Here is a 70697-nt window from a genome sequence, read left to right on the forward strand (position 1 = left end):
TGCATTCCACCAACATAAGCTCTTCCGCCATGCATATTTATATTCGAAAACAATGTTTTTCCTCAAAATGGTAAAGAAATACGAAACATCTCGCATGAGATACATTGGTGTAATCACGATTAAATTTACCGCTCAAAGCCGAAGGTACACATGCGTGTACCTTCATACAATTCAATGTGTTGCGCTTAACCCTTTATATCTTGACGGTACTTTAAGGTACCGCTTCAATCAAACGCTTATAGCTTCGTAATATGATCAATTTTACTGACGAAAACACTTTTATTTACACGGACACGATGCGTTGTTCCGACACCAGGCAGTAAAGACCGAAATCGTTTTTTGTTTTTTGCTATGGGCATTTTATCTTTGCCATATAGCATTAGAGTAAGGTTCCGGGACGAATCGTCAGGGAAGCTGCTAAACGAAGAAGCAAAAGAGGGAAAAACTACCCTGAAAAATATAGCGCGGGAGCCACAGAGAGAAGAAAAGAGAAACGCTCCCCCTGGGGTCTTTTTTCCTGATTATTATTATGATGAGTGTGCTGTTGTAAGGTGTGATGTGCTCGTTGTGTAGCACTTTTCTCTATCCTCCTTAATCAAAATAAATATGATTATTGTTTTGAAAGACGACTCATCAATGAGTACGTGTTCAGTTACTCGACCACGAAGAGGGAGGATCGTTACTGGCGCAGTCGACAGGATTTAGAACTGAAAAAAAAAATCGGGGGAACATCTTGAAGAATAACACTTATGAAGAAGGGCAAAATGGCCACAGCGTTCCTCCATTGTCAAGCTATGAGAAAGAGAAAGCATGGACTGCTGATGACGGGTGGTTCCTGAGGGCACCATTGCTCTGCAGTTGAAAGGTGAAGAGCATCATTTGCTCCAGAGGCGTATGTAGCGAGCATCAGCTCCAATGGCATATTCAGCGAGCATCAGTTCAAGTGGTGTATTCAACGACCAGCAGCTCCAGAGGCGTAGGTGGCGAGCATCAGCTCCAGTGGCGTATTCAGCGAGCATCATTGCTCCAGAGGCGTAGGTGGCGAGCATCAGCTCCAGTGGCGTATTCAGCGAGCATCATTGCTCCAGAGGCGTAGGTGGCAAGCATCATTGCTCCAGAGGCGTAGGTGGCAAGCATCATTGCTCCAGAGGCGTAGGTGGCGAGCATCAGCTCCAGTGGCGTATTCAGCGAGCATCATTGCTCCAGAGGCGTAGGTGGCGAGCGTCAGCTCCAGTGGCGTATTGAGCGAGCATCAGCTCCAGTGGCATAGTTGACGAGCATCATTGCTCCAGAGGCGTAAGGTGGCGAGCATCAGCTCCAGCGACGTATTCAGCGAGCATCAGCTCCAGTGGCGTATTCAGTGAGCATAAGCTCCAGCGGCATAGTTGACGAGCATTATTGTTCCAGAGACGTAGGTGGCGATCATCAGCTCCAGCAGCGTAGGTGGCGAGCATCAGCTCCAGTGGCGTATTGAGCGAGCATCAGCTCCAGTGGCGCATTGAGCGAGCATCAGCTCCAGTGGTGTATTCAGCGAGCATCAGCTCCAGCGGCATAGTTGACGAGCATCAGCTCCAGTGGCGTATTCAGCGAGCATCAGCTCCAGTGGCGTATTCAGCGAGCATCAGCTCCAGTGGCGTATTCAGCGAGCATCAGCTCCAGTGGCGTATTCAGCGAGCATCAGCTCCAGCGGCATAGTTGACGAGCATCATTGCTCCGGCGGTTCGTGTGGCGAGCATCAGTTCTAGTGATATACGTGAGAGCATTATTGCCCTGTTGTGTGTCAAGTGAGAGCATCATTGCTCTGTTGTTTATCAAGTGAGAGCATCATTGCTCTGTTGTTTATCAAGTGAGAGCATCATTGCTCTGTTGTTTATCAAGTGAGAGCATCATTGCTCTGTTGTTTATCAAGTGTGATAGCATCATTGCCCTTTTGTTTATCAAGTGAGAGCATCATTGCTCTGTTGTTTATCAAGTGAGAGCATCATTGCTCTGTTGTTTATCAAGTGTGATAGCATCATTGCCCTTTTGTTTATCAAGTGAGAGCATCATTGCTCTGTTGTTTATCAAGTGAGAGCATCATTGCTCTGTTGTTTATCAAGTGTGATAGCATCATTGCCCTTTTGTTTATCAAGTGAGAGCATCATTGCCCTTTTGTTTATCAAGTGAGAGCATCATTGCTCTGTTGTTTATCAAGTGAGAGCATCATTGCTCTGTTGTGTGTTGAAACGGCGGTAATTATGCGAGTACTGATTTTTTTTTTTTTTTTTTTGAAAAGATACGTCAGTATTATTCGCTCAGAAAATTATATTTTTTTTTGAAACGTCAGTTTATTATTGAGAATGTGATTTTTTTTTTTTGAACAGCAGTATTATCGCACATACTAATTTTTTTTTCAATTATCTTTGAATGTACGATTTTATTTATTTTTTTTTTTTGGGTTTGTTTGAAATACGTCAGTATTATTGAGCATATATCTATCTATATATGTATATATTTTTTTTTACGAATGATTAGTCATTAACATATGACGGTGGACGTATACACGTAGATTAAGTGTGAACATTTATAAGCGAAAAAAAAACGATATACCAAGCAACATGGCATATCTCGGGCGTGCAAGGAGGGGTGATTTGGTGGTTTTGGCAGAGGAGTTGGGTCTGGTGGTCAAGGACGGATCGAACATATTGGACTTGAGGAATAGCATCCTCAAATGTGACGGCTATGACGAGGAGTTCATCCGAGAGCAGTTAGCTGTCATCAAGGGAGACAGGGAAGCACGAGAAGAGCGTGACCTAGCTGAAGGGAGGATGCGTGAAGAACGAGAACACCTCTTTCGAATGGAAAAACTCCGCTTGGAGATGGAAAGGACGAACGCGTCCACAAATGGACGACAGAATTTAACCTCATTCAGTACGGAACTGACGAGGCTTGTTCCAAAATTTGACGCCAAGGAGGATGACATCGCCTTATTTCTCATAATATTTGAACGCCAGGCGAATAGAATCGGGGTGGACAAAAGAAACTGGGTGTCAGCTTTGCTGACCTTATTGCCGTCAGATATAACCCAATTAATCGCCCGAGAATCGGAAGAGAAGTTTGATGATTATGAGTACATTAAGGAGATCCTCCTTAGGAAATTCAAATTAAGTGCGGAACATTTCCGGCAAAAATTCACCAAACATCAACGCAACCCGGCGAAATCATGGCGAGAATTTGTCTTCGAAATATCGAATTTCTTCGAAGAGTGGATCCGGGGTCTGGACGTTGGTGACTTCGAGACACTGAAGAGCCTTGTCATTACTGACCAACTAAAACGACGCGTTCCCGGCGATATACGTGGCCATTTCGTGGACGAATGGGCCTCTTTCATATCTCCGTCTATCCTAGCTGACAAGCTAGATGAATACGAAAGTGTGCGGTCAAACTTCAGGAAGGTGGGCTCGGGCAATGATAACGTGAAAGATGAAGCTGGCAAATATGGTAACAGTAGAAGTTTTCCTCCTAAAGCACCGAATTCCAGGCCAGGACTCAAAACCGAAACGCGTAAAACCTTTGTGAAGCCAACTTGCTATTCTTGTGGCTCGGTTGGGCACATATCGAGGGTTTGCAACAATAATGCGAAAGGGCATGCCATTGTGAATGCACAGAGTCAATTAATGACGGTGGAACCAAGTGAAGCCTCGAATATTTTGACGGTGAAGGTTTCGGTTCCTGTGTCTTCTGCGAAGGTCACGGGGAAAATCGATGAACTTAAAATTGCACCCATCAAATGCGGAACGAAAAAATTTAAAGCGATTATTGATAATGGAGCTCAGATATCAGTTCTGAGAGAGGATTTGGTGCCTTCGAACTGCGACGGAGAAGGCACTATACGAATAATATCTGCGTTCGGGGAAACTGAGGTAGCGGCACTGAAAGTTATCCCGATGAGAATCGATGATGGTATGCACAGCGACATTCCTGTAACTTGTGCCGTGTCGAAGAAACTTGTTAACGACATGTTAATATGCTCAACTGCGTACGAGGCGCTGTCGGAAAGTGTGCAGCTCACTGGGTCCATTCGGCATACCGGAGACTCAACGATGTCGGTCGTACAACTCCTGGATTCGAACGTGGAAGGAGGGAACTGCATCCCTGATGCATCACAAGTCCCCGATAAAGGAGACAAGGACTTTATCGGTTTGCTAATTGGAGATGGCGATCTCGAGAAGGGCTGGGACTTCGTACGTCTGGGCCAAAGACCTTATGGCGTAAGGAATGGTGTTCTCACTCACTCCGAGAACGTAAACGGCGAAAATATCGTACAGGTTGTCGTTCCCACCTGCAAACGAATGGAAACGCTTCGGATGGCCCATGAAATACCTTTGGCAGCACATCTAGGGGAGCGCAAAACGAAACAACGCATGAAGTATTCGTCGTACTGGCCTACCATCAAAAAGGATGTTCAGAAGTTTCGTAGGAGTCGTCGAGAATGCCAAGTCAGACGCACCGTCACGTATAGAGATCGCCTACCCATCCAACCAATCGTGAGACCCGAAAACCCATTCGAGGTCTGCTGCGTTGACTACATTGGACCCTTAGAACCCAAGTCAAGCAGAGGCCATACATTGCCAGAGTACAACACGTGGGACTGATATTTGATCAGGACGTAGAATTTGGAGATGTGGACTACGCTCCTGTTCACATAAAAATGAAATCAGTCCAGGACATTCAGAACCACGTAATGGGGTTATCTAATAAGCTGGAAGTTCACAGCAACGGCAATTATTCGAAACCGAAAGAATTTTTAGACGTGTTCAGCAGTCGGGGAATGTATATATTAGGAAAGTACACGGAAAATGTTTGTAAATGTGAATGCATTTCAGTGCATATGTATTACTAATGTGTATTCAGTATGGTATTTTCATTGATCCCACGATGGTAATTGTTGATTTTGTGATTTTTTTTTTTGTATGTGTGCTTGAACATGTTTTTCTTTATTCATTTCTTTTCCTAAATGTGGTAAGCTCAGTTGTCTTGAAAAAAAAGATAGACAATGAGCTCCCAAGGGGGGACGAGTAAGGTTCCGGGACGAATCGTCAGGGAAGCTGCTAAACGAAGAAGCAAAAGAGGGAAAAACTACCCTGAAAAATATAGCGCGGGAGCCACAGAGAGAAGAAAAGAGAAACGCTCCCCCTGGGGTCTTTTTTCCTGATTATTATTATGATGAGTGTGCTGTTGTAAGGTGTGATGTGCTCGTTGTGTAGCACTTTTCTCTATCCTCCTTAATCAAAATAAATATGATTATTGTTTTGAAAGACGACTCATCAATGAGTACGTGTTCAGTTACTCGACCACGAAGAGGGAGGATCGTTACTATTAGGAAGAAGTTTTGCAGTAGAGTTGAATAACATGATGTTTATTTGATTAAATATAGTAACTATAGGTCTTTCTTTGTGTTTTTCTTCGTTCTCGTGAGTTTTACTTAGCGTGTTGTTTATTTTTGGGTCATATTCTGCGGTGATTTTCTTTTTTTTTAGCGCACGTTGGATTGTGAGATAAGTAGTTTTTTTTATTATATTGCTCTCATTTTTTTTTAAATTTTCGTTGTGTATTTTCGATCGACTTATATTTATTTTTCTCGTTCGCATTTCATTTTCGTTGTTTTTTCACCAGGTTCGCTCGCTTCTTTGATATAAGTTCGTAGGTTTTTGGACGTTAGTGTTAGCAAACAGTGTATACTTTTTCCCGGGTACTCTCAATAACGTTGTTTTCCTTCCATTTGGGCCTATTGTTGTAGTGTTAGTGTTTTGAGATAGTTAGCTAATTCTAATAAGTATAAATTGTACTTCGTAGCTTAATACTTTTTTTAGAGGGTGTTGTATTCTTTATATACATATTTATTTTATTCTTCGTGATTTAGTGCTGAGCATTCTACTTTACGTAACTTTTTCGTATAGTCTCTTACGTATATTTTGCATAGTAATGTATTTTACATTATTTTAATTTCCAGTTAACGTTTCTCATTTTCCTATTGTTAAGTATTATTATTATTATCTAGCTTTAGCAATAGTGTTAGTATGCCTCGACCTCGACTAGTGTTGTGTAGAGCTTGCGACGGGAGGTTTCCCTGGTCTAGGGGTACAGTAGCTGATAGTTTCAATTGTAAAGGGTGCTTGGATAGAAAAAGGCTGGAACTCGAGGTCGAAGCTTTACGGGAAAAAGTTAGGGTGCTAGAGGGCCCGGTTATAACGGACCCTCTGGTCGTCGAGCCACCTGTTGATGAAGAAGCAATCTCCACGAACAACGACATTTTAGAGGGCGAATGGGTGGTCGTGGATGAGGTAGAGGGGGATAGTGATAGGGGTTTAATCATCGGCGATTCTATGGTTAGGGAACTTGGGAACCGAGTGTGTAGGGATTTTCGGGGTTTCGAGCGCTGTTGTCTTCCTGGGGGGGAAGATTGGCAACGTTCGAGACGTTTTTCATCGCCGAAAGTTGCCCTTGCGGGTGATTCTGTGGGTGGGAACAAATCAGGTAGGAGCGAATATTAGTGAGTCTCTGTCAGAATACCGGGATTTACTATTATCCGCTAGGGAGGGGGGTTCAGATGTGGCAGTGATTCCAGTGCTGCCAAGGGGTAGTAGGGGATATAGGAGTAGGATCCACCAATTCAATATAGGCCTGAAGGACATTTGCTCCTCACTTGGGGTCACGTTCTTGGAGCTTCCCGCATTTACCGATAGGTGGCTTCGTTCGGATGGGATCCATCTAAATAAGAGAGGGGTCTGGGAGGTTTACGATAGTCTTAGGTCAGGTTTTTTACTCCCAGATCACGTAGTCGGGAATGCGGGTTAGTTAATGATAATCACAACAGTATTGACGGGGAATTACCCACCTCTGACTTGGATGGCTTCTCGATTGACAACAAACCACCGGGCAAATTAAAATGTGTGTTAATAAATGCCAGGAGCTTGGGTAATAAGAAAGATTTTTTAGAAACTATGATAGTTGTGGAGGGCTTGGATCTTATAGCCATTACAGAATCTTGGGCAAACGATGGGGATGAATCTTTCTTACACATCTCAGGATACGATACTTTTTTGAGAAATAGATCTGATAGGAAAGGGGGTGGAGTGTTGATATACGTGAAATCATGTTTGAAGGCTAGAGAGTGTAACGTGCAGAGAAGTGATATTGAAACCATATGGGTTGAACTTGAGAGCAAAAGACGTCATAAGCTTATTGTTGGGGTTTGTTACAATCCACCGAATAGGGATCAAAACTACATTGCCAAAATGCATGATGAAATTTCCTACATGTGTAAGCGAAAGAGGGTTCTCATACTAGGGGATTTCAATTACCCGGGTATTGATTGGGAGAACCTTTCATCTGGAAATCAGTATGAAAGAGACTTTCTTAAGTTGGTGCTCGAAAATTTTTTGTATCAGCATGTATCAGAAGCCACTAGGGGTACTGCTATTTTGGATTTAGTTCTTACTAGTTCTGAGGATCTAGTTGAACATGTTTCGGTGGGGGAAGAGTTTTCTTCCAGTGATCATCGTATCGTCAGATTTCACTGTAACTTTTCCTCGGGTAAGGTTGATAACAAAAGACTGGTTCCTTGTTTTCGGAGAACTAACTTTGATGTTTTGCGAAGAAGGTTAGCGGAAGTTTTCAAAGACCGGTTGGAATCAGTAGGGGTGGTAAGTCAATGGGAAGAATTTAGTACGAAGCTGTCCTCTGTTTTGCACGACGTCATACCCTTTGTTCGAAAAAAGCGTGTTTGTACATCACACCCTCTATGGTTCACGGATAGCGTGCGGAACCTTTATCTTGAAAAGAAAAGAGCATTCAGAGAGTATAAAAGTGGACGAGGTGACCTATCATTGTTTACTGATAAAAGAAGACTGTTGAAGAAAGCGATAAGGGATAGTAAAAAGCAAGTTGAATCTAGGTTGGCAGATAACATTGGCTCTGACCCAAAATCATTTTTTCGATACGTCAATAATGGATGTAAGGGGACAGTTGGCCCCCTCTCGATAGGAGGCTCAAAAGTAGAGAGCAATGTAGGCATGTGTAGTGCTTTCAATGACTTTTTCGCGTCGGTTTTTAATGGAGATAATGATATTCGATATACGGGTGTTGCATGGGGTAATAAAACGCTCAACGATATTCAAGTGGAAGACGTGGAGGTCCTAAATCTTCTAAGAAATGTATGTGCAAGCAAAGCACCAGGACCAGATGATATCTATCCCAGGGTTCTCAGGAAAGGTGCTAATGAATTGTTGGGGCCAGTCGCACAGATATACAGGAGTAGTGTTGCTGAGGGTATCGTCCCGAGAGATTGGAAACTGGCTAACGTTGTTCCGATATTTAAGAAGGGTAGTAGAGAAGTGGTGTCTAATTATCGTCCAGTGAGTTTGACGAGCTCCCTCTCGAAAATTTTGGAAATTATCATCAAAAAGCAGTTTGTGAAGTGGATAGACGAGAATAATGTATTGTCGGATAATCAGCATGGGTTCAGGAAGGGGAAGTCATGTGTAACTAACCTCCTTTGCTTCTATGATTACGTGACTAAGGCTTTGGGTAAGAGCAAAAATGTCGACGTTGTTTACCTTGATTTCCAGAAGGCATTCGATCGGGTCCAACATGGCAAACTCTTGAAGCGTTTACACGAGATTGGAATAGGGGGCAACTTGCTGAATTGGATAGAATCGTGGTTAAGAGATAGGTCGCAACGAGTTATGGTGAACGGGGAATTCTCTGGTTGGACAGACGTCACAAGTGGAGTTCCTCAGGGAAGTGTCCTTGGCCCCATACTTTTTTCACTTTTTATCGACAAACTCGATCAGGGTATCGATGGAATTACTAGCAAATTCGCAGATGATGTGAAGCTAATGGGGGTAATCGGAAATGAAAGCGATAGGGAGTTGCTCCAGACCAACTTAAACAAGATTGCAGCATGGGCAAATGAATGGAGCATGACGTTTAGCGTAGATAAGTGCATGGTCGCTCATTTTGGTTCGAACAACCCACGGTTCTCTTACGAGTTGAATGGTGTCACTATCCCGGATGCAACTAGAGTCACCGATTTGGGAATTCTCATTGACGAGCGACTTAAGTTTTCTGAACATTGTTCAGCGGTTGTCAAAAAAGCGAATAGAATGCTTGGTCTCATTTTCAAAAAGGTCTCTTCGCGTTCTCCTAAAGTCATTCTTCCGCTTTTTCGAGGCTTAGTTCGTCCTGGAATGGAGTATGCTGTAAGGTTTTGGAGACCATACCTACAGAGGGACATAGACTTGGTTGAAGGGGTGCAGAGAAGAGCTACGCGTGTCCTTATTGGCACACAGGGCTTGAGTTATGAAGAAAGACTTCATTTTTTGAATATGTTTACATTGGATGAACGCAGGTGTCGAGGAGATATGATCGAAGTGTTCAAAATTTTCAATGGGATGGATAGGATGGACCATGAACTTTTAGTACACCGCCAATCGACTGCTTTTACAAGGGGACACCAGTATCGATTGGTGAGGGACAATGCAAGGTTATGGTGTCGCAGGGAATTTTTCTCCAATAGGGTTGTTAATAAATGGAATAGCTTACCCCCGGAGGTAGTAAATTGTAACACAATTGACACGTTTAAAAAGAAATACGATAAACATGTTGGGGTAAATCGAGAAGCTATCCATTTTTAGAATAAGACAACCATAAGTATTCTTTATGGGCATTGTATAATATTTTATCATGTGTATATATTGTTTGTAATTTGTGTTAATTGCATTTTTAATTGGGTTGCTGTATTTTTGAAACATATGACATCCATATTTTTATGGGCATCTTTTTATCAGCCACCTCGTTGGGCATTTTGCCTGTTGTGGCGTTGTATTTGTATTTGTATTTGAATAATTACTAGTTTATTGGTGCTATTAGTTTTTATCCTCTTCTATACTGTAACAGGTAAGCATTCCCTACATTTTATTTGAAAATTACTACTTTATTTTCTATCATAGTGTCAGAAATGTATGCCGGTACTGTAAAATACCACCAGGAAATGAAAGTAATTTTTTACCTAAAATAAAAAATACTTTAAGGTGGAAAACAAAATAATGGGGGTGATTTGTTTATTGAGGCAACTACATTGAGTCTTCGAGATCGAAATGAGACGAAAAAAGACGTTGTAGCACCTATGATATTCATCGATGGGCGGAGTGGACAAGGCAGATATGCTGCACTCACTATATGACAGGGAAAGAAAGTCAAAGAAATGCTTTCACAGACTGTTCTTCGCGGTGCTTGAAATGGCATATGTCAATGCCTATGCCATTTAAAAAGAAATACATGGAGAAATTTCATTATTGGAATTTCGAACAAACTTGGCAATGGGACTAATATCCTAAGAAAGTAGCCTAGTAAAGAAGAGAGGTCCTGCTGTCAGCACCACACCAAAACAGCCAAAAAAGAGAAGGAAGAGTAACTTTTCTGTGCCCAAAGAAATCGGGAAACAATTTCTTGGAGCTGATTGGCCTATATTTGTTCAGCAGAGGGTAAGATGTGAGATGTGCTCCATTCGAAACAACAGTAATATTCGAAAGTTACAGTCCAAATCTCACTCAAAATGCTCATTTTGCAATACATTTCTCTGTTGTAATGAAAAAAAGAATTGTCTTCGGAAGTGTCATTAGTAGTATAAATAAAAATGTATGGTTCGAATTTTTTTCCTTTACATATTACCCATATTCCTGTCGATACTCTTAAGTACCAGCTGCATAATTATTCACTAAATTACTACAAAAAGCATTACTGCACAACCCTTACATTTGGTTACCTTTTAAAATATATCATTTTTAACTATTAATTTCTTGAAAATATATAAAAAATTACTTTTTCAAGTACGCTTCGTTGCCGTGATTTGGTCAATCTACCTTTGTATTCGCTTGTTTTCTCAGGTAACATCATCTACGAGCCGCATTCTACCCGAATCAATAAGAAGCTTGAACTTCCAGGTATGTGCTAGAAAGGTTGGAATTAAGTAATACCAACGATGTAATTAGAAACAGGAGATCGTATAAAGGTCCGCATATGTGTACCCCTGGAACGAAGAGGCTATTTTAATCAGATTTAATTATTGAATGAGAAATACACTAGAAGTGCATATACTGTATTATGGAAACGGACGCCTACATGATACTCGTGTAAATGATACGAATTCTAAATAGAATGTATACAAAATTATTTTCTGCCAAAAAATGCAGTGGCTATTGACTGTCTCTCTCGTTGTCCTTCTTTCGTGAGGAAAGTCATTCACTTTTTTTGCAAGCAGACAAATTAATCCACTAAATTCTATTACTAAATGCTACATTCCATTGCTGAATTCTATTGAGTAATGCCAAGTTCGATTGCTTAATGTTACATTCCATTGCTGAATTCTATTGCCTAATGCCAAGTTCGATTGCTTGATGTTCCATTCAATTGCTAAATGATAAATTAATTTGTCAAATGTTAAATTATATTGCTAAATTACATTGCTAAATACTAAATTATATTGCTAAATACTAAATTATATTGCTAAATACTAAATTATATTGCTAAATACTAAATTATATTGCTATTTACTAAATTATATTGCTATTTACTAAATTATATTGCATTCTATTGCTGCATTCTATTGCTAAATGCTAAATTACATTGCTAAATGCTAAATTACATTGCTAAATGCTAAATTACATTGTTAAATGCTAAATTACATTGCTAAATGCTAAACTACATTGCTAAATGCTAAATCACATTGCTAAATGCTAAACTCTATTGCTAAATGCTAAATTACATTGCTAAATACTAAATTACATTGCTAAATGCTAAATTACATTGCTAAATGCTAAATTACATTGCTAAATGCTAAACTCTATTGCTAAATGCTAAACTCTATTGCTTAATGCTGAATTACATTGCTAAATGCTAAATTACATTGCTAAATACTAAATTCTATTGATAAATACTAAATTCTATTGATAAATACTAAATTCTATTGATAAATACTAAATTCTATTGATAAATACTAAATTCTATTGATAAACTCCATTTCCGAATGCTAAAACTCTATTCCTGAATGGTAAAACTCTATTGCTAAATGCTAAATTACATTGCTAAATGCTAAATTACATTGCTAAATGCTAAAACTCTATTGCTAAATGCTAAATTACATTGCTAAATGCTAAATTGCATTGCTAAATGCTAAATTACATTGCTAAATGCTAAATTGCATTGCTAAATGCTAAACTCTATTGCTAAATGCTGAATTACATTGCTAAATGCTGAATTACATTGCTAAATGCTAAATTACATCGCTAAATGCTGAATCACATTGATAAATACTAAATTCTATTGATAAATACTAAATTCTATTGATAAATACTAAATTCTATTGATAAATACTAAATTCGATTGATAAATACTAAATTCTATTAATAAATACTAAATTCTATTGATAAATACTAAATTCTATTGATAAATACTAAATTCTATTGATAAATACTAAATTCGATTGATAAATACTAAATTCTATTGATAAATACTAAATTCTATTGATAAATACTAAATTATATTGATAAATACTAAATTCGATTGATAAATACTAAATTCTATTAATAAATACTAAATTCTATTGATAAATACTAAATTCTATTGATAAATACTAAATTCTATTGATAAATACTAAATTCTATTGATAAATACTAAATTCTATTGATAAATACTAAATTCTATTAATAAATACTAAATTCTATTGATGAACTCCATTTCCGAATGCTAAAACTCTATTCCTGAATGTTAAAACTCTATTGCTAAATGCTAAATTATATCTCGCTATCATTTAAAACCTTTTTCGTACCCGAAAACTTCGACTTGAAGGAAGAAAAGTTCGAGTTATAAGCGGAAAATTATGACACGAATATACGGAAAACGTTCTGGAGCTGAGCGAAAACTACGACTTGGCTTTTTAACGGCCAATGTTCTCAATTGGGAACATCGGTTTTATCAACACGAAAAAAAAAATCATTTTCTTTATGAATTCACTAGGTTTTTTCCCCCTGAACGTAGGAGATTCCAAACTTAATTTACAAAACAAGAATTTTAATCATTTCAACACATGTTACTCATTTTTTTTTCAAATTATCCGTATCTAAGGAAGAATAAAATTTAATTTTTTTTGTTTTTAATTTTAATGTTGTTTCTATGGAAATGAGCAAGTCCAGGGAACACACAGAGCAGTTTTGTTTCGTGATGTCGAAACTGAAGGATCGGAAAGAGAAATAAAAGGAAAGAATTGTAAAAAAAAAAATCATTCGAAATCTGAATTCCGCCGGGAAATGGTTAATATGGTCCAGGTCTTTGCCAACCTGCTTATATCTCTTCGTTGAGACAGAGCGGGGCCCATGTTCTGGTTAGGAGGAGGAAGTAAAAGGTCAAACAGATATTCGAGTTAACGGAGTTCGACTTATCGAGAACTGACTGTACATTGTAGAATTAGCCGTTTCTATCAAAAAAGAACATACCCACCTTTTCATATATACTTAGGTATTTTTCATCTCTCGATAACGGCCACCCATGGCACCTAAAATTTTGTCCGTCAACGAGGAGTGTCCGTTCATGGATAGTGAAACATATTGAGTCCCGTCGATGTAATTCAAAATTGCGTCCTTCAGTGGAGGTGCCCACTAACGGGAGTGTCCGTTATGGGAGGTTACACAGTACAATGATCATGCTTGCCCCACGTAGGGCCGCGACCATAGGGAGCTCTCACTATCTGTGATTATCTTTATATTAATTCACACAAGAAACAAACCATATCGCCGTCACAATGTGGTAATAATTTTTTTCTCAAAATTTGACGGGGAAATTTTTTTTATATTATCATATAAAAAAAGGTTTCCTGAAATTTCTCTTATTTTTTTCCCTCGTCACATGGAACTAATGCAGTACAGCTACTACACAGGGTGAACGTGACTTGTTCTGCCAAACGAAAGGGGGTGATAGACGAGCACAAATGGAACTTGAAACACCCTGCCAACCCTGTCCCACCTCGATTCGTTTTAGAGTGATGGTGAATAACCAATTATGGAAAAAAAATATGCGTCAAATTTGAAAATCCCAAATTTATGAAGTTTCTGCGAGACCCTTACGGAAAAGAAAAACACATATTTAGAAAGAATAGAAAAAATATCCTGCAAGAAGACACCAATTCTATCATTTAATGGCGAGCTAAACAAGTGCTGGAAGATTGGTAAAGTTCAAAATAATGGAATTGCATGAAAATTTTTAATCGCCAACTCCGCAAATAACCCTCCGTAGTATCCGTCGAATTTACCAAAAAATTGTCCCATTGCACTAGCTTTCGAATACTACTACCATATCAGTGTTCTAGTTCACGAGAAATTCATCCTTTTGTTTGCAATACATCACTGAAATCAGTGTTGTCGAAGTAGACATTAAGGTAGAATTTAAAGACAATTCGATTCTGAACTTCGCCAATTTCTCGGCGTTTCCTGCTTGCCATTTATTACAGATATCCTGATAGAGGTGGGTTTCACCTAATTGGTATTTTTCCGAAAAATGTAATTGCCCGCAAAATCTGTAACCGCCAATTCCGAATTATTATCAATTGTCTACTTCGACGAACGCTGATTTCAGTGATGTAGGTCCTATTGCGAACAAAAAGCTGAGTTTTTCCTGAACGAGAACATGCATATGACTTATAGTAGGCTCAATCAAAAGCTGGTGACATAGACAAGGTTTTGATAACTTTGACCGGTTGTCGTCAGAAGAATGTTTGAGGAATTTGGGGATTAAAAAGTTTGATTAAAAATTCGATGTTGAACTTCACCAATCTTTCAGAACTTATAGCTTGCCATTAAATCTGGATATTTTGATGGAATTGTGCCTTCTTATAGGATATTTTCTTATCATTTCTAAAAATGTGTTTAGTTGGCGTGCAGGTATCTCAAAAACTTAACAAATTTGGGTTTTTTCAGACTTGACACATTTTTCTTCCATAATCGAATGTCCCCTATAACTCGAAAACGGTTCGAGATAGGACAGTGTTGGTAGGGTGTATCATGCTCCACTTTTTTTTCTTAATGCTTTTGAACTCTTAGAATATAAACTTTATACATTTCTTAATTTACTTGGAAAACGAAGTCTTATCTGGAACGACGGTAGTGATCATTATTTGTCTGCTTTAGAAATCTAGCCGGACTTATTTTTAAAATTTATATAAATAAATAAATATATATACACCTATATACATATACTCATTCAACAAAGTTCCGGGTACACCCATCTTTCGGGAATGCTTCAATATCTCCCTGAGATGGGAAGCGGGGCGTGTCCGGTTCTTCAATGCTATAGAGATTGAGATTTATTATGGTAACAAAACACCGTGAAAAATGGAAGTTTTTGTTGTTGTAAACATAAAATATTGGATAATAAGGTATTTTTATCATGATGTTTGCCAAGATTAATTTTTTGTAACATTCAAAGCTGTGCCTTTGAGGAAGCTCGTCGGTATACATTATTCGAACATGTGGTATTTTTATGGATTGTGCTGCTTTTATTACATTGGGGTGAATATCGAGTTTGTTTTTGCCCTTCGTGAGACGTACAAAAGACGTTCATGCGATCTCTTCACGAATTTTTCAAACGTATTACACTATAAGTCTTATTTGTGCACTATCAAATAAAGGATAATGGAGCAGTTAATTACAAGAGCTCAAAAAATCACGATCAAATCTTATTTCGACAATAACACACAAGATTAATCTGCATCATAAAAAACTAGATTTTGTCCGAAATTCCAAACAAATGGTGCATGAACATGCGTTTATTTCAAAAACAGGTCGAAAAGACTGAATAAATGCTATTTTATGTAGGTTGGGTAAAGATATAATTTATAATCAATTTGTCTTATCGCGTCAAAATGACCAATTTCCTTCGTTCAATTTCCTTCCTAGTGAGGTGGTAAGAATAATGTGACTTGACATTGTACAAGAGCCACAACAGACGAATTGCATATGCCGCTCTTCTCGTATTGCAGTTATGTTTCTTACCAGAAATAATAATTTATCATGATATATATATATTTTCCAAAAGCTTCTTCGTAGATTCGATTCATTATGAAAATGTCGCAACTGACATTCTTCGAACCTAATAATCCGCAAACTTTGTGTTTAAGACATTTTCTGATAATGTCATCAGTATAAAATAGTGATTTTCGCAGCAAATAATGACGATGTATTTTCCAACGGGGAGAAAACAAATCCCTTCTAAATTCGAGCAATTATCAAACGTCATCGGAGACTCATTTTACGCATTTCGAGCGTGGAATGGTTGCCCCGGCAAAATGAAAGATTAAACAAAAGCCGAATTAACAAAATACTTTCCGACCTGGGGTGTATGTTGTTAAAAGAAGACGCATTTCGCTCTGGGACATGGACAACCCACGCCAAGTTTCCTTGGAATCCATCTAATTAAAATACTTGCAGGAAGTTTTAGGAAAAACAACGAGTGCGATGCATTTCCTTGGAATCGCTGCTTTAAAATGAATATTCAAAGAGATAAAGAATTTCTCTCAATGGAATATTTTGTTTGTAAATCTATAAAAAAAGTGTCACAATCTCTTTGTGTTTTCTACCATACCCAATTTCAGTTGCTGTGTTATACGTAACATGTTTAAAATAGTGACATGTGTTGCACTGAGTATCATTGGTTAATATTGTACTTTTGCGAAACAGGTCGCACATTGAACACTTAAATACAGGGTGGGCAAAAAGTCCGTAGAAACTTTAAAAATGAATAAAAATCGGTAAAAACCGGAATAAAAAACGGTTTGCGTTGTTGGTATCGCTAGGTCACGGGTTTTTTTTAGGCAGGAAAAAATAACTAAAAAAACAGCCGATAGGCGGCGCTGGTACGAGCTACTTCGGTGGAAATATGCAAACGAGACGATTATAAGAACTTCGCGCTCCTAATCCACAATCAGTTCACCGTTGTAAACCGTGTATGTGGACTTGTGTGGTGGTCATGGGGAACACATACTGTTGTAATAAACGATTTGGAGGCATTCTGTTTTTTCGTTATTTGCGTATCTTTTCTTTGACTTGTATGCGTCAGTGCTATCTATCGGCTGTTTTTTGAGTTATATTTTTTAAGTCAAAAATATTCTCGTGACCCTGCTAACCATTTTTTATTTCGGTTATTTCTCCAGTTTTCATGAAGTTTTAAAGTTTCTAGTAGAGTTGCCAGATTAGCGGTTTTCCCGCCAAATTGGGCTGGTTTGAAAACGGTTCGGCGGGAAATTTTTGGCTTTGGCGGGTGGCGGTTTTTTGGGCGGTTTTTCCAAAACTGTGTTCATGGCGAATTTCTCCCTATTTTTCTTTATTTTTCTTTGCTTGCGAGCAAAGAAGTTTTTCTTTTTTTCACTTTAGTCCCCACCTCATGTTGTGTTTTCTCCCTGACAAGGCAGAAGGGGGGGGGGGCATCGCACCCAACTATGGAAAGCCAGAACTTTCAACCATAATGCCTTTGCCACCCAATGATTGAAGGGACCGTAAAACAAAAACTTGGGAACTGTCCTAGGCTCTAGATCAGTGGTTTTCAACCTTCATGATACCGCGGCCAATCGGTTATAATATATCCAACACTATAAGGGAGACTTCAGTGACGTCACGAGCTTCGCGCGGAGGCCTTCTGCTATAGAAGGTGTTGCTCCGGCCTGACGGATGGGAAACACAGTATCTAGACCACAGAAGCCTGTGAAAAAAACCGTAGCCTCCACAAGCGTGGAGCTGGCAGGGCTCAAGCCCGGGAACCAGTTCTGTCTTAACGCATAGGCCCACCCGAGCATGGCCCGGGGGCCTCAAGAGAAGGGGGGGGGGCTCAGATAAACGAGAGGTAGTTGTATTTTTCGGGGATTTTCCATGTAGGGAATAAGAAAAATCACTTGGCTCTCGGGCCCATGATGCTCTTAAAACGGCCCCGCCAGGAACCCAGAAGAGTTCTTAAATTTTTTGTTTACTAGACCGTGAAAAATCTGGTCTGGTACCATACCTAATTTTTAAAATCATTGTACCAAATTTCGTAGGCACCTATACACAATTTGAGGCAGTGTCGTCTTGACGCATGGGCCGCCAACCAGGGCACGTCACGGAGGCCTTGAATGAAGAGCGGGGGGGGGGGGAATAAAAAATGATATATGGTTAAGATTTGCGAGATTAAGCATGTGAATTGGTAAGTTGGAATTTGCAGTCTGGATAGAGGGCTGAGTCTGGATAGAGGGCTGAGTCTGGATAGAGGGAGGTTGTATTTACATACAATATAATACAATATACCCAACAATATAAAAAAATGTTGACATTTAACACGAACAAACTTTGCTCAAAAGCCCAATTAGAAAGTTGTTGCCCAGTCTCTCCTGATGCCAACAAAAATTCCACGTCTCCATATGCAATATTCGTTGAGATATTTGAATTCAAAGTCAGAGAAAAGTTAAGAAAGAACAACATCAACTAACACTTCTTTCCCTCATTTACTATATTCTTTCGCAACTTCTCTCCTAATTTTTTACTTCTGATATCTCAGTGAATATTGCTTATTTTTTGTTGGCCTCAGGAGAGAAGGGAAACAACTTTCTAATTGGGGTTTGTAGGACAGGTTCTCCTAAATTTAAAATTACCATTTTTATTTTAAATACAACTCCTTGCAACATGAATGACGTACATGAAGTCTACAGACAGACAGACATGACCGTTGAATGCCCAGAGAGACCATCTTTGTATGGTTTGCGCTCTTTCCCAAAGGGATGGACGGTCTCGAAACCATACCTTATCAACCCAAGGCGCTCGAGCAAAACGAAGTCATCTGACGTGGCCCGTGATCTCAAACTTAATTTTTTAGGAATGAACCAAGCGGCACATTCTCAGATCACTTCAGTGACACGCAATACGTTCACAGATCGCTGAAGTTACCTGGGGCGCTGTTCCAAATCCCTGAGGGCCGTATTCACCGACGTGGTTTAAACTGTAATCACAATTTTTTGATAAGAGATCGACACGGATTGGTTAAATTCAGGGTTTTAACCAATCTATGTTGATCTCTTATCTAAAAATTGTAACTATAGTTTTAAACCATGTCGGTGAATACGGCCCTTAGTGAACCACGCCACATTCCCAATTCAATTAGGTGGCCCGCGGTGCATCTAAAGATCACTTCAGTGGCCCGCCGCACTTCCATAGATCATCTAAGTGGCCCTTTTTTCCTGAATCCAGTGCTGTTTACCATCTGCAGCCTAGAAAAGAAAGTTGTTCGGAGGTCATCTTTAATGATAAGTCAATGGGACGCAGTCGGTTCCAACAAAATGTGGCCGTTATTTAGAGATTACCGTTGTTCAGAGGTGACCGTTAAGAGAGGTTCGACTGTATTCGTCAAATGTCTACTTTGACGAACGCCAATTTCTGTGATGTATGCAAAAGAAGGTAAAATGTCTTCTGAACTAGAACTCTAATACGAAGGTTTGTTAACAACTGGCTGTTGCGAAGATATATTTTGGAAAGAGAGAAAATTCAACCGCCCCTGCGGGGAATCGACCCACGTCCTTTCACTTTCCGGGTGAACGCCCTAGACCACTTGACTACAGAGACACCGAATCTCTCAATCTTTCCTCGGAGCGGACCGCTACCTTCGTATGGTAGCGGAGAGTGACGTCATCCTTGTATAGAACTCTAATATTCTTTATTGTCAGTTCTTTCGAAAGCTGGTAGAATGCACTGAATTTATAGTAAACTTGACCAATTGTAGAAGGGGGTTTTCGGAATTATAGGTTACAAATTTTGGCGACATTTCGATTCCGCACTTCGCCAATGTTTCAGCACTTGTAGCTTACCACTAAATCTAGATACTCCGATGTAGAAGGTGCCACCTTATACGATTTTCTTTGCCCTGTCTAAATATGTACTTGGTTCGCTAGTAGATCATTAAAATTTTAGATTTTTCCGAGTTCACTCATTTCTCTTCTATCCACCATAACTGTGAAACGGTTAAGAGATAGCACAGAGTTGCTGCGGTATTTTATGCTCCACTTGGGCTCGTCACCCACTTCCATTTGGACGATTAGCCAAAGTTCAGCCTTTAAAGGTGAATTCAAAAGTCAGTAATATCGGTGTGTATAGCTCTCGCTAAACTAATTCAACGGTTTAAAATTCAAGCTGATTATCTATTGCCGGACTGCAAAATCATATTTACACCCCTAACGATAATTAGGCCCTTCTTGAAAAGAGGAAACCATTCTAGATGGTCAACGGTAATGTATGTCACGTATACAGTCAAACCTCGTTAGTGCGTCACCCGGTTAACACGTCACTGCGCTTAACGGGTCACGTTTTGGAATTCCCAATTGTCCTCAGGCAGGAATTGGCACAGCTATGGCTCACTCCGTTTAACGAGTCACTCCGCTTACTAAGTCATATTTTTGCTCTCCCAAGTGTGACTCATTAACGAGGTTTGACTGTATATTACGGGAAAAAAACCGTAGTTTTCGCCTCGAAAAACACTTTAAATTTAACGATTGATGTTATATTTACATTTATCTATGTTTCGCGTTAAGAAACGTATAAGTGTCTTTAATTGAGAAGGCGTGCTTAAATTTCTCAAAAATACACAATTATATAGTTACGTTAAGCAAAGAGTGTAAAATTGTATAGTAAAATAGTATCACGAAGTAAAATTGTCTAGTGGGGGATATTTTGATAAAATTAAACAAACAGAAATATTTTGTTTTTTAAGGCTATAGCTTGACTCGTCCCCTCTCCCTATGCTAAATTTAAAATGTTAGGAGACTAATATGCCTTGATAATTAATGAGGGGAAATGATTAACTGCTCACTCACATAAGTTCATAACTTTTCCGGGCATTTTATTGTTTTCCGCGAAGATCATCATCAATTAGCTCTCAAGGACAATACATATTTTTACACATAATAAAGTAAATGCTTGAATTTAAGTAATGGTGGTAATGATTTCATTCAGGCTGAAAAAAATTAGGTAATATTACCTCAGATAGGTTACACATATTTTCCGTTTTGTAGGGCATATTTCGTTTTTTCAGAGCATAAATGCATTTTTTATAGAGCATGTTTTATAAGTTTTTAGAGCATAAAACTCCTAGTCCTACTGATTAGTTAATAAAGAAAATTCAGTTGTATGCATTTCCCCTGTAAAGAGCTTTGTCACGAAACAGTTTCGTGTATCACAAAAAAAGTAGCGATACCCAAACTTCGTTTATAAAATATAGTGAAGGATATTTTTCGAGCGAAGTATAAAAACCGTCATTGTAAAGCGGTCTTTAAAATCTCCTCAAAAAACTTCAATACAGAGAATTTATCGTAGTAAAGGATATCGTTGTATCGGAATAAGACTATAGGCGATTGCAAACAAAATTCGAAAGGATGTTGTTGTAGCGGGAGTTATGTTTATATCGAATATCGTAGTAGCGAAGTTTTACCGAATATACTTAGCGAGCATTTATTTATAGTCTTTTTTGGAATTTTTGAGTGCAATAGCCGCTGAGATAACCAATTCAAAAATCTGCGAAACATAGAGGAAGGACAGCATAAATGAAGAAAAGGAGCGTTGTCCGTTAAATTTTGCTGTTCTTTCATAACTTTTCCCCGATTTTTGAATTCAAATATCCTGGTGGATATTGGAGTTAAAAACATGGGGTTTTCTTGTTGGGCTCAGTAAAGATGGGAGATAACTTTCTAATTGGAAGTTAGAGAACGGAGGTTGGGGGGGGGGGGAACACGCGTTAAAAATTTAGATTTTTTTATTTTGTTGCACACTGTATTTTTCACTGTCAAAACTGGGACAGGACGATTTTTGAACACGTTTTGAGAATTTTTTCAAATTTGAATCGTATCTCTACGACGAATGGCTCATGAGATAAAGGCCGTATTAGAATTTACAGGACACCCTGTATATATGAAATTAGTGTAATACGAGAGATTGGAGAAAAAGTTATTAATTTCTGAAGATTGATTTAAATTTCCTCCGTATTCGAGTAACCGCCATTTAATTTTATTAAGATCCATAAACTTTTACTGCTTACTAATGAAATTTCTGATTGCAATCTCATTTCTGCCTCGTTGTATGAGAAGTGTTTTAACTTCGGTATGATGTTACACTGGCATTTCAAACAATTTCACTGGGAGAAGTTGAAGGAAAAATTAACTTTTCGAAATAACTAGTTTATGGAAATAGATTTGAGAGATAAGAGACGCGGAGATGAATATCACCCGAAACGAAAATGAAAAATGACTCGAAGAATTTGAAACTGTCTAAATTTCCCGTTTTCAGTTTGTTGAATCAAACCATCAATTCTGTCAGTTGTGATTAGACAGCGAATGAATTTGTTTACGTGTACACTATTTTACTAGGCAAATTAAATTACTGCTAAATTGAGAAAAATCTTAAATTTCGTGGGAGACACTGATAAAAATTATGGTCGTGGAGTTAAAAACTATGAATGGCTGCGATAATGACCATACTACTATTATTTATTTTTTTTGTATGTTTAGCATGCATTTATGTTTTATAGTCAATATTTTTCATGAATTTATATGCTTTATAGTGAATTGTATGCATTTATATGATTTGTAGTGACTTGTATGCATTTATATGCTTTATAGTGAACTGTATGCATTTATATGATTTGTAGTGACTTGTATGCATTTATATGATTTATAGTGACTTGTATGCATTTATGTTTTATATTCACTATTGTGTATGCATTTATGTTTTATATTCACTATTGTGTATGCATTTATGTTTTATATTCAATAATGTGCATGCATTTTTAAATTGTGTATATCGTGTATGCATCTAATATAACATATAAATACATACAGAATATTAAACATTACTTATGTTTTATATTCAAATTTCTTATGCATTTATGTTTTATATTCAATACTTTGCATGCATTTATATGTTTTATGTTCAAAATTTTGTACTTTGCATGTTTTTCTTCAATATTGTGAACGTATTTATGTTTTAGGACTGCAATATGCATGCTACTAAGCAGAACGAAAGCATGTCACTTTTGAGCACATGCAACCAATAAGTTCATTGGTAACATTTACTGGAATGAAACCAATCAGCTCATTAGTTGCATATGCTCGAAAGTAACATAATTTCGCGAATATTCCATGCCTTTTAGTCAATATTTTGTATGCATTTATGTCTTACATACGAAATTTTTATGCTTTTATATTTTTTATGTATGCATTTAGTTTTATGTTCAATATTTGTGCACGCGTATATAACTGTACATTTATTATTCAATAGTTTGTAATAAAACATTTGTTTCATTAAATTCGTATTTTTGAAAAGTCATAAGATGCCGCCCTAATTATTACGTTGCCGTTGCTAGTTGATGCGAAGTACCGAGCACTGAGCTCTGTCAATGGCAAAATGGTTGCTTAAAAACACAACCATCAGTAACTTTTTTAAAAATTATATGTAACCCTTTATATAAAAAATATCCTCACTAATACAAAACAATATCAATATACAGTTAACAGTTTTCAGGGGTCATCTTCTACCCCATCAGATTACACTAACTTTCAAAAATAAATCTCGTATATATTCTCAATATCCTCAATATCTACAATATTAAACAAATCAGTTTCACAAAGTGGCCCACTTTGCCACAAATTGCAAAAATTACCAATGTTTTACAACATAAGTTTTTACAGCATATTTTGCAATATATTTCCATTTAGACAAAAATGATATGTGTATATGCATGAAAACTCCAACGATGTCACCAAAACCATTGAATGTGATTTCTAAACATTTGACAAACATATTTAAAAAATAAATAATTATAAAATAGAAAAATAGAGTAGAAGGTTACAAATGGTGATTAGAATTTACAGAACATTAATACACTCCTCATAGTCCCATCAGAATCATATTTTGTAACTGTTGAACATCTGACAATTAGATTAAAAAATCTATGCTGATTAGGTCACATAACAAATGGTTATATAATTCACAAAGCGTTCATATCGTGCACCTTTCAATTAATATTTAATTTTATGAATGACTGTTTTTACATAAATTATTCTCACTCCACCAATGCCAAAAATGGAATTGATTTGTAATGATTAACATTTTACTATTATATAATAAGCATAATTATTACCTAATAAGTTATAAGAATTATGAGAAATTACCCTAAGACATGAGCAATTGATATTTATTTTGAATGTAATACAAACACAAGTATGATAAACCTTTTTTGTTGAAAATATTTATGTATTTTAATTTTTTTATCAATCTGTTATGAAAATCGTATGAAAATTTTCAAGTTGATTTTTTCACTTGTAGATGTCAGCACTAGCTTTTGATATTTCAATCACTATAATTAATTTATCATACTACAATTGATCAATCTTCAATATAGAAATTACTAGGTACAGAAAGCATTGTTGTTTTTTTTGTGTGTATGCTTTGTGAAAAGGTGGGTGTTGTATCATTAAAAATTTATTGTAAGTTTTTCTGATAATTTACAATAATTTGCAATCTCTCTCTAATGAGATTTTTTTTCCATTAAAGTGTGGATGAATGAATGCTGAGTTTGCTTGTACATCTACACGGAATTCAAACTTTATTATATCCATCGATTTTGGACATAACTCTGATTTGCTGTAACGTGTAATGATTTACATCTAATAGCATGAAATTAACAGTCATTGATGTAACTACAGATGGCAGCACTACAAAGTTGGATTCTCAAAATTTATGTAAAAAATATTTAATTACAGAATGCTCAGCCTTTTTTATTGATGATAAAACAAAGTTGAAGCTTTTAGAGTCGTTATGTGGTAAAGTGTTATGTTGCGCCTGTAAAACCTAAATGTTTTCATTCTCTGCACGAATAGTAATATAGCACAAAAAACTCATTTACAGGAGCTCGTTCTTTTTAGTACGCACTATCATTGTTATGTCATATGGCAATACTGCACATCGTTTCGTTGCTTAATCAGCCGTTTAGTATGTATCGTACTTGCAGAAAATTCGCAGTCTTTGTCAATTGTTTTTTGGGCATTTCCACTGCAAAATAACTGTTTTTTATACTATAAACTTTAAATCAGAGAAAACATAAAAGCTGCGCCGCAAACCCTAACCAAAGTTATAAAAGAAGTAGTTCATCACACCAGACCGGACCGGAACAAAATTTCTGACCTATGCCCAGCCCCTACGGGCTGATACTAGAATTACAGACGGGCTGGTAAACAGGTTAAAAAGGTGTGTTTAATGAAAGTCAGTAAATATGTGTGTTTGGATGTGTTATATATGAAAGAAATTTTTTTTTGAGAATCGGGATTTTGGTTCTAAAATTTGGCAGAAATTGTTTTTTTTTTCAAATAATAGAGAATTAAAAAATTTGATCGAATATTTCAAATAAAGTTATTTTTAGAGCTCAGAAAAAAAGAAAAGGAAAGAAATGAGAATAGTATTTCTGGGAAGAGTTTTTAGAGTTCGAAGACAGTCTCTTGGATGAAAGTCCTTAACTTATTAAGAATGTTCCTAGCTTCAATGATGTATTTCTAAAATATTTCTGTTTCATCTTTTTTTGAGCGGCACTTCATGCATCCTCCAGACAGGACTTCGCTAATAGTCCATGAGCCGACTACTTTTTTTGCTACCACCTGGGATGAATGTGTTTCTCTTGTACGGTTTTATGCGTATATGTGATAGCAATGTCTAAGTAGTAGTTTCATGAAGAAAAAAAACTTTTTAATATAGAAAATTGTTATTTTTTAAATAGAAAAAAAAATCAATTTTGCTGTAAAAACATGATGTATTTTCTCCCATAACGCTACAACTTTGACGTTGCTATCACATATTTTCTTGATCTACGCATAAAACCGTTCAAGAAAAACATAGTCAACCTTTACCACCGCAGGTGGTACCAATTAAGCTTTTCGAGAGAAGAATTAATTAGCTTAAAAAATCGCTGATATAGGTGTAGCAACCTCAAAATATACTTATCCCTTTTCTTTTCAAGTGCGTCACTGTGACCACGAATACGGTATTCTGCAGGACAGATTTACATATGATAGTTGGTTCCTAATATATTTCTGCTGTCATTTTTTTTGTGTTTGCCGGACCCTTTTCTCCAGTGAATGAAGGCCCCATAGCAGCAATTAAATTTAAGGCCCGTGTGGCGTGGTGGTGGCTAGATGCTCGTCTGCCACCGTGCAGGTTCCCATCAGGCCCCAAGTTCGCACCGGTGGGACAATATAGATAGCAAGAAATTTTCCCTAACGATCTTGAGGAGACCACCGATGAATGTCTCTTTCTATCCAACCCGACTCGTTAATGGCAATAAATTGCAATTGTAAAATTTGAATGTTTTAAATATATTACAATGTCCCACCAGAATTTCAACTATCACATAGAGCAAGTAATAAAAAAATCCCAAATTACAATAGAAAGCGTCCTCCGTTTTTGCTACCCAAAGGCAAATGTAGGGATGACACGAAATCGGTGTTTTTAACTAAATAAAATTATGGCTCATCTAATGGATAGTTTCTCGATTTATCCCAACATGTTTATCGTATTTGTTTTAAACGTGTGAATTGTGTTAGAATTCATAGTATCTCTTAATAGCTTAAGCCTCGTGTAGCATCAACAGCATGCGTGGCGCTTCTCTGCACCTACTTGACCAAGTTAATGTCCTACTGTAAGTATGGTCTCCAAAACCTAACGGCATACTCCAATCCAGGACGAACCAAGTCCAGGAAAAGTGGGAGGATCACTTTAGAAGAACGCGAAGAGACCCTTTTGAGAATGAAACCAAGCATTCTATTCGATTTTTTGACCACAACTGAACAATGTTCAGAAAACCTAAGCCATTCATCAATAAGAATACCAAACAATAAGTTGATACCAAAACTGCATCCTCACTACCTAAATCTACTGTGAAAGAAAAAAAATTTCCTTCATAGAATTTCGCTTAACATTTTACAGAAAATGACAAAAGCAGTCCAAAATTTGTTCTTGTTTTCACCACTAGGAGACACTTTCTATCAAAAGATGTTATTAAAGTTCACTTCGGTACCATTTTATAGAAAAGTACCTACAAGAAAGCTGTAGTTAGATATCTTAAATTTATATAGTGAAGTGTGGGGTTAACATTTCGTATTCATGTTTTTTTTATGGGCTTAACATATATCGCCATCTATTGAAATCTTTTAGAACTCTTCCTAGTTCCTCCGTTTTATGATAACAGATGGCAATAGGAATCGCACAAAAATTTTCAATCACCTGTAGATGCAGTATTTTGAAATTTTCGGCATTTTAATCAGTTGCATGATGGGATTTTTTAATTTCCTTCTGCATAGAAAATGTCAGGGTTTTTTATTTGCTCATTCTATTCATATGTCTATGACTAGGAATAACTGACAATTAGAGAGATTCGCTTATTCCTTTTTTTAAAAGCTCTTTTTTTTTAAATGATTTGTATGTACTATAACTAATCTAGTTTTTAGATAGATTATATAACTGAACTAGATTATTCATCTATGTAATTAGATTACGAGATAAATTTTTATAACTTGTGATTTTTGATAATTTTCACATTCGTCGCTGCCTTTCATCAGAACTGTATAATAACATCGCTTTGCTCAAAGGAGAACCGAGTGGGCCCGCTCTGCTTCCCTATCCATTACGGTAGTTGGCAATCGCTGTGCTGCTCATTTTACTGAATTATTTTCAAAATCACCTTTCGATTATTGCCATTAAGTATTTGCATGTTTATTGGGTTTTTTCGGTTAATCATTTGAAGAATAAGAATTTTTTCGCATTTGCTTATCAGATAATTTCCACTGATAATATTTTTCTCGGGTCCAATTCAGTTTAATCGCTCACTTTAGTTAACTTTTGTTGGGTTGATTGAAACCAACACGAGACAGATAATTTAATAACTTATCTTTTGAACTCGTAATAAGTTTTGATTACCTTTTTGTTTTCGTTCGAATTACGTGTAGGTTTTAGAAGCCTTGGTCTTCGTTATTACCCAATACGACTGCAATATAAAACATGGGGAGCAAATATAAAAAAAAATCCTGATATAAAATGTTTGAATGCATTACTATTATTTTGAATGCTAATACCAAAAGATATTATTACCTACTAGCTATTTTTTGGATTTTAATCCATGTTTTTTAGCTTACAGGTTATAAAACTATACACTCGTGCATACCTGTAGCAACAAGCCAACACCGTAAACGGAAGATCACTCACTTGAAACAGTAAAATAATCAACTGAAATGTAAAAAGCAGCACGTTTCGTGTTCCGATGTCACCTGCTTAAAAAAAGGGTTTACGCATATGCACAAGGACCACGCCCACCGAGCCAAGGCGGCAAGCGCGACTTCAAAGTAATGAAACATCCTATATAGCCTTGGCCCTTCTTATACCGAGCTCTGGAAATTTTATTCATCACAGCAATATTCAAGAGATTTTTTTTTTTTACTTGAAACGTGAATAATATTTTTTCACGATCTCAACAGTCGAATGAAAACTCATTGTTCTAGTATAATCTCGGAATCGCAACAAATGTCAAGAAAACAACGACAGCTTTGGCTAACGTCTTTGCTCCTGGCAAGCCGACGAATAGGTGAGTGTCGCTGATCTGGAGATTCGAGGGCGTTGCCTAACAGCGTAGATAGCCAGCCAGCCACAAATGGGCGAGACTGAGGTTCGATACGCACGGTGCAGGATATGCATGAGAGACTGCGACGCCAATAAGATGGCTAAACCTTGCAAGTGCCGCGGTACCATCGCGTACGTCCACCGCAAGTGCCTCCTGAGGTGGCTGATAACGGCCAAGATACGTAAGTGCGATTTCTGCCACACAAAGCTCCGCTGGAGAGGCCATACTCGAAACAAGAGGAAAAGGAAGCACGTGGTGCCACAAGCTGTGGCTTAGATGGTCTTCCCTCGACGTAAAACCCAGTCTTTATCTCACCTACGTGGTTCTGATTGAAAACCTTGACCAGCTTCGTTCCGGATAAGCTAATAAAAATTGAAAGAAAGTGAAAATCCACGTCATAAAGTCTCAAATACGTTACCATATCTCTTCACTGTGTGCTTTTGGCTAGTCAAAAATATACCAAAAATTACGAACTTGGAACAGAAGGAATTTATTTCTAGTTGTCACTGATATCGTGTACAGTCAAACCTTGTTAATGGGTAACCCTTGGAAGAGAAAAAATATGACCCCGCAAGCGGAGTGATATCGGTTGATTAAGCATTAGTTAATAATATTTACCGTAATGTTTTTCCTTCCATCACAAGAACTTGGAATTTCTCAAATGCAGTAGACCCTTTAAGCAGTCAAATGATCCTATCTGGGGGCCCTAGGTGCATATACGAGCCGCGTATTTATGAGACCAAAAGTTAAAAAAAATTAGTATAATTTTATAACAGCGTACAAGATTCAAAATTATCGGTGACTGGTAATTGCAATTTAGTGCATACATGCTCAACCCATGGCCCGCAGGCTAAATCTGGCCCTCGGAGTCATCTTATGTGACCCGGGACCTCAAACCTAATTTTGTAAAAATAAACCAAGTTGCACATTCCATATCAGGGACACCTCCTCAGCATATTCACAGATTATTTACGGCATCTATGGCTCGCGGTGCAGTTTCACATCACTTAAGTGGCCAGTAGCGCATTCTCAGATAACTCAAGTGACTTTCGGCATATTTTAAGACCATTTGATTAACCAACGACATAGTTCTAGATCACTAAAGCGGCCTGTGGCACATTTACAGATTACTTAAGTCGTAGTCTTCAAAACTTTTTGTTCCATCGATTACAATCGGGATTTTGAAAAAGTGACCCGGTAAGTAGAGTGACGCATTATCCGGGTGATCCGCCAGCCGGATTTGACTGCATTCTATACTGAAGGATCAGTTTTAAGAAAGTAAAATAAAGACCAAAAATGGCAAAACTACTTTTGTACTCTAGTGAGCCCACGGCAGGCTCGGCTTCAAGATGATATGCTGAGAAAGGCAATTTATTCTGTAGCTTCGTTAGGAAGTCCCGTATTTTGTAGGACACACTGATTTTTCCGAGAGAATCTTACTATTATGGGAGATAACCACCAAACATCGCTTCCTCCCTTCTGGACCTGCACGTAGCGTAGGAGTCCAGACATCAATATATTTTATTTAAAATAAATTTTTACTTATCTTCAATTCAATTCAATTCACGGAGAGGAAAGTCTTGCTTCTGGAGGGGGGGGGGCAGTTGAGTAAGTCAATAAACATACCCGACCGACCGAAGCCGTACGGAAAACGCCATCGCGACAGTAATCCCGGTCTAGCACTAAACAATTCAAACTATAGATTGTAACTTTCAGCACTTAATTTTTGGGTCCAGTCTTGGCAAATAAATCAAAATAATATATATCCACATATTATATTCTACCGATTCGTGAATATTAAACAATTAGAATAAATAAAACCATACGTTATAAATATACCAGGGGCAGCTGGATAAGACGAGAGGGGGCGATATCAAGAAAATATTGTCAAAGTGGGAGGGCATGGTGCTAGAAAAACGTAAAGAAGTACTGCTCTAAAGTATCTCCAAGCTGCACTGATGAGGGGGAAGAAAAAAAAACCCCAGTCCCTCGAGGCAGATATAGTCAACACCACCTATAGAAGAAGGCCTCCGCATTGAGCTCGCGATGCCACTGAAGAAGGCCATCTCGTTTATAGAAATTGGATAATATAGCAGGCCGACGCATGCGCCATCTTTACCCTTTTTTGTAGTGTATCCAATAGCTATAGGTGAGGTGGTCATCTTCGGTGACGTCACAAGCTTTGTGCGGAAGGCTTTCTTCTATATGGTGTTGATATGTGACCTTGAAAAAGAGTAACGCTTAAGAAATTAATATATATACCACTCACATACAGTTTCTTAGGATTTCCTCAAATAAACTTGATTTTCGGACTTATTCCTTTCCTGAAACATGCGATTCAATTTGAAGAAAACTATAGTATTTTCGGTTGATTCTGTAAGATCTACCATCTCACATCACTCAGATGAGTAACACATAAGCTAGCTTCACTGATACAGTCAGATCGGAATCTATTCATAGTATATCAATAACCTGATGTATCAGAAAAGAACAAGAAAAAGCTCTACTCTATCTACTCCCGAGAGTGAGAACATTGACCACACGAATGGTTGAATGAACGCAGGCTAAGAACAACACAACCGCAAAAGTAATTTGAAGCCAACATATCGGATGTCTGAGTGCTCTTATATTATTATGTACTATATAATAGACATATACAGTATTATACCAAGGGAAGAAAACTTCCATAACATTCTCCTCTTCGTATTCAGCATTCATACGCCGATATAAGGTTTCTTCCAAGGCCAAAGATGCGTTTTCACAAAGGAATCTATATTCTTAGAATTGGTTGAATAGAGGATATTAATAAGCCAGTTACGAAGACGTACTACGAAAGTTACCGCAATAATATTTCATTTGTGAAAATTTCTCAACATAATATATTAGTTTACGTTTTCCGTGTGTATCGTTTCAATTAGGAATGAGAGAATTCAATGTATTATACTGTATATTAAATACTTATACAGGGCGTTTAAAAAAAATCATCACCACAATAAAAGGGCAACTCAGGCATGCGATGACAATTCAAAATTCCATAGGAACATATGTGCGTAAACCAGAGGCGCATTTATGGTTTCTCCGCCTGGGGCTACCATGAATTTTAAGGCCCTTCTTTTATTCTAATTTTCTTGCTACACTTTCCTCGAATTCGCCACCCTGTGCTATAATACGCTGGGCTTCCCTCCACCCACTGCAAGTACATTTGTGTTTCTGAGTCACCCTTTTGGTCACTCCCATGCTCACACATTCTTTAAGTCACTATTTTTAGTCATTCACATGCTTGCACATTAGTTTGGTCACTCACATGCTTGTACATTAGTTTGGTCACTCACATGCTTGCACATTATTTTGGTCACTCTTTTGATCATTTACACCTTTACACATGTTCTAGGTCATTCTTTTGATCATTCACATGCTTGCACGCACTCTGGGACACTGTTTTGGCCATTCACAAGCTTGCAGACGCGCTAAATTACTATTTTGGTTTTTGATACGCTTCCACACTCTCGAGGTCACTCGTTTGGTTATTGACATGTTTTTACGCACTCTAGGTCATTTTTTTATTAATTTGCATGTTTGTACGTTCTCTAGGTCATTCTTTTTGGTCATTCACATGCTGGCCTACGCTCCAAGTTACTCTTTTGCTCCCTCACGTGCTTGAAAACTCTCTTGGTCACTCACTGACCTTACCCCTAGCTGTCTGGGCAGAGGTGGGTGTATTGCGGGCTATACAGATTTTGCCACCCTTCTCCCATTCCAGTAATTATTTTGGTCAATCATTCCTGAAATTTGTTGCCCTATGCTATAGCCGTTAAGCTCCCCCCCCCCCTCCTGTAAATACGCCACTGGCGCAAACGCCATTCCAAGCCACTGCAGGAAGTTGTTGCGTCACACACTTTTAAAGTCCGAACTCACGCAAGCGCTTGCACCCAACAGAAAGCATGCAGTCACAATTTAACACCGTAAATACGTTAGGGACCAGACATACACTCAGAACACACATTCCGGCATATACCAATTCGTTAGAAATTTAGTTGGAGAATGTGTATGAGGGGCATCTACTAAGTAGTAGTACTCTTTTTGGCTGACAAAGCAGCTAACAGTATTTTTTCATCCATCATTATTCCGCAAAAAAGATGTGCCTTTTTTGACGTATCTCCGTCCCTCCTTCCCCACTATTAAGAGAAAAAGTTGCCATGCAGGTAATGAGAGATCATTAAAACACCCCCAATATTGCACATGCAAACCAGGGCTCTAGAAAAGAATTTCGTATTTTATTTTGTCGATCTTTCTTTGTCTGCGCTGTACCTGATCTATCACTAGAAGAATCCAGGCTGACTCATCATCAGTGTAGCTGTCCCTATGTCCTTTTTTTAAACCATTAGACGCCACTCTAACGTCCCATTGAGTAGAAAATTGGTTTTCCTACCTCGATGAGCTCACTAGGATTTTTCCAGGCGTTTTTACCTGCTCAATTGTTGTTTGAATGATGTTACTCTAAAGGCTGAAACACACTACACTGACGTGACGTGATTATCATGTAATGTCAGAGACGTTGGGAATTCTGATTCGTGGAAAACTTGTTATGTGGAAATTATGTTACGTACAATTCCCACGTCATAGAATTGAAACGAATCAGAATTGACAATGTTTCCGACATTACGTGAAATCACGTCACGTCATAGCAGTGTGTTTCAGCCTTAAAACTCTAGGGTGGCGGGATGTTTATATTCATCCTTGGCAAATTTTGGCGTTTAGAATATTTACTATTTAATCAGCACACAAGCAGAAATCAATAAACTCCCTCTTTAAAAAGTCATATCTTTTTTAATGAAGTAGGCTCTTTTTTTCGGTTTTAAGCAGGTGGTGCAAAGTAAATGGTATAAGGAAAAGTGTTTCATTGAGAAATGAACTTTACAAAATATCTGGATTTGTGTCAATGTTGAAAGAACAGGTTTTCAAGGATGCGGGATATCTCGTCAATGCCGCTTAAAGGGTTATTATTTATAATTTTTTTAGTGATCTTAATAGTTCCGCTGGATTATATTTTATATTTCGGTGCATATTTAAATGAGTAGAATCAATGGCAAATTTTCCAAAACTTTTTGAAGGTGTGATTAAGGAAACTTTTCCATGTAAGGCATGTTCTTTGACTAGGTAACTTAGATGCTCCAGAACGTGCTTGTAGACCAATTAAAAATTGCCATAAACATTATAACCAAACATTAAAATCAAAATTGCCATCAACATTAACTATGCACTGGTTGAGTTGCATTTTAACTATTTTCTTGAGTTCTTTTTTGTTTCACGGCGCCACCTGTGAGTGAAAACAAAAAAAAAAGGTCTAGGCCATGATAGCTATTTCAGTGGAAGAAGCACGTATTTATGTTAATCGGGTGATTTGCTATTAACTTTTAAAATAAGTCCAGGACTTCTCATCCACTCTGCATATTGTTACATTTCGGTTTTATTTAAATATTTAATTTATATCTGTATATATTATTCTTTAAATATTTAATTTAACGTTATCAATTATAAACGTTGAATAACCCCACAAAAAACCCCATTTCAGCGAGGATTTCTATCGAATCGAAATCCATATTGAAACCTTTTGAACAAATCATACATCACATTCATATATTGAATTCAGAGTTCCTTATTTCCATCGAAAAGTCTAATGGAATAATATGATTTTTTGAAATTCCGAAAACGTAAGATTTCGACAATATTATAGAAGAAAAGAAATCTATGAATATGAAATGATCTTAAAGTGAAATAGTTACACCGTGCACAAGTCCTCGCGTATTTCAATCTTTGGGTTCAAATCCGGAAATGGAAAAGAATTCCTACGCGATAAAAAATTGAATTCATTCATATTTTTCGAGATCATTCTATGAATAATTATTGAGGGAAAAAAAGTATCAAATGCACATACACTGTATATACCAATTGTATTTCGCGGAAGAAAATATTAAACGTGAGTATGTATCCGCATATGACATTCCGACATGTTCAATTAAAAAATGAACTTCTCAGGTGAAGCTTTTACTTGATGTTCAACAACGAAAAGGGATTTTTTTAGGCTTAAAAGTTATGGATAATTTTGACCTGAAAAAAAGACTTTCCTCCTATAAACTTATACCGATATGCATTTTTTTTTAACTTGTCATTTCTGATCAGAATCGCGCTGGAACTTATCCTAAAGAACACGAAAACTTTTCCGTGGGTGTGAGAAAAATTTTGACATTAAAACATGGTGCTGAAAGGTATATTAAAAGACTAAAAGTTGGAGAACAAAATGAGTTAGCGGTAGGAAATTTTTCAAGCTTATAAGAATTATTTATCATGTTCTTGCAATTTATGGCTATATAAAGAAAAAAATGCAAGTAAGCCTAAATAAATTAGCGTTTAAAATTTTGTTTTTTAGGCTACATTGGAAGCCGTTTTGAAGGATTAATTCACCGACACGCAACTCACCAAAAGGAAAATTTATAGGTGCAAAACTCACCGGCAATAGTTCGGCATCAGTGAGTGAATCACCTAGGGAGTTGAGCTGAATTAGGGATCATTAAACGCTTTCAGTTTTTTAGGCTACATTAGATGTCCGTTTTGAGTCAGGGCTATATAGTAAGGGCTATCTCATCCCTTTAAAGTTGTTCTTGCGCCTTGGCTCGGTGAGCGTGGTACGAGATGCGTGACGCCACTGCTCCAATACTTTTTCACTAAAGCATATTTGAAATACCAGGGTAGCCAATGGCTATAAACTGTTTCTGTCGGGGCAATGATGTCAGCTGGTACCGACTCCGGCGCGTGAGTGACCAAGGGACCGAATACATGAGTGAATGAGTGAGAGAGGAAATGAGTGAGGGATTCAGTGAACTCACTTCCTGAACTCTGGCCATATCGCAATTTACTGCCATTAATGAGATGGGTTGGAAATGAAGGCGCTGTGTATTTGTGATCGCCTGTGTGTGAAGTTCGATTTTTCTTCTGTGTTGGTTCAATAGAGGTCGTTAACTTTCCTAATGAAAAGTAAAAATCTTAAATAATGTGATTGTCAGGAATCGGATTTATAAGTCGTAATATTTTGGGCATTATCGAGCTATTCGTCATATTTTCAGTATTTTTGAAAGATCGGCCAGATTTGAGCAATTTTCAAGCAGTTGGTATATATATATTTGTCATTTACCACTGAAAATTTCAATCTGCAGGCATTTTCTTCAGACGTAAAGTATGCACGTACAACAAAATGTCTTGCTTTTTCTTTTTTCTGGAAAAACCAGCTCTTTCTATGCTTCTGAAACGAAACTTTGAATGACACGCAAAACACTAAGAAAGCTATTCATTCAGATATTTTCGCGATCAATGTATTTTTGTCATGCTTAAACACAGGAACTTGTCAGGAGAGGCAGATTTGGTTTTGCATTCACTCCGTGTAACTGCAAGTAACCTCAAAGCTGTATTGCAATGTTTTTTGCATTATGTTTCCAAGTAAAAATCTTTTTTTTTTTTTAATTTTTTTAAAAAATCCCAGAAGTTACATCGCGATCAGGTTTTGTAATTGCCCCTCCCCTTGTCATTTCCGTGATTCTGGCACTGTCTGAGTCGAGTATTAAATGTTACGGAATTCTTTTACGGTTCTTTGGTGGAAGAATGTTTTTGGCACTGGTAGTGGCTGCTGTGAGGTCATGTGGGCATTGGTGGGGATTCGCATCACGAGGACCTGGGTTCAAATCCCACCAGTGGTGCAGCGGTGGTTGGCTGAAGCATTTTGTGGTTTTTTTCAGCAAACGTAAAAATCGATCTGCCCATTAAAAAGTCTCGCAACAGATCGCACAAGCACAACTGTACAAATATTCAAGCATTGCACTTCAATCACAATTCGAAATAAAGATGTTAGCACTTCACTTAACTTTATGTATAACATTAGATACACACACAGACAGTTATGTATCAGTTGGGTGTGGATATACACACATTTTCGGCACAACTCGCTTGCTTTTGAAGGAGGGGTAAAACGGTAGTAATTTGCCCAATGATGGTAGACCGTAGTTGTACTCGGTTTGAAAGAAGGTCCGATGGTACCACTACATCGTATTTTGTTAAATGTTAAAGGCTGTATGAATTGGGTGAAATTTTTCGCATATTTCCCGCGGAATTTCCCGTAGATCAGCGGATGAAGAACACTGAGTTAGTCTATCGTTTACCGTATTTTGCGTAGACTTGTAACTTATATCTATAAGTGGGATGATCACGGAATCGTCAAAGAAACATTAAATATTCTAGAATACCCGGTTCTTCCCCGTATCGGTGACTTTTGAAACTAGTTTTGCTCCTGGACGACTTGAAGTAGATGAGTTTAATTATGGCCACACTGTATATTATTTTCGTGAATAAAACTATATTTATATAGATTCGTGACTGTCTATAATAATGATGGTGGCCGTAATAAGAATAGGCTTACATGCATGATCAATGCCCCGTGTTTTACGAGTGGAGCCAAGAAAAGTGTTACATATGTGTGATATATTCGGAAACACTAATTGTAATTCCAGCGTCAAACTTGAAGAATCAATGGTGGTGTCATAGCGAAGCGCTTTCTGAGAGAGAGTTTTCTATTCAAAAGCTGAACTGATCCGAGTAAATTTATTCCAGCCACGATCGGATTCCGGAATAAATCGTTCAGAAAATGCTTCTTGATCGATACTAAAGTTTACAGAAAGGAGGGAAAGATATCCCATTTCCTTTCATTTTCCGAAGTTTTAAAGAAAGTGAAGGGAAACTACGAGTTTATTGAAGAAATTTCGATACATCGCTCATTGCATGGTAGGTATCCATTCTACAGGGTGTCACGTAAATTCGTGAATAGTTAAAAATTCATAAGAATTGAAAAAAATTGGTATATTTTTGAATGAAGCTTGCGCAAAAGTTATTCTGACGAAAGAGGTTTTTTTTTTTATGCACATAAAAAAAACAGTGAAAACCTTATGTGCGCACCAGTAACATAAAAATTCAGAAATAAGCTGCTAATCGTAATTTTATAGGAGTCTGATTTGCATATTTCCAATGATTTGCTTTCTCGCAGCGTCCTCTATCGATAAGAATTTGAAATAATGTTTTTCTGCACCCAAAAAAAAAAAAAAAAATCCTCTTTTCATGGGAACACAAAAGCAAACCACTTTCAAATATATATACCAATTTCTTAGAATGTCTTAAAAGTTTTATGATCACAATAAATATTCAAAATGTTACAACACAGCATACAAGAAATTTCTGAAAAAAAAAAAAAAATTATTTCTGATAACTTTTAAGTGTTAATTACGTCATTAAAATTTTTCAGGTACATGGAATTTTGAGATTATTATGCAGTTTGTTCATCGAAACAAACATTGAGTGATAGATCGAATTAAAAATTTATATTTTATAAAGAGAATGTCCTTAAAAATTTCATTCGATAACAATATTATCCTTAAGTGAATTCAATTGCTCAAAATTGTTTGGGCGCGGTAGCTCAGGTCGATAAGACACTTGCCTAAAGTACCGAAGGATGTTTAGAGGTGTCGCGAGTTCGACACCCGGTTCGTCCTTGTTAGAAAATTCCTGACACAGGGGTACAACAAAAATGGCGACCCAGGGAGTCCCCATCGAGGGGTCAGCGCACCAACCTTTCGATGAGTATAAAGAGCAAGCCTGCCGTTCGGAATTAAATTGTAGGTCTAATTATCCCTTGTGTGCAGAAAATGACCGTGGTGCGACAAAAATGATCAAAGGGATCATTTCATTCCGTGCACCGCCCAGGCTCTATCGACCATTGTCAATTTTAGCCATTTCCCCGGATGAGGGGGCTGGGCGATGTCGGGTGCTTTATTATGCATATAAAAATATAAAATACATGAACACTGAATATAAAAACACATTATTAAAAAAAAAAGTATATACAAATTTAAATATTTCTATTATACAATGTACAATTTATTCCGATGTGCTCTTCTGATGTCTTTTTTAGCTTTATTGAGCTTGAGCCCTTTGTTTCTCTCTGTGGCCAAGCGCCAGGTCCTGAACCACGTTTTCCCTCATTGGCTTGTTGGCTCGCAGGTCCTGGACCACGCGTCTTCCCTCGTTGGCTTGTTGGCTGAGGTGAGCCTCTGCCGTGGCCAGGCCAGTTCCTGGACCACGCGTCTTTCCTTGTTGGCTCGGATGAGCCCTCCGCCGTGACCAGGTCAGGTCCTGGACCACGCTTCTTCCCTCATGGGCTTGTTGACTCAGGTGAGCCTCCGCCGTGGCCAGGCCAGGTCCTGGGCCAAGCGTCTTCCCTCGTTGGCTGATCAAAGGGATCATTGGTTTTGAAATAACTTCACGTATTAGCCCCATTTCTCGGTAGAGAAATGATGAAATAAACTAACTTGTTATATACACAGAATGGCCAGTTTCATTCAAAAGAATGAACTTAGAATTGCCAACGCATGAATTTTTTTGCTAAACCCCCACTTATAGATCTGGGGGGGGGGGGGGAAACGACTATTCAAATATTTAAACTTTGCAACGTTTTCGGAACGGACATCTGTATCAAACGGTTTCTTACAATGGATTGCCGGGACCTACATTTTTTAAACATTTTTGAGATTAGAAGTTATGAAAAGTTAAAAGTTGAAGAATTATCTACTACACTGAACCATTCAAAAACCGTTCATTCATTCCTCTGAAGAATTTCTGATAAACTGGTTTACATTTATCGAATTATTCATGTTGTCAGAGTTGTGATTAGTTCGGGTTCTTGCTGGTGCTGTCATCTTCTTTCCTATTTCGAAGTGAATATGGTAAATGCTTGAATCTTCATGTAATGCGAGCATCATGTTAAAGCAATACAAGATTCATCGAAAGACTGGTTATTTGTGGAGATGAAGATTACAAAGAAGAAAATTCATCACTGCCCCCCACGGGGACTCGAACCTTGAGATCTCTCGCTTGCCGGACGAGTGCTCTACCATCTAAGCTATGGAAGCAGATAGAACATTTCAACCTTGGAGCGAAATATATATATGTTGAAAGGCACCTTACATGGACGGCGTCAACAATCAACTAATAGCTCGTGAATGACAAAGGCCAACCAGATGGCCACAAATAACCAGTCTTTCGATGAATCTTGTATTGACAAGTGGAGAGGACGTTTCTATATGCATCATGTTAAAGGTCTGCCTGGTCATTGCAGACTGAGTTTTGCAAATGGGACACCATCTAGCATTCGAGCGCCTTGAACTTGGAAAATCGCAGTAAACCAACTTTAGCCACCCAAGGGGTTCGAACGAGGATCTATCACCATGACAGTCCAGCACAGAATCACCTACTGGAAAACGTAAGAGTGAACATCCTATTAAGAATTACATGCTATCATGAAGCATTGGCAATGAAAATAATCAATATAATATCAACTGCAGCATTTGAACAATTTCTTTTATCTAAAAATTCATCACTTTTTGTTCATTTTATTATTTGCCAATAGTAGTTTCGATTTGACAAAGACTTCGTTCAGCCCTCTGTCATAGATTGACATTTCCTATTCGTATTTATATGAATAGATTGTGATTTTCACGTCCAACTGATTTGAAATTCAAATCGATAGCCTACTCTCCTCCATGCTTTTTTTGGAAAAAAGGATTTTCCCCCACAATTAAAGGTTTCACCTGTTTACGGAATTTTCTGCCAAATACGTATCTTTATGTAATTTATTCGCAATGTTAGAGGTAGCTTTATACCGTTCGTCTCAAAAGTTTAGACACCATAGATTTTTAACTGGTCCTTGTTTTCAATTTCTATTTCATTCTTGTTTTTTTGCTAGTAATCAGAATGCAAAAACATATTCTGAAATTTAGTCATTGCCGGGGTAAAATAAGTTTTGGCTTTTTTAAACTCAGAATTTTGAAAAATAGTTGTCTTAAAAGTTTAGAAAAACTGCCAGTTATATGCAAATTTCGAAGATTACGTCCACAGGGCGGATCAGAGACGTGATAATCCAATCACTCCTGCCGGAATAGTTTTCCTGGCCCCTCTATTGACAGACCCTCTATAAAAGTTGAGCTAATTTTTTTGAGAACAAAAAAATAAATAAATAAAATAAATAAATAAATCACTCTGTGAGAATAACTATTTTTGCAAACCGCATTCAAATTCCAATTCCTTCATTTCTTATCAAATTTTTAACAATTTAAGGACTTGTGGGACATCCCGTATTTACTTAGAAGTTACGTAATTTTAGGATGCGAATAATTTTCTCTAGTAACTTATTTTATTCGTAAATAAAGTACCATGGTAAGATAACATTAGGATAACATCGTTCGAAATTCCGATCAATCCGAGCATTTTATGGAATTCTTATTCAATCGCAAAGTGTAGGGATGTGAATTCGAACTCATATGCGTATGAAAGATACAACAATATATATATATTTCCTTGTAAAAATACGTATTAATCCGATAAAAGCACAGATAAAACTATTTCAAGATGCCAGAAAAAGAGATCGTGAGAAATTTTTCCACTTTTGTGAGAATGCCACGCTATTCACCCAGATTCACTCATATATTCACTCCTTCTACGCATGAGATAAAATAACTGAATATAAATAATCTCTACGAGACTTAATATTATGTGTGGGTGGGAGATTGCCGAGTTTCCTATAGCAAATGCTGTTTTTACGTAACGAGCAACGAGATATTTCTTAGGATACCAGATTTTATCTCTCGAATATTAACAGAAAAAGCATCGTATTACTATCTTTTTTTCCGCCTATTGCGAATATTATGTCCCGGAGACGACACAACACTTTAATTAAACTAAACGTTCCAATGATGGTGGCGCATCTTCACGAAGAATGCTGCTAAAATAATAACATTGTATACCAAAGAAAAAAAAAATATTCCAAGAATAAACGTTAAAGCATTCGTGACCATCGTTGCTATATTTTTATTACGTGTAGCTGAGATATTACAAGCATGGATTGCATAAATTTCATTTAGTCCCTGGAATGTTTTTTTGCGAATCTCTTAATTGAAGTTTGTATCCCTTCTTGGAATGCAGTTACTTTGCTTTAATATACAGGAATAGCAATTTTCCTTTTTTATATGAAAAGATATGTTATTACTGCATACGAAAACGAAATATATTTGTTGATAGTTATCATCAAGAAGAGCTTAATTGAATTTGTTTGTCTTCGGTGACATTTTTAGCTAGCGATTGGCTCTCCATTATGGTTTAGGATAGCGTTAGACAAATAAAGATGATTAAATCTCACTTTTGCTCTCTTTTAGATTTGTGAAAAAAGTATTGACCATTAAAGGAAAAGCAATTGTGAAAATTATGGACGATGTGAAATAGAGATAGTGACACCTCTTACCTAAAATAAAAAAAGGATATAGGCTACACATAATGACGAACAAATCCAGAACGTGTTAGGATGACACCAAATTCCTCAGAAAGCGATGCAAATCTGCTTTAACCCGTTAGTTGCTGGAATAATCGGATACTATTTTCTCTCACAACGGCATCGTAAAAACAAAAATTCATTTTCTTAGTTGTCTTTTGTGAAAGATAGATATCACCCAAACTCATACTTCGTAAATATAATGAAATTTAACTAAGGCCGGGATTACACTATAAAAGTTTTATAAAAGTTCGTTCATAAAACTTGAAAAATGCAACCAATAGGCGGATCAGTTACGTTCGCTCGAATGTAACGAATGTAACAGATCTGTTTATTGGTTACATTTTTCAAGTTTTATAAAATAATTTTTATCAAAGTTTTATAGTGTAATACCAGCCTAAGGCGGATACTGTACATGGCACGGAAACCTGTCTCCGGCAGAATCAAAAAATAGTCCCATCTTGTGCGCGTCATAAAATTGCATGGTACTTTCATGTGTAGCTTTATAAAATGGAAGTCTGTCTAAAATTGAATATTATTACAGTCTGTTGACGTTCCGTTTCGTGCAATTTTCACTATATAATACAATGAAAAAAAAAGGTTTGATACATACAAATAGAGAATTTTGGTTCGAACTCACAATAACCAACAAAATAGTGATTTAGCCGCAGGCAATTTATACCACTATTCAACAATACATACCGCCATATACTTTGCCTCATTTGAGGTAACGGAAGTGAGGTGCTTTGCATCAGTCCGGGGTCGTGAGAGGTTCTATCTATCCACCGCCATATACAGTATAAACAAATCTGTTAGAGAATAAGAAATAACAAAATATGGAATATATGCGTACGCCATCTATACATTATTTTGTTTTAAGAACTTCATGTTAAAAGAAAATTCAGATCATCACAGGATGATTCAGCAGGTTACTTCGCTGATCACCTGTGGATGATAAGAGCACTCTAAGGGTTACGTTATATTGCAATATTTCCATTGGTAATAAAATTATTTCAACAATTCAGGGCTCTCTAGCTATTTGGATAGTGTCAAGTTTATGACCCTGTGACCCTTGGGCAAAACACATTTGTCGCCCTTCACCCGTTCTGGAGTAATATTCTTGAACGCCCATCTCGAACTTGTCACTTTCGGCTATAGGTAACTTAACCTACCGCAAATACGCGTTTTGTAACCCTACAGATCTATATTAAACGCATCGCATCTACAAATTATACCAACGGGTTCATTGTGAATGGTATTTAAAATAGTTGCGCACCGTTTGACAAATCCGATCTATCTCCATTTCACCATGTAAGACGATAGCATCTGAAATATAATTTGGGTATTTAATACTGTATATGTGAATATATTTTAAGCTATCAGCACTTCTCAATTTCATTCCAATAAACGGACGAAACATCGGGAACATTCCGGAATTCGATATTAGTTTTCAAATTTATTGGGAAAAATATCTCCAAGACATTATTATACACACTGCATGTATTTCTGTATTCCGTTTGGTTACGCCACTGACGCATACATGGAATGGTTGCCGCGAGATTTTGCATGAAATGACGAGCAAAAGGTATCCTGGGTAATCTTTTAATGGAAGTAGAATATTTTCCTATGCAAATTTAACAACGTAACGTTGTGTTACACCGTTGAGATACACCAATGTTTCGCAGTCCTCTTTGTTTGTGAACTACCTAGCGTTGACTCGCGCTGTCATTGTACGACTAAGATTTATTAATGCATGATAACGGGAGTCTCCTCAAAAAACTTCCGAAAAGACTTTATCACCGGTTGCGTCTCGGTGAAATAATAATATGGCGAAAGAGTTTTCTACAAAAACATATAAATAAGCAATTAACTTATTTGGGAGAAAATTCAGTAGCAAACAATCACCAACCGAGTCACACAGGAGATATATTATTCAGCATTAAATTCTGAATAAACGTTTTTAATGCTTATGCTGGAATATATACATATAAGAGAAAGGGGAATGTTTAGTGTCTATACGGCATATAGAAAACAGAAAAATCTATTCATGGTTACTCGACTCTGAAATAACAATCTTAAGAGACTCTTTTGAACGAGATTTTTCGTAGCGAAATGGATTTTCTAACGTGAATGGGAAAAATATGAAAATCATTTGAAACAAAATAATGAAAAAAAAGTTACGTATCCATAAATTATTTTTCTCGTGTATATAGTATAAGTGACTTTTTTTTACACTGGTTATTATAGATAATATCTTAATCTTTTAACATGATCAGAAATCCCCAGAAACTATGCTCTAGTAGGAATATATTTGACCCTTTCACTACCACATTATAAAAAAATGAAATAATTATCATAAACATTTTTTGGTAAGTCATTTCAGTTCTAATTTGATCATTTTTGTCACACCACGGTCATTTTCTGCACACGAGGGATAATTAGACCGGGGCCTACAATTTATTGCCGATTCCGAACGGCAGCCTTTTACTTTTTACTCACCGAGAGGTTGAACCGTTAACCCCTGTATGGGAGACTCCCTCTGATAGCAATTTTTATCTGTAGTCATGTCGCCATGGTTCTGACGAGGACGAACCGGGTATTGAACTCGCGACACCTCTAAATATCCATTGGTACTTTAGGCGAGTATCTTATCGACAGGGCACCCTTAGTTCTGATTAAAGATTGAAAAAAAAAATTCATTATTTAGTACACAATAAGTTACCTGGTACCTGAAAGTTTCGTCAGCATTATACACTTACAATAAAAATGAAGATTACCAATTCAAATATGTTGTACAATACATAACACTTTTGTGTGATGCGATTAATACAGTCGAACTTTGTTTATTCGCAGTCAAAAGTCACTGGGAAAAAGTTAGAATTATCCAAAATTCAAATCCTGGATCTTTGAAATGAATACATATTGCAGCTTAATCATCAACATTCACATAGGATAATAATTATCTATTATTACCATCAATTATGAAACTGTTTCTTAAATTTTAATAATAATAGTGATAATAAGTTGTCTTAGCTGCTATATTATTTCGCTGTTCTGGAATCAGCAACACTGCAGAAATTCGTGACCGAACTCAAAGTCTGATTTACGGAAACAGTTCATGATCCCGTTATGAAACGGTTTCCCCGATTTTGCTTATTATTCTTATGCTATCAAGAAATATACGGGGTGATTATAAAAAAACTATCCCAACATATGAGCCCCTAACTATCATACCATTCACAGAAACAGAATGAAATTTTGTCATAACGTATTTTGATGTATGCGCTAAAGAATGATATGGGAAACAACAGTGTCACTCTAACAGTTACGGTTACAGTGAGAAAATTTCGAAAATATCAAATGGCAACACCAAGTTTTTTGTATTGGAATGCGATCTCCATACTGAAAAACACTAAATAGCGTTTGAATGGCACCTGTAGCACGAAAACCCCCGGAGCTAGGCAAGGAAAAAGTGAAAAGGACTTTGCCGTGCACCAGAGCATTAATGTTCGTTTCATTCGTCACACCGTTTCTTCGGCTGAGATCCCAGCCTGATTAGTCCTCCACAAGGTCATGTGGAAAATTTGTGAAACACAATAAAATGCTTTATTTTATGCTGCTTCTCTGTCCTTATTGGTTGTCCTCACTTTTAGCCTATCTACCGCCGGTGATTTTCATGCTACAGTTGCCGTTCGAACGCTATTTAGGGTTTTTCACAATGGAGATCGCATTCCAATACAAAAAACTTGGCGTTGCCATTTGATATTTTCGAAATTTTCTCACTGTAACCGTAACTGTTATAGTGACACTGTTGTTTTCCATATCATTCTTGAGCGCATACATCAAAATACCTTATGCCAAAATTTCATTCAGTTTCTGTGAATGGTATGATAGTTAGGGGCCCATATGTCGGGATAGTTTTTTTTTAATCACCCTGTACTTTCATTAAGGCATAACTCAAGCTGAACTTTCCGATACTTTCCATATTCCTAATGACGACAAAAAGATACAGATTTTGAATCTTACACTTTGATCTATAGGTTGAAGAGCATAATCGATATATCAAGTGGTATACACAGTCTCTCGATGCACTCCAGCTGAAGAATGTTAAAATTGAGCTTTTTCTCAAAAAAGAGCAGGGAAAAAAACACAATTTTCAAACTTTGATTAGTCTTTAAAAAATTGTTGTTTAACAACTTGGTCAGAAAAAAAGCAAAGTCTGGCTTCTCGTAGAATTTTTCCAAACTAAATTTGCTCACTCAAAAATCATGTTTTATCTCCAACTTCGAAGTTTTATGAGATGCAGTTTTAAATGTTTTAAATAAACCGCCGTCGTTTAGTTTCTTCCAAGGAATATTTGAAAAAACTACTTGGGAAAGATTTTTTTTTTTTTAAATTTCGGAAAAATTACTGGATGGAGCAATAGTTGAAGCAGAGCAGTCTTTAGGGTTGTGCGACAGATGCGGTCGCACCGGGTCCCGCACTTATCGTAATAGAAGAGAAAAAATATACATGTAGTGAAACTTCGCTACAACGATACTCCATATATCGATAAATCCCTTTAAAACGATATTTTCAGGTCTTGTTTGGAAATGCCTACACTCTAATGTTGAATTGCTGCATATCGATACAACGATAATCCCTCTGGAACGACATATTTTCTTAGAGCGCAGAGTGCCGTTATATCGAGGCCGTTATATTTTACTCAATTATTGGATTTCTATTTCTCATTATTTTGAATTTTCATCCATCTCGATTTTGGGTTACATTTTTTTCCTCTTATTAATTCTAAATTTTCCTCTCTGCCAAATCTAGGGGATCTTTTTTCCTCTCGTTAGTTCTGAATTTTCTTTCCTCTTAGTCTTTTTTCTCATTATATCTGAATTTTATTAATTCGGGAATTTTGTTCATTCTGGGTTTTTCTCTCATTAATTTTGAATTTCTGTCAATTCTGCAATTTTTCTCGAATTAATTCTGAATTTTCACCAATTCTATGATTTTCTCTCTCATTAATTCTGAACTTTCATCAGTTCGGGTATTTTTTCATTGATTGACTTTAAATTTTCACTGTTAAATAGGTATTTTTCACCATTCCTGTATATTTTGTGGTAATGCATATACCTTTGTATGCCGACTTCTCTTTCTCACAAAATATATGAAATCTTGGCTAAGGGGGGCCCGAAATTATTTTCGCACCGGGCTCCGCTTCTGTTAAGGGCGGCTCTGATTTGTGAAGAAAGCTTGTCACAAAGCAGACGTCTAGTTTCTGTTATCTCTTTTATTTATTGTTTCCCATGCTGAATTGTAGTGTTGCCGACCATGAAATCGGTTTGTGCCGGAAGTTTTATCACATACATCGTGCAGGTAACAGGGCGTATGGAATTTCACTGCCGAACCGTTGATCCTAGACGCATTATTCCAATTAGAGAAAGTATCCATATAATATGTATTACTCATATATGTCATTCATGTTGCAAGGGGTTGTATAGTTATTAAAATAAAAATGTTAGTATTTTATACGGACACCCTGTGCTCAGAACCCAGTTAGAAAGTTGTTTACCGGTCACTTCTGATGCCAACAAAAAACATTCCACGTTTGTAAGTGCAATATTCGTTGAGATTTTTGAATTCGAAAAACAAGGGAAAGTTTAAAAAAAAAACAACAGTGTTAAAAAAATGAGGGTAAAACGGATTTAACGCGTTTTTTTTTCTGAAAGAGCGAGAAAAAAACGCACAGAATTATACGCAGAGTATAAATGATACAAAAAGTTTTTTTTTTCCAAAAAAAAAGTATTTCCCCCCCCCCCTTACTTGAAACCTGTACACGTCATGGCAGATGTTTTTGTATCATAGTGAGGGGAATAAAAGCAGTGGGTGGAGTCAATTTCATTGTTTGGGGGAAAGCAGTTTCTCAATTATACAAATGTGACAGTTATAATGTGCATCAGGGAAATTTAAAAAACCGCTTAAAGGGTTAAGATACTCCAGTGAATTTTAACTTGTAATTTTTAATGCAAAAATTAAAATTGTAACTTTTGCACTAATACATTTCTGATGGTCATTCTATTTGTATTTGAGTTTTTTTTTTTTCAACTTTTCGTACGTTGGGAGCTTTTTCTTTTTGTCCCGTTTTACGCATCGTATATTCTTAGGATAACATCACGATCAACGCGAAGGGAGCTTTATACGCCACTGAAGGTGTTATGCTAACGTACGTGATTTTATTTAAGTGTAGTATAAGAGAATAGCGAAGAATCTTGGATTGATCTCGTTCTTTTTTTTATGCACATATAAGAGCATTGAGGGATCAGGAGAAAATTGGAAACTCCATCGTCTATTTATGGAAATGTCAAAGAGGCAGACTGTTGCGCTCTCTGTATATCTTTCTGTCTCTAGAGGTGATCATAATCCAAAGACATGCGAAATGTACATCAGTTACTGGACGAGAGACGTCACTAAAAGGCATTGGCTTTGTTTTCTATCGACAACGACGAAATTTTTTGAAAAATATATTTTATAGTTTTTTGACGAATAAAATATAAAATAGCGGTGAGTATTCGAACGATTTGTTTACGGTAAAAATTTTCTACATAACAGGTCCTTTGAGTCTTTTATTATGACATTGGATAGGGAGTGATTATATTAAGGGGGTCTCCTACCGTTTAACATGGTGAAAAACTTTCTGATGTAGAAATATTTCTAAAAATGTAATTTTATCCATTGATTTATTTCGAATTTCTACCATATATATTTGATTGTGTGTACGCTATCTTATGCCAGTACAAAATTTTATCTAAGCTTATTTTTTCACAAATTTATAGAAAGCATTGAAAATAGCTTGTGCGCAACATAAAATTGCTTGACATTAGTGCAATTGAATAAAAAATGATTCAAAATAAAGGAAACTGTTCAGTTCATAAAAGATGAAAACTATTCAACTTTTTTATTGACTCAATCTTATTCAAAAAGAAATTTTAAGAAAGCATTTTTATGAATCGCGCGATTTTATTATTTTTTTCATCATTTTTACGATCTGAAAAATTCCTTTCTTTGAGTTAATTTTTATTTAATTTCATTGTTATCATGTTATTTTATCATGCGCAAACTATTTTTAACGCGGTTTTTTTTAACAATTTAGTAAAAAGTTAGGTATTTTCGAGATGTGTAAAATTTTGTAGGATGCAATACACAATCAAATCATGTAAATTAAATATATTTTAAATAAATCAATATAAATAAATAATTCTACGTAAGAAAATTTTTTTGCCAAAGTAATTTTAAAAAAAGGAGACTCCCTTGAGGTAGGGGACACCTTAACAGTATTTTTTGCACTTTTTTTTTGGCAAACTTGACTTGGGGGCTTGGCGCACGATCTTTGCTTTTCTATGGGAAAAATTCCTACCTTTAAGGAATATTTGAAAATTTTCTACTCTATTTTCCCCTCTATTTTTTTCTCAAATTTTGTGGATATTTTTACACAATTTAACGAGAGCTTTTAGGATTTTAGTTGATGACTATTTTTTTTCGAATTTTATTTTAATTTCAACAAGCAATTTTTTTCAAAAATCATTCAAATTTACACCTTATAATTTTTTTTAAATCAGTCGAGAAAAAAAAAAGTATCGTTGAAGTCCCGTTAAAACATGTACCATCTTAATGCTGAGAGGTACACACAAAGTTTCAAGACAAATAGTATTTATAAAAAAATGTTCATTATCTATCATAAAAAATAATTTGAGAAAAGAGAATTTTAATGGATATCATTAGCATATACAATGACACTCTCTCTCTGACAGCAGTTTATATGAGAATGTTTTCAAAATACCTTCAATGTGCAGGTAGAACAAAAACTCGAACACAGTAAGACGCACAAAATTTTACAGTATTTAGTAAGAGAAGAATTTAAAAATACGTGTTTTTGTGAATTTGCATACACCAACCCCCCCCACCCCTAAAAAGAAAAAGAAATATCCAGTTTTTTTTCAAAGAAATTTTCATGTGTTTGTCATCTTCTTTGTAATCATGGATGCCGTTAATTTGCATAGCTTCGCAACTAACAAGTGCAAGTATAAATATTTTATTTTTTTTATGGAATTATTCAAATCATTGCAGATAAGCTTCGTGATTCTGCTGTTTTTGTCGGGTTTGAATTTAAATTGAGAGTTTAGTTTTTTTTATAACGGATAGAATATTTTGCATTCAAGGAAAAATTGGAAATTTTTTGGTAGCTTACCGTATGCTCCCGCGTTTACCATCCAAAATCCCGTAGTTTCCATATCAGGACAGGGTGCGCAACCTCTGGCGGAATGCGGCCCGAAAAGAGTGCTTTGAAAGGAAATCTGTGGTGTTTGGTCAGAACATTATATCTCCAAAAAATGACCTTTTGATCTAATCTAAGTCTTGCTAATTATAACTAATTAGATGTGAGGTAAATGCACAAATACGTGCGTACGGCTGAACAACATGCTGATGTATGATATTTTCATTTGTATTTGTGTGTGCTTTATTTTTGATTTTTAAATTCCAATGAAAATGAATATATCTGAAAAATCGGATTTTGGAGTTATATCATGTTCTGACCAAACACCACAGAAATATTAATCCCCATCCTGCAATTGGATAAGTACATAAGCTGGCGGTCCACGATAATGTTGGCCATCTCGCTTATCTTGCCCGCCTACTAAAACACTGAGCACTTTTAATATAAGGTGTTTTTTTATCGTATAAGAATTTCCATTCTCGATCGTCCACAAATCCAGTCTCGTGAACTACGATCGAGTCAATTCACCAAAGATATTCCCATGAAGTCAGAAACGGCTAGTGTCTATTACAGTGGTTCCCAATCGTTCATTCTTCATGTATGTTTGCAAATGCTTAGAAGGATTAAATACACCCTGGAGATGTGTGCGAAGGCGGCTTGCATACCCCCTGGAAATTCGTAAGAAGATCGCGTACCCCGTGCAAATGCCTAAGGGGCTTGCATATCTCCTGGAAATGCATAATTCAGTATCCCCACGTCCTTCAACTTTCCGGGTGAAGGCCCTAGACCACTAGACTGCAAAGGCAACAAATTTCTCGATCTTTCCTTGGAGCTTGTGTGCACTGAAAAGGACCGTACATGGATGGCCGGACCTGACTCACACAAAGCTCATAACTGCTGACGCTGAGTTCAGTGCACACGAGTTCCGTGGAAAAATTGCGAAATACGTTGCCTTTGTAGTCTAGTGGTCTAGAACGTTCATCCGTTAAGTGAAAGGACGTGGGTTCGATTGCAGTTCAATTTTCTCTTTCCAAAAAATGCATCTTCGCAACAACCAGTTGTTAAAAACCTTTGTATTATTACGTTTTACCACAAATACTGATTATTTTTGGAGAACACCCGAACGACCCGTCTCATACCCAAGGATGGAACCACTAGTCTAGCACATTTGTTCAACATGTGCTGCATTCATCTTTTATGTAGTGTTAGAGGAAAAGCGAAGAATTCTTTTGGATTGACATCCTTTTGGATTTAATGCAGGGTGCATAGCAAACGGGGCGTGTCACATTTTACTGGCGAACCATTGGTCATAGAAGAATACTTCCAGATACAAAAAGTATCCAAATAACGTGTGGTACTCAGATATATTATTCATGTTGCAAAGTGTTGCATAGTTATTAAAATAAAAATGCTAACTCTAACTTTTATACCATCCCCGAGTGTACAAAAGCACCTAGTAAGAAAGTTGTTGCCTCTCTCTGTCTCTTCTAATGCCAACTAAAAACATTTCACGCGTTTCTAGGTGCAATATTCACTGAGATAATCGAATTTGTCGGGAAAAACAGCATTGAGTGCGGGAGAACCGTTTTCAGGGCTGCCGATAAGGGCTGCCTCATGAGACGCTAGCTCCGGTACTAGCTAACGTCATGCGTGACGCTCCAGCAGAATCAAGAGTGCGTCCGCTTTGCTGCCCTGTTTATTACGATAGTTTGCAATCGCTGTACTGCTTATTTTATTGAATCCTTTCCAAAGTTATCTTTTCGATTATTGTCATTAGTACTTTTATATTTATTGGCTTGCTTCGCCCAACCACTTAAACATTTAAAATAAGAAATTTTGCATTTTCTTAGAAGGGAACTTCCACTTAGAATATTTTTTTCTCGGATCCATTTCAATTGTATCACGTGCGCCAACTCTTATTGGGTTGATTGTAAGCCAACTCGAGGTAGATAATTTTAACTATCTTTCGAACTTTCTGTAATTTTTAATTATCACTTTTTATTTTAATTTGAATTAGCTGTAGCCTTTATAGAAACTTGGGCTTCGTTATTACCATTACAACTGCAACATAGAAACATGGGAAATAAATATAAAAAAAATAAACCCTAATATAAAATGTTTGAAGTTACTACTATTATTATTTTCAATGCTAATATCAAAAGACACGTTAATTACTTACCAACCCTATTTCATAGAGATTTTATCCATTTCTTTGCTTTTTTTCATTTCTTTCAGAATGCACTTTTTATCCCTATTTAAATTTTTAATTCCAGCAGAAGTCCTTATCCGAGAATAAATGTGGATAGCTTGTGGGGGCATGTATATCAGGGAACTCCTTCGTTAGTGTTGCTCTCAACTCGTTGATAGCACTTTTTCTATGGTTGAATATCTCACACTCACCATGCAGAGATTTAAAAATCTTTTTCGAAGCTATATCAAGCTTTCTTCTCCATGTCTCTGACGGCACTGAAATTCACAAAGGATAAAGTATTTATCCAAGAGAAATGTATCCGAGAATTTTTCTTTCACGTTGCAATCGGATAACAACTCATATGTATTTATTTCTGATTTACCCAAGTATCACAAAATATATATTCGAATATATATTATACGATATATGTGTATATCGTATAATATACATATATATATATATACCTACATAATATACATATATATATATATATATACCTACATAATATACATATATATATATATATATACCTACATAATATACATATATATATATATATATACCTACATAATATACATATATATATATATACCTACATAATATACATATATATCTACATAATATACATATATACCTACATAATATACATATATATATATACGTCGTAGCGAACAGTCAGACATTCGTAAAATTAGAGTATCATTTACCCTAGAGTAACATAAAAAGATTACAAGTGTATTTTTGATATTAAAACAAAACCATAAACGAGAAATCACTCACTTGAAATAGTAGAATAAGCAGCTAAAGTTTAAAATAATCCTTTCCAATACAGTACGTCTCCTCTTTGTTCTGATGTCGTCAGCTACAAAGTGCTTGAGCAGTGACGTGACGGAGTAGCTCCGAGATCACGCCCATCTGAACCAAAGCGGCGAACGCGTTCATAAAGATATGTAAAAACCCTTACCATATAGCCCGCTATTAGAGCTGTTTCCCCCCCCCCCAAGTTTTCTCCGTTTTGTGAATTCGAATATCTCAGCGAAAATTTCATTTGGAAACGTGGATTTTTTTTTTGGCAATTAAAACAGACAGGGCAAAAAATTTGTAATTTGGTCTGGGGGCACACGGGGACTGTGTAAAAAGTTAATATTTTTATTTTAATATCTATACAACCCCTTGCAATATGAATGGTATTATCTGAGTACAACACGTTATTTGGACCTTTTTATAATTGGAAGTATGCCTGTAGGAGCAACGGTTCGCCAGTAAAATGTCATACGCCCTGTTACCTATGCACCCTGTATATACTCATTTAATTTTTAGAATTAATTATTTAATTAACACATTTACCCAGTGTTTTTATATTACGGTGTTGCGCTAAGAAATAGTATAACTATTTTTTCGTTGTTTGAAATCTGAAATTTACATGATCCTTAGCTATAATTGTTACCGGATTTGTTAAGGTACAAGTTAAAACGCTGTTTACCTGAGAATACGCAAACGAATTTGAAACCCGGTAAAACAACTCCCATGATCCTCATTTCCTCGCCATCATTTATTGACTTTTACCCAACAACAATGGACCTTCAACTACACCGTAACTGACATTTCCATGGTTTACAATTACTAACGCGATACAGGGAACAAAGGGATGAATTATATAGAACGGAAGATGTCCCGGAAAGGGATATTACAAGGAGGAAATACACTGTCTGAGGAAAAGAACGGGAATTCCAGTGGAAATGCCGTTGACATGTGAGCGTAAAGGTAGTAAAAGGCTAAACTCGACTTGCGACGGTGTTTGTTTGCCTACAGCAAACATCAGCCGGAGAATTGCAACGTCTCGCGGTGGATGGAGAACGAGAGTGAAAATCATTCCGTAAGAGAGTTCTCTTCCCGAATAATGCCGAAAGAATTCATCCAGGAATGAAGCAAGATTGTTCTTCAAGAAGAAAAGGAAGAATGGAATCTCCTACGATATACATATATATGTCGTAGCAAATAGACATTCGTAAAACTTGAGTCTCATTTACCCTGGAGATGGAAAATTCATTGCTTTATTCTCTCATGATATACCGTGTTCATCATTCTTGAAGTTCATTATTTTAAATACCGTAAACGCGGGCTACTCTGGCCCTGGGAGCTTTCTTTTGTCCAAAACGATAAAATAATAAAGCCTACTCTAATTACTGTATAAAACAATTTTTTGAACTAGTTTTTTTGCTAAGAAGCGGTACTAAGCAAGGGAACTGAGTACATCGGGTAGTACACGAATGGCCGGGTAGGAAGCAACACAATGGTGATTTTATATGATGTGATTGCACGTGGATTTTTCATCTACCAAACTTTCAGCTGTTGAGGTTGTAATCCCGATTTAGCAAGTTGGGTAGGTACCTAATTAGAAACACAATTTACGGCCGCATTCACCAGCACAGTTTAAACTACAATCGCAGGTTAAAGGATTAGCAGTCGACAAGGATTGGTCAAAATCCTCAATTTAACCAATTCGTTTCGATCTTCAATCCTTTCACCTACGATTGTAGTTTAAACCATATTGGTGAATACGGCCGTTAATGATTTTAACTGTGGTATGATTAAAAAGTTTCATTCAATCTCTAATTTTTTCCAAAAACGTTAATTGAAAACTTAATCTCCGGGAATCAAAAATACGCTTCACTTTGGCCCAATACTACAGCAATTGCCACCTTGCAAACTGTCCTTATGCAATTACATTTGTTGAAATAAACCAAAGGTAAGCTACAAATAACTATAAAGTACCTCAAAGCATCATTTAAAATAAACTTGAAAATACATTCTTTAAAAAACCAGGTCATACCCGTTTTCAGTGCCGGGAAAGAACTAGAATTTACTAGTCACGTTGCCAAAATGCGTGATTATGGGCCTAGTAATTAAGCCTCCAAAGCTTGTTAAAAAAGAGAAGATTTTGTATTATTTTATCAAATAAAGATATTTAAGTAAATATTTAAAAAAAAAACCGGTGTAAATATATTGCTATTTTTATAATCATTACTAGTTAAAATGTATAAGCTTTGTTTCAAAAATTACACTTTTATTACGAGCCCAGGTTCAAAAAAATACCCCAGCCCTTCATTCGATGCTTTAAGACAGGGACAAGTGAAGGGAACCAATGTTACCCACATTTAAGTGTACCACATTTAAGTTAACTCCAAGAGACCGGAGAAATCACTTCGTTATAAAGGAATTCCAGGTTTTTGCATTCTTCCTATGTAAACTTATCTAGATGATTAGAAAAGTGTTCGTTAAAACGAGATTTCGGCTATAACGGTATTCGACTGTATTTTAGTTCAATACTTCTGTCCTACGAAAGACCTCAGCTACCTCCCTTTCTTCTCTCAAAGTGAAAAAAATATATTCCCAAGAAAAAAAAGAAAAATTGTTCTGGAAACCTAAAAAGAAAAAAGAGGACAAAATGGCAAATTCTCTAAAACGTAAGAGGACGCTTCAAATGGCATCAAAAAAGAGGACGTGTCCTCCTAAAGGAGGATGTCTATTAACCCTAAACATAAACTCTCTTAACTCACCATTGCCATATGGTGATAGATCAATTTGCAATTTTTGTGTGTGGTCTTCAATCACGCAACCATTGATTAACATTGATATAACTATAAATATAATTCAGACAAACACTGATTCAACAGTGTGAGGTAAAAAAAAAATAGTACTGTTATAACAAACAAGTACACCATTAATTTTTTAATTTATTTTTCGTTGCAATAGAATACTTCGTCTGTGTATAAACAGTCGAATCTCGTTTTAACGAACTCGTTTCTAATTCCCCCAGATAAGTTTACATAGGGACAATGCAAAAGTCCGGAATTCCTTTATTACGAAATTTCGTTATAACGAAGTGATTTCTCCGGTCTCTTGGAGTTCGTTATAACGGGATTCGACCGCACATCCATATACCTCTGTCAATACCTCCTAATGAAATCTTACCACAGAGATTAAATTTACAATGAATTAAATGAATTAAAATGAATTTAAATAAATAAATAAAACAAAAGGAAATAAATTTTAAAATAAATAACTAATAATTACAAAATAATATATTTTAAAGCAATAATAATTAAAGAAATAAATAAATTTTTTAAACAAGTTAAAGTTTAATGAACTACCTAATTGCCATGAGAAATGAACGAAATAATTTTAGATACATTCAGCCATGTCAAAAAATTTTGTGCATATAAGTATTCAGAATTTGGTGCATATGGAATCCCATTTTCTCATCAGCGTTACTGAATATTAAAAGGTTGATATAAAACTCCAAAGTATAATTAGTAGATTATGATTATATTATTTGTGAAAATGAACTAATTCCAGGCATATTTAGATTGATCAAAAAATAAATTTTTGTTCAAGTTTAGAATTTTGGATATTGAGTCTTACAGAACAAATATTTCCTGCTAATTGAAATTCTATCATCACTAGCAAAATAAAATACAGTATATCACTTATTCTTTACTTTATTTATTTAGAGCAATATTTTTTTTCTTTTTACTGTGATATTTATGCCAGCTCAATATCGATGTGCCAACAACTAATAAGGGATCTGGAAATAAGATTTTCTTTCGATAATTTTGATGGAACTTTTTCAAATTAAAAGATTCTTGTCTAAAGTAAAAATTTCTACGGGGGGGGGGGGACGGTGAATGAAATCCGTGTTATCAGTAGGGTAACGAAGAACAATTTTACTTTATACATGGTGAATAACATCCATGAAATTCTCAATTTCACAGAAAAAAATCATAATTCATTTCTTTAGAGTGATAGAAAAGTTGAAAAAATGAATACGTCTTCGATTAAATTCAAAAAACTTGTGCGAGTATTAAATTTAGTACAGTGAAATCTCGCTACAGCGATACTCAATATAATGATAAATCTCTCCACAACGATATTTTTCAACTCATGTTTGGAATAGCCTATAGTTTAATGTTTCAATCTTCTCAATATAACGATATCCTTTACTACAATAAGTCCCTCTGTAGCGATACCTTTCTAGAGATTTTTCAAGGGCTACAACGATATATTTTTTTACATTTCGCTCAAAATCGTCATGAATTCAATGTTAATTTCTTCGTTTGTTTCCGTTCATACGATGGCGTCTGAGAAAATCGGTATTTTGCAGCACTTGATCACGGAAAATTGTTAATATTGCTTCTTTCTCTGCAAGACAAGCAATGTAAGTGCAATGTGGTAAACCACTTTATACAGGGGCTATGCATATGGATTTTATTATCTGAATGTCATATCATTGAATTTTATTAACCATATAGTCAATTACAGTTTTACGCAGTGTATAAATACCTAAAATTCATTTTCTGGTGGAACCAAGAACGTTGATTCAGAAAAGATGTCACCAAAAGAACAATTTTGGTAGCACATTGATGTGATAATATTCCCTCTCGATATAACGGTAATCCCCCTACAACGATATTTTTTTCTTGGTCCGCAGAGTATCGTTGTATCGAGGTTTCACTGTGTTGTTCATAGATGGAGGAGGCAACTACCTAATGAACCGAAGTTCTTAGTTTCTCGAATGCGAAACCTTCAAAAATTCTTGTCAGAGTTCTTCCTGTCGAGAAGTACTACTTGAAGAATTGGAAAACGGATGGTGCCACGATTTATGCAAAAATTCACCACATCGAGCATTGAAAAAAAAAAAAACCAGTCAGAGTCAACTACGTAACGGTCGGATAGGTTCTTATTTGCATAAAATGATTGGGGTTCAATAAAAATGATCAGATGGTAGGCAAGAAAAAAACATTCTATTTTTCGATGAAGAATAATAACACAGGGTGTCTGATAAATTCTTAAATAGTTAAAAACTTCATAAAAACTGAAGGAATTGGTATATTTGAATGCGGTTCGCGAAAATGTTCTCATGAATGGGCAATTTTTTTTTTGTTTTGTAGCACACAGAAAATAAATTACTCGAACTTTTGTCGATGGTGAGCGGTGCATGAAAGCAAACCACTTGAAATATGCAAATCAGAGTTCTATAAAATGTAAGGTCTACGATTATCACCTCATTTCGGATTTTTCCTGTTACTGGTGGCGACGTAAGGCTTTCATCGTGATGCTGACATTAATGGATGAAGCACAATGGGTGAAGTTGTTTTTCCTCATCTATGAATCGCCTACTGGAGCTTTACAAATGTTTCGGACGCAGAATAGATTGAAGAAAGGTTCTGAAATTGAATTTTATGATTTACTTTCGTTAACCTCCCTCCAGTGACAAAATAAGAAATAATTTTTTTCTGTATCAAAACATATCCCCTCCCCTCCTCCGTAGAATAACTTTTTCACAAACCGCATTCAAATCTACCAATTACAATGTTTTATGAATTCTCAAACTGTTTATGAATAGGACAACCTGTAAATAAATATTAATTACAGGAATTTCCTTTGACACAAAAATTTTATACTATATCTTATCCGAAAAGAACTTTTGAACAATTAACTGAACTTATGAGGATTCATTCAGCTTTATTTGTTTTTGAGATGAGAAACGCTTCTCTGTCAAGTTTTCAATATTATTTATTAGGTTATATTTCAATATTCGTAAAAAAAAAAAATTATAAGATTTCCCTTAGGATTTCATGAAAATTCCAATTTCGATTGTTGAACAAATTTTCATTCATATATCATGTTCATTAATAGAAATGTCGTTTCTAAAGTTCTTATTTGTGAAACATTTTTGGAATAAAGTGCAATCCCTCGTTCAAGTGTCTTCAATTATTTTATTTGCACAATAGATATTGTTAAATGATGAAACATGAATTCGAGGTTTTTAATAAATAATACTTACGAATTCCCAGAGATATGAAGAGAATGGACTAGTGACTAATTTAAGATATTTTTTATAATATTACTGGCTCTTACTTGAGGTGTTCATTGTGATGTTGACATTAGTGGTTGACGCACTACTGGAGAAGTTGCTTTACTTCAGATATGAATTCCCAGCCGAAGCTTTACGAAAGTTTCGAACTGAGGAGAGACTGAAGAAAGGTTAGCGCTCAATTACTCCTGCTTTCCCTGGCCTTCTATCAACAAACATTTTCTCAAACCGCTTTCAAATATACCGTATCCTTCAATTTTTATGAATTTTTAAACAATTCATGAATTTCTGGGACACCCTATACATCAAATTCATTGATGTGAAAATTCAGGATTCTGGCAGGAATGATCGAACCGAAACCTTTCTTTTCTGACAAAAACATTCGCAAAGCTTCAGCAATTCGTGGCTGAAGTAAAACAGCTTCAGCAATAGTCTTTAATATATCAATTCTTTCGATTTTGGTGAATTTTTAAACTATTTACGATGTACATGAAATTGATTGATGTAAAAATGCATAGTTTTATGTGCGTAGTGAAATTTGTTCGCGAATAAAATATAATACTTTTATATCCACGCCAAAATATATTGCATGGCCTAAGGGTATCTTACGGTGATCCTGATGAGAACAAACTTCAAGAAAGAGAGAAGAATATCTTACAAGAAGGAGAAGAGTTACCTCTCGAAGAATATTTCGCTGAGCTTCAGAAAGAAATTCTATTACAGATTTTTTTTCCATTTTTAAATTCATGGAAAGGATTTATTTCACGTGAAAAAAAAAATAGATTTTCCTCCCTTCTCTGGCTAGTGAGACCAGACCCGGTTTGCTTATCTGAAGGATAATAAGACTTGTCAAATAAAATACATAGAAGTAATAGCAAATATACTATTTCCATGTACTGAAAAATTGGAAGAAAATATTTTTGCCTAAAAATAAGTATACTGGTATTACACAGAAATGACACGGAATGGACGCCCTAGACCAGTGTTTCTCAACCAGGGACCATATGGCCCCCTCGTGGCCCTGGGATGTTCTAAGAGGGCCACGGGTGAAAATCAGATGAAAGGGGAGCCACGACAAGTGCTGAAGTGGCCACAAAGCAGTGTGAAGAAACAAAGCTCCCACGTGAATTATGGTGCACAGAAATGTGACTTCTTTCAAAATCTAGCAGAGCTGTCTTTGGTACCAGAGCAACTTTAATCTATGTGTCCATAGTCTGGGGCTTCGTGTCCATCGGGCCTACATCAGTGTTTCTCAAAGTGGGTAATATCGCCCCCCCCCCGGTGGGCGATGAAATGGACCGGGGGAGGATAGAAGTTATACAGAATACATAGAATCCCATAGGTTCACTTGAGTTGGGGAAGGGTGATGAGAGAAAAAAACTTCTGATTAAAGGGGCGATGGAACGAAATGTTTGGGAAACTATGGCCTACATGATGCTGCTATCTGGTGCTATGATTTTCGAGTGAAGTATGCAAATATGTAAGCTTTTACCCAGCTAAGTATGGGCCACAAAATTATCACTCTACCTGGGCACCTATGATATTGAGACTGCCATGCATAGAACCCCACATGAAGGATGCTCACTGAACTCTAGCCCAGGGTAGGCACGGATCCAGGTTGAGGACCCAACGGGTCGGGAGGATTGATTTATTGCGTAGGTTCGTTGAATCGTTCCATATTTTACAGATACCTATTTTTCCCATACAATTGGCCTATTGGGTGGGATGAAAAGAGGATCCGTGATTGGCCTAGGGTTCCAGAGATAGACGCTTTTTAAAAAAAAAAAATTTCATTATAAATTTAGTTCTGATGGAATTCCATGCAATAAGTCGAAAAAGTCTCAGATGAGAATACGGGGGGGGGGGGTGGTAGATAAGACTATTGGCCACGAGAAGAAAATATTGGCCAAAGGGGCCACGGACTGAAAAAGGTTGAGAAACTGCCCTAGACTACAGAGGCAACGAATATCTCGATATCCACGTTACGGGACGGTACATGGACGGTCGGAACTAACTCAGGCCAAAGCACAATTGCTGACAATGTCACCAGATGGCGACTTATCGGAGGATGATGCCATTCTCCGCTGTCCATACGAAAAAACCAAAACCTTTCCGCAAATTGCTTTTAGTATTTATGCATGTTTTGCTGTTCTGCAGATTATTTATAATATTTACGTATTTTTTGACGGTCACAGGAAACTATTTATACTTTTTTGCCGGACCGCAGATAATTCCTCTTACTTTTCCACGTCCGCAAGTAATTTCTGCCATTTAAAATTTTTTCTGGCAGTCCTCAAATTAATTCTTATCTCTGTGCTTCTTGCCTTTCCGCAAATTATTTCTCCTATGCATTTTTTTTTGCGGGTTCGCATAACATTCCTCCTATTCATGTGTTTTTTAGTGGTCCGCAAACTATTTCTGGTATTTATGTATGTTTTACTGGTGTTGTGCGAATTATATTTTCTATTTACATATTTTTTTAAAGTCAAAAAATCATTTCTAAGGTTTCCACATGTTTTTTGCCGATGCAAATAATTCTTCCCCGACATTCAAATTATTTTCCCTATTTACGTGTTTTTTTTGTCAGTTTCCTGAATATATTTCTCTTATTTATGTGCTTTTTTGCAGGTCCGCAAATAACACCTCTATATTTCCCCGGCCTTTATAATATTTCTCTTATTAAAGTGTTTTTTTTGCCAGTGCAAGTAATTTCATAGTTGTGCTCTTTATCATATTAAATTATTATTTCTATATTTCTCCTTACATATTATTTAAGCATTTTCCGCCGGTTCTCAACTTGCTTCTCATATTTATGTGCTTTTTAACGGACCGCAAGTTATTTCTCCATCTTATTTACTTTTTCTGGTCCTTCGATGCTATACGTAATTGTGTATATTAAGAATATTAGTATTTTTATCACAAAAAATGAGTAACTTTGCCTGGTTTTAATTTATACAAAAATTGCCACGTTTTTAAGACAAATTATTAACCTCAGTCGTGAAAAAACTTTCAACACTTTACAACAGATGGCTCCCCAATTCGCATCCAAAGACCACTCGGACGCAGCAAATACAAAGGCGAACTCTTCGGACGACCAGACGTAAACATCACTCTTCATTCGTGTGAGTTCTGACCACGAGGTCCTGATGACAGCTCTCCATTGAAGAGCCGAAACGCGTCGACCATTCGACCAGTGTAATTTATTTGTCTTAAAAACGTGGCAATTTTTGTATAAATTAGTATTTTTAATAATTTTTTCCGAAGTTATTACTGCATTATCACTAAGACACTTTTCATTTTACGTGATTCCTTGTTAAAAGGGTAATTGGTAACTTGCGTTGTTCAAGACATACATTTTGGGCATAGGTAGATAATTACTTAAATTGTAGAAACTATGAGTGTTTCTGTAGTCATATCGTCTATAATTGCTTTCATTTAAATCCCTCGGGGGATTTTAAGGGATTTAAGGAAAGTTTGAAGATAATAATTTGCGCTAATTTTATAACAGCACGCAGAAGTGAGAGGGTTGAAACACTAATAACTTGCGTTGGTACCACATAATTGGTATCAAATGGATCATTTGCACCTTCATTTATCCAGAACTGATATTTCATTTGTTGAAAAATCTATGTGAAACAAGGATTTCGTTGTGTTGTACACGAATGTTCAAACATTGTGAATCAAAAGAAATATAATGAAGAGTTATCTTAGGTTTAAGTAATTAACTCCCATTAAAATATAAAGTTACACGTATTGACAAATATGATATAATTCCTAATCGATACATGATATCATGAGCAAAATTGAAAATACATATTTTGAGTTTATTAAATTAAGCAGCATGCTGATAATTGGTAACTGCAGCAATTACCGTTACCGTCAGCTGATATTGTTTCAGTATATATCCTAAATTTTAGATTCAAATTTAGAAAAAGCTATATTTTTGAGATGGAATTCGGAGGTAATTTTTACGTTTTATATTAAAGTTTACTGGGGAAACACCTTTTACCACATCTGGATTTCAAGTTGTAAAAGTATTTAATATATTTTCGAATGCAAAAAATATGTATATATATATATATATATAAATGCATGCATGCAATGAATGATAGGCATTTCACTATTTACTTTCAGATCTTTAGAAAACAATGTTTATTTCATTGCTTATCGAAAGGACAATGCTATAGAATCCATTTAAGATATATCTATATATGGTTTCATATATTTTTCTAATTGTGATTGCGATGTAAAAAAATAAACGTTCTTAAAATTTTTATGGCGGATCCGACATAGCTGAAAAATGAATAAAAACAGCAAGAATAATTAATATAATGTTTTATTACACTATTTCAATTCGAATGTTTTGTAGTAATGTAGAAAAAAAATTCATATGCAGAAACTTGTTTATAATAACTGAAATGTAAAGATTCTAAAATGTTTCGAAAGGTTTCGCACTTCTTAAAATACCGCAATTTCACAGCTTTTCGTTAACCCTAGTTCCTATCATTTACAGATGATCAGCTTAATAGCCTGCTTAATCTTCCTGTGATGATCCGGATTGTTTCCTTTTCAACATGGAGTTCTCAAAATGACATAGGTCGTCTATAACATGGCGTACACAGATATATGTATTCTACTTTTTTTTAAATATAATTTTTCTATTTTCTAACAGATTTGTTTGTACTATGGAGCACGGGTTTTTAACTGTGGTGTTCCACGACAGCTTTTTTGGGGTTTCGCGTGATCATACGCCATGGAAACGTTAGAAATCCCAGAATCCGGAAAGCTTTCAAAGAAGAAAACTTTCTTTTTACTGGTATTCGCAAATCTGTTCTTTGTTTTGAATTTTAATGCGATAGCGTCGTAAAAACAAAAATCCAGACCACTCGGATGACTAACCTGTGTCTGACTAACGGTGTCTGAAAGCATGTGAGAGACCAAAAGGTTGACCTGGTGAGCGAGGAGATGAATACAGTGACCGTGAAAAACACTGTGTGAAGGCATGCGAACGACCGAAAGTGTGACTTGAACACAGAGGCATATTTACGGTGTAGAGGGGGGGGGGGGCTGAGAGGGCTATAATGCAGGGCGGCTAATTTGGAAGATTGATTTGCACAAAAAACTAGACCAGAATGGGTGAAAGGCAGTGAAATTTGTATAGCCCACAGGCGACAAAACTATAAATTCGCCTGAGGAGGGGAGGGGGGGGGGTTGCCTGGACAAAGTCCTTATCGGAGGGCCCTTATCAATTGCTCGAATTTTCGAGTGGAAAAATGAGGAATTTTCCCCAAGCGGCAACAACAACTTTGCGCACAACACTACATACCCACGCAGATGGTAATGTATAGAACAAAAACATGCTTTCGGGACAATTCACATCTGAAAACGGATAAAATGATAAAAAATCGCTCAATCACGGTAGACTGGAATTGTGCTCGGTTTAAAAAAAAGGACCGATTTTTGGGTGTGTTCTGAATTTTTTTTTTTGTGATTTATCAGGAACTGTAGAAAATCGTGAGTTCGTAAAGTTAACGAAATTATCCAATGACTGGTTGAAGAACACAATGTTCAATGTCACGTGAGAGACTTCCGCTAGATCACGAGTTAATTTTCCTGACGACGGGAACCGTCGAGTCTTTTATCAGGAACTGTGGCTATTCTCGAATTTCCAGAGTTTATCGCAATTTACCAATAGCCGGCTGAAGAAGACAATGCACAATGTCACGCACTTGGAGAGAGAAAGAGAGACATCCGCTACAGCACGTATTCCTTGTCCTGAAGTGAACTATCGAAAATCATCGAGCTTTTATCAGGAACTGTAGAAATTCTTGAGTTCGCTATTTATCAACTGCCGATTGAAGACAATGCACAATGGCATGCACTTAGCGAGAGAGACCTCCACTGGAACACGCTTTCCTTGTGCTGATGCGAATCATCGCGCTTTTACCAGAAATGCTTCAATTCGCAGAGTTAATCCCCATTTACAAACGACCTACTGAAGGAGACGATTAACTCAACAGCAATAACACCGGAAGATTATCATTAATCATTTTTGTTGCACCACGGTCATTTTTTGCACACGAGGGCTAATTAGACCGGGACCTACAATTTATTGCCTATTCTGAACAGCAGGCTTGTTATTTATACTCATCGAGAGGGGTGCGCTAACCCCTCGATGGGGGCTCCTTGCGGTAGCAATTTTTTGCTGCGGTCGAGTCGCCGTTTTTTGCCGTGCCCCTGTATCAGGAAAGATTTCTGACAAGGACAAACCGGGTATCGAACTCGCGATCCCTCTGAACATCCTTTGGTACTTTAGGCGAGTATCTTATCGACCGGGCTACCTCGCCTAAAAGATTATTTAACACTAGAACCGCGGAGTGGGTCAATTTGACCCAAATCGAACTTCGTTTTCATTTACCTTGGAAACCTGGACGCAGTTGTTAAAAAAATTTCGTGACTTTTCATGATATCATATGAATATTAATTCACGAAAATTTTATTATCTTCACATTTCTTGTTTCAGAGCTATAAGCACTTATACCTAGAACCGCGGTTTGGGTCATTTTGACCCAGCGTACTATTCTATGGAAAAAAAAGGTGTGTAGAGTTTTCTTGAAAGTGGTTACCTTTTCTAAAAAGTATTTGTAAATGAAGATAGTGAAGAATTAAAGGTCTTCCGAGGTCAAGGCCAATTCATTGTCAGAGCAGATTATCAATGGAGGAATGGCAAGTAGAGCTAAATATTTTTTTTTCTTTGTAAACTTGAATACCTGGAATTCTGACGGGACTCAATAAAGATTTTGGGAGAGTAAAAGCGCTTAACTCTCTTAAAAAAAACGTGTAGTGTGTGTGTTGAATTTTCTGTAGGCAAACGATGTCACAGAAAAATAATAAAATTCTCGTTTGCACGAAATACGTTTCAACAGATTTCCCAACCTTGGGAAGGATCGGCGTCCAACGAATCTCTCTTTCAGAGCATATAGTGATGCAACTGATCAAGTCATTTGAGAACAAGGGCAGAAATGCTTCAACCGACACCTTTTTTCACTACACTGAAGCTGACTGAAATGCTAAAAGCCAAAAAATACAAGCTTAGTAGAGACGGTGAAACGAAATCAAAGAGTAATATTACCTGACGCGATAAAGATAGTGAAACTACAGTTGTATGGAACAATGATGCCACAATGACAATTTATCAAGGAAAGAACGATATAAGTTTTTCATTACTCAACACTCTTCAACTGGCAGTCGACAAAAAGCAACTATTAAAATTTCGAAGCAAACTTGGGAATTGAACTAATATTCTTATTTACAAAATGCCAGCTAATATCCTGTCACACTGACTTTTTTCATGTAGGGCATAAATCGAAAACCAATAGCTGATTTCAATGGAGGAATTAAAACACTTTTATTCGATAGGTGACAGAACGGGTTACAGTTCATTGACGTTTCTCACATGTAGTGTAATACCGGGTGTTTCACGAAGGATCCCTAAGGCCACTTTCACACGGAGAGGACGCGGGTCCTTTCACACGAGCACATTAAAGGCTGATTTTGTTTTCATCCAGTGAACGCCATACGTGGATAACGGTGTCTAAAAAAAGTATTTAATTTTAAAAGTTAAAAAATTAGAAGATTTGCCCATTTTTGCCCAATCCAAATTGCACAATTTTCTTTTTAATATATATGATAACTGGTTACTTAAATAATATATTTGAGAAGTTTAAAAAAATTGTATATTAATTTAGCATGTTTTTCTTTGTAATTAATGTAAATTTACAATTAATATAAATTAATTTAATTAAAATAAATAGCGGTTATTATATTAGGAAATCCGATGTATCATGTGACAAAAAAAATTAAAGAAAAAAATATTTCCGTTAATGATCATGGGAAGAAAAAATTCCAGATCGAAAATTAGGGTAAAATTTCCGAAAATTTCATTTTTGAAAAAAGCCATAAAAAATTAAATTTCTTTGTAAACCAATTTAAAAAATACTTATACTTACTATACTTAAATACTTATACTTACTGTACTTAAATACTTATACTTACTATACTTAAATACTTATACTTACTATACTTAAATACTTATACTTACTTATTATTATTATTTACACTTTATACTTAAAGTCAGTCAAAAATGGGTTAAAATAAAAAAAGCAAATATTTATAAAATAATTTTAAATTTATATATTTATTTTTTATATTTTTTATATATTTATTTTTTATATTTTTTATTTATTTATTTTTTATATTTTTTATATATTTATATTTTTTGAATGATTTGAAATATTAGGAATTTAAAAAATAAAAAATTTAAATTGCATTTCAAAGTTATTAAACAAATTTAGTCAATTATATAATTATCGCAATGAATTACAGAACGGCTTATCATTTTATATGTTTTATATGATCGAAAATTTTATAGATTTTTTTTTTCCTTCAGAAATAAAATTTCGTTCCCAATAACATAAAGGCCACTTCCCAATAGCGGCTACATCTTCATGGTTCCGTCAGTAGCCGTTGTTGGCAGGTTTTATTGTATGAAATTATAAAGATGGATAATATTTACAGTTGCTATATCTCCTTTATCTCCGAAGGAAACGGAGGGATAAACGTATAGACATCCTTTTGATGAACAGGGACCTCCATATGATGTTTTTAAGGGTATTTACGGCAAAGAGAATTAAAAAGATTCCATGTGCAAAATCACCTTTTAAAAGTAGCCAAAGATGCGGGCGAATTCTATCCGGACCCGCTCCGTGTGAACAGCTCCATATAACCTAATGTACAAAACTTGTATAGGCGGATGCGGAGCCCGCCCTTAGGTTTCGACACATGCGGACGACGTCCGGATCCGCACAAACACTTCGAAGTCGCAAGTGCATTCCGCATCGTCTGAAAGTCTCCGTATGTACCAATTGTTAAAACATCTCCCGGACCCGCATTCGCATCCGCTCCGTGTGAAAGGGGCCTAACTTTGCTTTGAAAATAACTTATAAACTGTGATAGAAGCATGAAATCAGTGGTATGTTTATGAAAAAACCGTAGGAATTTGATACGGGGGGGGGGGAAGAAATCCTCAAAATTTTAGTTACAAATTACGCCAATAGATGGCGCTGAAAGCGGCATTAACGTAAGTAGGCTGTATGTTAGGGTGGATCGAAAAATTGAATTGTGGATAAAAGTTCGGCTTGGGATGCAAAAGTTGTCTCTTAAGCATACTAGCGTAAATGCAGCATTTTTTCAACTTCAATTAATTTCTTCCGGTGCCCCAAGACACTTCAATATTTGCCAAAAAGGAGCTAAATAATCGATTTGACAGGGAAAATCGTATAGACAGAGAATGAAAAAATCATTTATTGTTTATAATTAAATGTATAAAATTATTTAGTATAGTAAAAGTTGCAAGGAATGGTGAAAATATTCATGCCATAGCCAAGCAGTTGAAAGATGCATTCGCTTAGTGTCTGAGGCGACGGAAAGTGTGTGTGGAGAAGAGACGTGACTTCATATTGAATAGGATAAAATCAAGAAGCCATCACCGTTTCTCGCAAGAAAAAGGGCCCAATAATGCCTTTTCAGGAGATTGCAGCCCAAACGGTAAGTTTTGGGATATGGAGTGGTCGTGCGTGAGACAAATGTGGGTTTTCGGTACCCAAAAATCGCGAATTGTGTTCTGTTAACGACACCATCCAGATGAAAATGCACCTCGTCTGTAAACCATATTCGGGCGACATCGAAACCAGAACCATCAATCATGTTGAGCGACATCTCGTTAGCGGAATCCTCTCGTTGTCGTTCATCTCGAACTGGTATGGCCTGCCGGTATTGAATCTTGTATGGAAACATGTGTAATGTCTTCCGCACGATCCTGTACGTGCTGGATGGTGTGATTCCGCATTCAGCTGCAAGTCTGCGGACAGATTTTTTTGAATAGCTCATGAATTGTTTTCCCATCTGGGCCTTTTGCGACTTGAAATCGCGATTGAAAACTTCTCCTTGTGGCAGTAGCTCTGTGGATTTAATCGGTGGTACTCCAACACAATAAACATACGTTCCTCCATGGAATACATCACTTCCGGAATTTCTTTCACTATACGCTAATAGCGGTCACGTTTCAATGGCGAAATCTTAGATGACTGATCGTTCCTAAATCCTAAATATGACATAGTGCCCTGTGGGTTCCGACTGAAATTAGCAAACAGTGCAATGCGTCTCATCTCTATTTATAGGGATCTGTAATGCCGCTTGCGATTCGAGGCGAGGCTTTATTCGATTTTGAGGTTTCTGTATGAGATTCTTACGGTTTTTTAATAAACATAAAAAAACCACTGGTTTTCATGCTTCTATCTATGTGGGCTTTGAGATCTTTGGTGGGCTTCCTCTATAGTGAATTTATAGTGTAGAGCTCTGCCAGCCCCATCCTTGTAAGGGTCCATGGTGCTTACTTAAGCTATTGAGGATAGATGCTTGATTTCGTACTTAGGATCTTAGGATGCTTGATTTCATACTTTAGATAAACACACTGTGATTCAATGATTAGCATCATGATTATTTCAGCTAAAGTCATTTATAGGAGTTCTTATAGGGGTTTCGTTTTCAAATGATGGTTATAATCAAAGCTCTTGATTCGTGAATATGTCTCCCTACAAGATGGCAGGGCTCCAACCTCGTGAATAAACAACCATGAGTTCAACCGGGCACGGCACAGAGACCCATGGCTCCATATCCCGCTGCATGGCCACTAAGGTGAGATCTTTGGTGGGCCCCCCCAAGTCAGACTCTTCACAGGACCGCCCTCTATTATGAATTTGTGGTGTGAAAAACAAAAAGAAAATCACATTTGATGAGAATCATTCCGGGCAGAAGCCCTGCCAGACCCATCAACTTGTAGGGGGCATGCATATCTGAAGTTGAATAGGAGCTTCCACGATAATATCTGGCAGAACGATTTATGACAATGAATAAGTGAATTAAGAGGTGGTGCTAAAGCCCTCTTTCATTTTGCCATGGGGCTAACATGTTGTTTACACTGCAGGTAGGCATACCCTTTTTTTTAATATTAATATTAGAAAATCTGTTTGAGTTCTGTAGCCCTATTATCGTCAAGGGTTACTCGGAACAGCCTTATAAATATCAAGGGTTCCGCGAGGAACTTCACGTTGGAAATCCTTGCTATAGGGAATGGATATTTATT

General features: G+C 36.5%; 1 protein-coding gene and 1 long non-coding RNA gene across 2 annotated transcripts; one reads left to right on the forward strand and one right to left on the reverse strand.

The window, feature by feature from the left end:
- The first annotated feature begins 2597 nt into the window (after positions 1-2597).
- On the forward strand, positions 2598-4634 carry LOC149082521 (uncharacterized). The gene has a single exon (XM_089236756.1). The coding sequence runs from the start codon at positions 2598-2600 to the stop codon at positions 4632-4634; it is 2037 nt and encodes a 678-aa protein (XP_089092882.1).
- Positions 4635-39852: 35218 nt separating this feature from the next.
- LOC149082522 (uncharacterized) lies at positions 39853-52652 on the reverse strand. Its single transcript, XR_016193300.1, has 3 exons — positions 52606-52652; positions 42869-42975; positions 39853-40096 (listed from the first exon to the last, which is right to left on the reverse strand). It is a non-coding gene; the product is annotated as an uncharacterized LOC149082522 (long non-coding RNA).
- Between the last annotated feature and the right edge of the window lie 18045 nt (positions 52653-70697).

Source organism: Pholcus phalangioides, unplaced genomic scaffold (assembly GCF_987345545.1).
Source record: "Pholcus phalangioides strain wild (caught in Gottingen) unplaced genomic scaffold, Ppha-v1.0 ptg000009l_1, whole genome shotgun sequence".
Taxonomy (NCBI): Eukaryota; Metazoa; Arthropoda; class Arachnida; order Araneae; family Pholcidae; genus Pholcus; species Pholcus phalangioides.

Bases quoted from the DNA above. Each gene is read 5' to 3' on its own strand.
- LOC149082521 (XM_089236756.1), top strand. From the start codon at position 2,598: ATGGCATATCTCGGGCGTGCAAGGAGGGGTGATTTGGTGGTTTTGGCA.